The sequence below is a fragment of the Amblyomma maculatum genome, chromosome 11 (genome assembly GCF_055883805.1).
Source record: "Amblyomma maculatum isolate TAMU_Amacu chromosome 11, ASM5588380v1, whole genome shotgun sequence".
NCBI classification, from domain to species: Eukaryota; Metazoa; Arthropoda; class Arachnida; order Ixodida; family Ixodidae; genus Amblyomma; species Amblyomma maculatum.
This window is the reverse complement of record NC_139354.1, coordinates 35,430,466-35,502,554: the sequence shown is the minus strand read 5'-3', so window position 1 is coordinate 35,502,554 and position 72,089 is coordinate 35,430,466. Positions and strand designations below refer to the sequence as shown.

The following is a 72,089-nucleotide window of genomic DNA, read 5'->3' as shown; positions in this document are numbered from 1 at the left end:
TGACTTCTATCTAAAGCACTTGACCTGTCAGCGTTTCTCACAGCATGAGCCTCTTTGGGACGTTAAGCCCTACAAACCAAACCAAACCAAACTTGACCTGTCATGGCAAAGTATTTTCTTTTTTTGCATTTGCCCGTCTTGTGCTGCATTCTGCAATTTTATTCATGCAGTAGTCGCTTCTGCAATCGCGTATATAGTACAGATTCTACGTCACAAGCGCCTTTTACAGTTTCTGTTTTACTGCGCGCACTTCCGCTTGTCCTTGGCGTCCTTTTGCTCTCCTGTATGAAGCGTCGGGCTGTTACGTTGAACTGTACTAGAAAAAAAAAATAAAAACGGTTGTACCCACCTTCAGTTCCATTTGCTTTGATTCAGTTAACGTATTTCAGTTTTTTATTTCAAATTGAAGGTGAGACCCAGCGAGAAGAGGACGCGTTAACAAGGAAGGAGTAGTAATTTCAGTTGTATTCCAGCGTCGTCCTTGTGCACTGTTTCCTTGTTAACGCGTCCTCTTTTCGTTGGTTTTCATCTTCAACTATGTATTAACTGGCCCAACAAGCTAGGCCTCTTGAATTCTATTTCAATGAATGAATGAATGAATGAATGAATGAATGAATGAATGAATGAATGAATGAATGAATGAATGAATGAATGAATCATTTCAAATGATTCATTTTATTATGTTCGATTAATTAGCTCCTTTTAAAATGACCCTTATAGCACCCGCAAAGTGCAGTCCGATAAAAATTGAATTGTTTCACATATTTGCGACGCCAAGTCTTTATTATTTTCGCTGCCTTTGTAGCGCTATAATAGAGGCCTTTTTTGGGGGGCGCATACTAAAACAAAAGCTATGAATAAAAAGCAGCACAGACGCAGTGCAGGATATATGCAGTGCAGGATATGTGAAACGCAGTATATAAGAGACCTCCCAAGCATACAGAAATGGTTCGTGAGCTTGAGTTCGATCTAAGTGATGTTTCCCCGAAAGCCGGTGTTTTAGACACTACCCAGTTGCACGTCGAATGGGCTTCTGACGGCGTCAGCCCGTAATGGGCTATTACGGGATCCCCATTGCCCAAAAACAGATACATTGTTTTTACGCCTGGCAATACGAGCGTTCGTTCGGATCCTCCTCTGTTACGAATAAGATCGAAATATTTCAAGAAGGCGGTCGTCCCTAGCCGCTCTGCGGTCAACCTAGTATAAAATGCTGTAAACCAAAAATGAACGTCGCATATTCCGAGGGGGTTTTGAGAAGCAACCGCCTTTTGTCATGCAAGCCATCGACGTCCTGACAACGAAAAGCGTTATTTATGATCGTACGGCTTCCTCTTGCGGTTAAACAATTTACCCCCTCTTTTTACCGTTTAGGAGCTTTAGCTATTTATTAAATTTTCAGAGAGGAGCCACAAAAACAGTTTCGAAACCTTCGCGAGAGACTTGTCCTATAAAACGTTCTATACTTGGCCGTCCGAGAAGCCCTTCGCTCTCACCTATTGGACAAAGAAAAAAGAATACACGAAATAAAACATTATGCACGAAATACTCCACGTGCCCAGAATGACAAGGCGACTCGAATTTTGGAAACAAAGCACTTGAGGGCTGTCTACTGTTATCCACCGCTGACTTTTATTCACATATTTAGAGTACACTTTCCTGATCGTTAGATCAGTTTCGTGCACACACACACACACAAAAAAAAAAGAAAACGCACTGAGAGACGGTACTAAAGCAAGCTTTCAACTTCCAGAATTCTGATATTGAGGGAGAAATGCGGGCTTTTTTTTTTTTTGGAAATGAATGCCTTCCTTTAGGAGCTACTGAGGCCGTACGGTTTGGTTTTAGCGCCGAGTAAATGGATAGAAGCAGAAAAAAAAAAACTGCAGACACACTGCCATTCCTTTTCCAAGTACGACGAATCCAATGCGCATATAGCAGCTTGCTCAGAGAAAGGCAGGTTTGTTCATTTTGTGGTGTAAACCGGAACGGCTGAGCACTCGTAAAAGATACAAACTGTGCCGTGCGTAGAGGTGGGGAGGTTTAGAATGGAAACAAAGCCAGACAGCAATATTATATTTATAAGTGTTTTTGAACACCTTTACACAAAACCTCTTGTCAGAAGACAGGTTCAGTATGAGAAATAAGAGCAGAGAGGAATATTTAAATTCATGGTGTTTTTTTAATACCTTTAATGAAAAATTATGTCAGAAGAAATATTTAAAGGGAAAAATAAGGCCACACAGGAATATTACATTCATGGTGTTTTTGAATACCTTTATACGAAACCTCGTGTCAGAAAAGAGGTTTAAAATGAGAACTAAGGCCACACAGGAATATTATGTTCATATTGTTTTTGAATAATTTGACATGAAAACTCAAGTCTGTTGTACACGTAAGAGGCTAGGGCAAAAATAGCACTAGCCTGAACGACGAACGCTGTCCGAAGCCCCAAATATTTCTGAAAGTAAAGAAAACCCGTTTTTGTTTTTGGTTTTATGTACTTCAAATGGAACTACCTTGCACCAGAACATTTTGATTTACTATGGCAGCATTTAACCAAATTACAAGCATCCTAATTCATAATCCCCTTCACGAACCTAACAATATGAATAGTCCTGAGGGCAGAAAAATAACTTTTAACCACCACAAACCAAAACCTAGATTTTCAATGAAATTTCAACATCAATATAACTGCTGCTTTAGATAACATGTTGTTGAGAGGAGGAGGAATCAACATTTATTAGGCCCGAAATAATTCGGTGGTACATGCAGGCACCAGACGGGATGGTTCCCTAGTTGCGAGACCCATATGTTCCTAGCAGCCCCTGGCCCCTGTTCGTCAGTGCGAGCTGAATCGATAGGGCGGGGCTGGATAGCAAGGTCTCCTTTCGCTCAAGGGACTGAGGATTGGGAGTACTGGCGGGAAGGGGAGGACGGGGGAGGGGGGGGGGGTCTTGAGTTTGGTGCATTCTGCCAAAATGTGAAGGGAGAGTTGGACATCGTTAAGAAGAAAGTGAGCACAAAAAAAAAAAAAAAAACGTAACAACAGAAATTGGCCAGTCTCGTTCATTGTCCTGCATATATTTATTGCGTTGTTTCTTATTAGCTGCAAGTATCGCCAGCCTTATATAATAATAAAAGCACTTTAGTAAAACTTGTCTGGCTAGTTGGTTCATAGTTGAATGCAATAAAAAGATGCGCTAATAAGACACGGACGAAGGAAAGGCAGGACACACACAAAAGCAGACTGACAACATTATGTCGTGAAGAAAACCAAGGCATATATACGCGATCTCCGCTACTATCTAATCACAAAAAAAAGGAAAAAGAAACCAGCCCTCCAAGAAGTGGCGTACACTAAAACAACACGAAAGAGCAAATTCTGATGAAAAGATTATGAACTTAACTAGGGCCGGCCCACTAAGTAAACCAAAACCAAGAAGTCATCCAGTCTAACGGATGATCAGAAACAACCATCAAATGGTAATGCACGAATACAAATCAGTGAAGCAAGACGAGACCCATAGCACATCTCAACACCATCTTCAGGCTGCGACAACAAAAAATAATGTAAAAGCCAAGTCACACAAGCAGCTTATTGAACCTTCTACTTATTCTACTTGAGCTTATTGAACCTTCTACATCGGCACTACAAGCTTTTGCGTCATCAAGTCCTCCATTTCATTATCGGATAAAGAATTTAAGTTTTTGGAAGGTCACGTATAGTCTCTGCTTTGGCCTTCTTTCATGTGTCTACTTGTTTTTTTTGTTTTTTGTTTTTCATACACGGTCAACTGTCATAGCTTCGCGTCCTTTCTTTCTTTCTTTTTTTTTTTTTGTTGTGGTTGGTATTATTGTTGGGCAATTGGTTTTAGTCTAACTTGGTGCCTTTTTTCACAGCATTTATTATTTCTGACGAGGCTTGGTATAAGCTTCTTGTGTGACCTGGATTTTTACACAATTTCTCGTTTCCCTTTTCGCTTTTTTTTTATGCCATTTTGCTTCCCTTTTGTCATTCAAGTATTAGTCAAGTTCAGCGTTAATTTCTGATTGGGATTCCAACCTACGATTTATGTACATCAGATTGCATGCCGTTAATTGTAAGTGTAGTTTTCCACCGAAAAATCATAAATGAGGCAGATACTGCGCATTCCGTTTCCCTAAAACCAACTTCTAAAATATTTTTCCAAAGTGGCGAATTGGAAAGGCGAGGTTAAAGACGCTCCCGAATCTATCCTTCGGGCGAAACGTGAACGTCCCACTAACTTTTGTAGGTCGTTTAGGCTATACATATGTCCAGGAAAGGTTACGTCACTGCAAAATAAAGCAAATTCTCGCGACCCTTGGAAAGCACTTCCGTCAACGTAAAGCTATAAATTGAACGCAAAGAATGGCAAGGCGTTTATCCGAAGCACACGTGCATGCCGGAGTCGCCGAGAAGCTCCTTTTGAAACCGCAGTGCAACCGCAACTGCCATGCGTTTTGTGCAGGACAGCGGAACGCCGTCCCTTGGGAAAGCCGTCGACCAGTGGTTAGGCAAGCATGACTGGTATCTCGATGTCCGGTGCACAATACGCAGCGGCGTAGTCTCTTTCAATGTTTACTCGCCTCACATTGCGTTTTTGGACTCGAGTGCATCACGCTTAGGTGACACGGTGTTCACAGTGCTTTTGGGAGCAGCTGGCTAAGTATCTGCGTCATCATTTTCGAAGCAGTTCCCTAAGATCAAGCAAGAGGGTTTAACTTGAGTAACTAAGTACCTTCCTTAGTCGCACGTTTGAGTAACACCTCTGCACGCGTTGTGTTTTTTTTTTAAGTCGACATTTATTGCCTCAGGGCATCAGTAGGTTATGAGATGAAGAATGAATAAATGATTAAATGAATGGAAAAAGGTTGGCTGATTTTATGAAGTCCAGAAGTGAGCGATGATGAGGTCCCTGCGTCCAAGTGATGTATGAGGCAGGATTGGTTGCTGAAAGGCCAGCTATTTTCAGGTGCCGGATTCGTGTTGGCTTGAGTGCTGGGCAGTCCCACAGCAAGTGGTGGATGTCGGCCTCGACATCTTCGTTGTTACAGATCGGGCATCCTGGGCGAGGATATAAGTGTTGGAAGTATGACCACGTCCTAGTTACAGCTGGTGTAAGGGCAACACCGACCCGGATCCTCCTAAGCGCAACCTCCTCTGCACGGGTGAGGCCGCGGGGAAGGGATATCGCACACGGAGGGATAAGTGCACGTGTGCGGCGCCGGAGGTGCTCCTTTCTTGACAAAAGGAGGGTAGCGTCGTCGACTTCGAGAAGCCGTGCGATTGATGCGTCTTGGTTCACGAGGCGGGTTGCAAAATCAGCTTGACTTTGGGAAGGCAGCAGATCCCGTGGGACCCACTCAATGCGTATTGACTGTGGGATGCGCGCCGCAAGCTGGTGGATGTCCTGACAAATTTTAGGGCAGCGGCTGACACGTCGGAGCAGACGTACTGCTTGAAGTGCGTCAGTGCGGATGACAATGTGGGCTGTAGGGAGCATGGTTATAGAAGTCACGGAGCAGAGTGCCTCTTGAACTGCCACAAGCTCAACGCAGAAAGATGTAAGTGGTTCCGAAAGCTGAAACGTAGTTGTCTGATGCAGGCTAGGTCTCCGTGGACAGTGGATTGCCGTTTTGGCTTCACAGCCTTGCAGGCTTCCATCTACGTACACTACTATGGAATCTTGAGCCAGGTTAGTATCTTGCTCTTCAAATCTCTGGCGTAGCAACGATGCAGAGTTGCCAGACGTCGGTCTGCGGATGTCAGTTGGCTTGTTGTCTCCTAACTGTATAAATTTCCAGGGAGGGAGAACTGGCGCAGGTGGCTGAAGAATAATGTGTGACGTTGCATACGCCCTCAGTGCTTGCGTGGAATGTGACAAAGTGGCCTTGAGTCTGCGAGCATCTCGGCGCTGCTGCACCAGTTCATCGATGGTGTTGAGCTGCGCATTCTCCTGTAACGCTACGACCGGTGTGATTCGTGGAAGGCATGTTATGGTCCTCATAGCTTCTCGATTTACGGCTTCAAGGCGATCCCATTGTGCCCTTGTAAGATGCTGGAACTGGGCCTGATAAACAATACGGGGCTGCAGAACCGCCCTCACTAACTGGCGTGCAACAGACGAGCCAGCGCCACCCGTTTTAGGTGCAATTCTTCTTATTAAACTTATAGTTTGAAGTGCTTGCTTTTTTGCCTGAGAGAGCCAAGCAGTCGCTGATCCTGATTGGTGAATTGTTAAGCCCAGAATTTTCAGGCTCGAACTTTTTTGTATTGGGGTGCCTGATAGAGAGAGACGAATTGGATTTGAGGCAAGTTTACGGCGTCCCCAGCGGTTGGCGACTGACGTGTATGAAGTTTTACACACAGAAAGTTGAAGGCTAATGGAGGATGCGTAATCAGAGGTTACGTCTAATGCTGACTGAAGGGCGGCCTCTTGAGTGAGAAGATCATGGTGAGTGCTCCATACCGTGATATCATCTGCGTACTGCAAAAACTTGATTTCAGGGATATCATGTAAGCGCCACGCCAATGGGATGAAAGTAATATTGAATAACGTCGGAGACAATACTGATTCCTGGGGCACGCCACGTAGTGAAACGAATGAACCAACAGTGTCACCGCTGAGGCGTATTGCAAATTTTCGTCCGTCCAAAAATGATGCGACAAAAGTGCGTACTCTCGGAGGGAGATGGAGCATGTCAATGGCATTCAGGATTGCAGCATGACTGATGTTGTCATATGCCTTTTCAACATCCATTGCTAATATGGTACGTACATCGCGGCTGCGGGTAGATGACAGAACTGCTGAGGCCAAGACAGCCAGCCCGTCCTCTGTACCTATGTATGGACGAAATCCAATTTGAGCAGGGTGATAAAAACCGTGCTCTTCAAGCCACCAAGAAAGTCGTGTGGCTAGCATTTTCTCTGCGAGCTTTCAAAGCGTTGATGTTAAGGAGATTGGTCGCAAGTTGGCGAGGTCCGTTGGAGGCTTCCCAGGTTTGGGAATAGGGATCACGACAGCGGTTTTCCAGCTCTCGGGTACGACACCATCAAGCCACACTTTGTTTATGGTGTCTAGTAGTTGAGGAAGTGCAGCAGTACTGAGGTTCTTGTAAACCTCATACTGAATTTTGTCCAGGCCGGGCGCTGTTTTCCGTTTCGCATCGTCAATTGCAGCCAGCAGCTCGCACATCGAAAAGGGGCTCACAATTCCATCTGCGTCGGCAGCAGATGGTAATTTCCATGCGTCTGCAGGGATACCTGCCAAATTAAGGTTTACAGCTGAAGGAGGCAGTATATCGTATTTTGGGAAAAATTTTCGAGCAGCTTCTTTGGCGAAATCACCCGGCGACAGATTAGCCGCAAAGCATGCTGTTGCTGCTGCGTCAGTAGAACGACGACCATGTTCCATTGCACGAAACGTTCGCCATAGTGAGGCATTCGATGATTTATCAGAAAATTGTTCACACCATGCATGCCACTGGCGTCGCGATAGATCGCGTTCATATCTCCGAGCCTTCGCGGTAAGATAATTCAGTCGTGTACGTGCCTGCCCCGAAGTAGGGTCTCGCGTAGCAGCCAGCTCAGCTTGACGGCGGGCTGCCCACAGGTTAAGCAGGCCGAGATCTGGTGCCGGTCGACCTACATCAATCCAGGTAGTAGTCGTAGCGCTGTTTAGTGCTCTTTGTATACGGTCAACAAGGAGTGACGGCGAATCTGAAGACATACTGTCGAGACATGAGCGAAAGCTGTCCCAGTTTATCACAGAACATTTGCGGCGTAAAGGGCGGAGGCGTTGTGTTGTTTTTCATATTGTTGAACCTTTGTATGCAAAACAGTGTTGCCATTTTCTCTTCTTCATATAGCGCGATGACCACAAAGCATCTATGAGTGTACACTCTTTCGTTTTATAAGGCTCTTGTAACAATTGTGTTTACCTTCTTACAAATGTTTCTTTTGTTTGCGATTTCTATTATTTTTGATTCCCCCTTATGTAATGCCCCACCTAGGGGTCCTTAAGAAAAAAATAAATGATGACGATGATGATGAACTTCCATCTTGGGTGGCGTAAGGGTGACTGCTGAGAATGGAATCGCTTCACTAATCATTTCATTCAACTTTCTAATGCTGGTTCGCATTTGAGCCTTGGTTACGGCTACTGGTTTTGTAGAAGTGCTCTTAAAGTTCAATAAAGAGCCACTCCATCTAAAACAGCGCACATTAAGCACGAAAACATAGAGAAGATAAGGACGGAGCGCTCTTGTCCGTCCTGCCCTTCTCTCTGTTTTCGTGTTTTCTGTGCGCTGTTTTAGATGGATCGCTACCAACTAGCCCAAATTTCGACATTACTGAAAAAGCCACTATAAAGAACACCTGACAGTAAGCCGTAGGATGATAATGACAGTCAGATGTCTCCCCACGGTTCCACAATTTGCTCGAGAAGGTCGAGCTTTTTTCTTTTTTTTTTTTTTTTTTTTTTTTTTTTGTAATTGCATTAGGAGTACGCGATGTGGTCCCCGGTGCTTCACTCCCGCAGACCACCGCTGCTGCCGCAAGTGAAATCGCCTATCTCTGGTGGTGGCAGCCAGACTACCTGTGTTGGACTGTTGTCCACGCACTCCCTTGTTCTCATTTTGGCAGAGAGAGTAGAGATAGTGTATCAGTCAAGTATTAATCAAGAGAGATTAGGCTATGGCCATTGGCCTGGCATGGGTAATACCGGCAGGGCGCGGTTTCGCTTCCAGCGAGGGCGCAGCGCGAGCCATCCTAATTTACGGGAACGATAGGGCAGCACCCTACCAAGTTAAAGACCAAAGATGGGAGCGGTATCTCCGGAAGTGGATTAGTCGTTCGGCATGAGTTGCTGTCGCGAGTGCAGTCAAGATTCTTGTACCCCACTAGGTTGGAAAATTAGCACATAATATGGGAAGACGGAATTAAGGGCTAATGCGAACACTTGCACTTTCTCATAACTGAGTTTTACTACCAAGGCTACAGAACATATAGCGTGAAAAAAAAAAAGAAAGAGGAAGGTAAAAACTGGACTGAATTAAGATTAGGGAAAAGGCAAATGGGTAAAAAAAGCGCGCAAAATATATATATATGCAAGCATTACTATTCGACTACTTACTCCAGGAAAGCAATGTCATTTTGTGTATGTTAAAACATTAGATGCATCACTTATCCAGTTGGTTCTTTCTTTCATAATGGGGTAAGCTCGCAAAACTCCTCTCGTCAGCTAATTACGTGCTTTACTGAGCACTGCAGATTTAACAAAGAGGGAGCAGCATTCGCACTTTTCCTAAGGCTCTGGCAAATTAGGATGCCCTTTCTCTGAGCCCCTCTCTCGTGTCACATCGCCCTAATCACGCCTCAGCGCGTTTTTGGTTTGCCCGTTGAAGCGTTACTCGCAATCGTGAACATCTAGCGTATGTTCTGCTCTACTGTAACGCCTCACGTTGTGCGTTTCCAAAACTTTTATTGTTCCGGAAAAAAACTATTGTTTCTGTACTGACTATGGATGTATCACTCTTCGGATGAGGCTCTCACGCAACCGCTCTATAAATGGCGAGGACTTCAAGATATAATAGGAGAGACCGCGCTGCCGTTCATAGTCCTTGATCACGGACTGCGTAGCACTTCAAACAATTAACAAAAAAATTCTAACATTCTAACAATAGATTATGGGGGACACTTAATCTCCGCCTTTAAGGGTATGACGCGATAGCGTAGACTACCAGCCCACATATAAAGTACCGCTTTAATCAAGCCGTATGAACGTGCCAGTGTGGATTAGGGCTAGCTTGAATCCAAGGGTCGTGGCAGGCAGATTCTGACATCACCCTCCCATATGAAAAGAGAGACCCTAGTTTGGCGGTTCCTGCCAAACGTGCCGTCAGACGAACCTACGTCCAGTCAGTGCGTGGCAATAGAGAGATTTAGCTTAGCGTGATCCGCGATCCGCCACCGTGGCTCTGTATCGCGCGTGGGCGGGGCGGTCAAGCTGATTGGTCCCGACGCGGCAGGTCTGTGTGTCGACATCCAGTATGTGGCGCCATCTGTCGGCGTCAAGGCGGGTCTGGGCATGCGCAGTGGAACGCGCGGTGGCGGATCCCAGTAGCGGACCGCGGATCACGGTAAGCTAAAACTATCTAATAGACAGATTTAGCATACCGTGATCCGCGATCCGCCACCGTGACACTCTATCGCTCATGGGCGGGGCGGGGCGTACATGCTGATTGGCTCCGATGCGCCAGGTCAATGTGACGACATCAACTATGTGGCGCCATCTATCGGCATGAAAGTGATCTGGGCATGCGCAATAGAACGCGCGGTGGCGGATCACGGTAGCGGATCGCGGATCACGGTGTGCTAAATCTCTCTAATGTAAGCTACCATGCTACTGCCAGCCAGCGTCATGCTTGCGATTTGCAGTTCATAACGCAAACGCCTGATTTTCGGTAAACGGGACCTTTCAGATAACGTATTAAAATGAATGAAAGAGTGAATGAATGAATGAATGAATGAATGAATGAATGAATGAATGAATCCTTTGTTTGAAGGAAGGGATGGCTCTCGGCGACTGTTAGGGTAATTAGGGGGTTAGGAGGGATGGGAGTGTAGCTTCGTCAAAACGGTTCTTCAAGCCGTCGCTCGTTGCCTGCAATGCTGCTGATCTTCGCGCTGTAAGTCGACCTCTCTCACACTACTCGAAGCAGGCCGCCCGACTGCCCTTGGAAACTTTTTATCGGCTACTGAGGAAAAATAAATTCCGCATTTGGCGTTATCTATGGGACTATATAGTGCTGTAATATTAGTCTCAAGAACGAAATAATCTATTTTAACACGTCGCAGAAATGTCGAGTGAGCCATGTTAAAATAGATTGTTCCGTTCTTGACAAAATATGCAGCATTATAGCCCCATAGATAGCGCCATATGCGGAATTTGTCCTGAGTAGCCATAAAATGTTTGCAATGGCAGTCGTGCATGATAAAAAAAAAGGAATACTTAAGATGCAGATAAGTTTTCTGACTGCATTGGATGAATGCGCAGTGAATATAGGGTCTTTTCAGGCGGATGGTTTAGACAAAATGACTTTTAGGCAAACAGAAAAAAAGAAAGAAAGAAGGAAAGAAATAAGGAAAGAAAGAAAGCAAGGACAGCCTTGCATGATAAAAAAAAAGGAATATTGAAAGTCAAGATAAGTTCCCGGACTTCATTGCATGAATGCGCAGTAAATATGGGTTATTCCCAGCTGAACGGTTTAGACAATGACTTTTAGACGAAGAAAGAAAGAGAGAGAAAGAGAGAAAGAAAGAAAAAGAAGGAAATAAAAAAAGAAGGAAGAAGAGGAAGAAATTGTTGAACATTTTAGAAATAGGCAGTCGAAATCGTTTGCAAAGACATTTAAAACAAGCTTTAGCTGCTCCAGTACAAAGCGGTTCGCTTGCGTCGCTTTCAGACCTGCACGCTGAAAAAATCGCGAAAGAGGTGAAGAACTTATGAACAACACGAAAGAACAATTCGTTCTCGAGGCTCTGGATGCTGCTGTGTGTAGTGAAATTCAAGGCAAAAAAGCGATGACGCAAGATCCAAAGGTCTTACAGGTGCTTAGAGAGATTGTATCATTGTTTAGAGCATGATATACTGGGCAGGAACACGAAAAGTACTCGGAATGCACTCGCAGTCTAACTCAAAATGGCCGCCGGCCCAGGAGCTTTACGGATGGGCTGGGCTTCTGGGCTGCCCGGGGAAAATGAAATGCCAGAAATCTTTCAGCCAGCAGTCCTGGACAGTTCGGTACTGACAGTCGAATGTACTCATTGTTGCATAAAGTCAAACGCTACACTGAATTTGACTAGCTCCTGCTTTTAGGGCAACCTTAAGCCATCGATCACCCAGCTGTATTGCTGCTTTAATTCTTTTTCTCTATTACCTCAGTTTCTCACCGTCGGCGGTGTACTCAGAGAGCAAGGGAAGAGTGACGGCACATTGGAAAGAGTAATAAAAGTTCCCTTCCTGATTATGCTTAACCGAGGTTTCCACACTTCACCGCGGTTAACGCGAATCGCGATGAACTGTTGTTAAAGCTCGCTGCCGGTTTCGGACACAACAACCATTGCCCATTAATTGCAACAATTGTTTCAAAGTGACGCGACGATGGGCAGGACAAAGCTGCATTTGGAAATGTTTTATTTGGAAATGCAGGTTCTGGAGGGCGGGCCGCGCTCGCTTGAAAAGCGCGTTCAGTATTTCCTCCGACGCCGTGAACGCCAGCGCGCTGGTTGCCAAAACGTATTGGCAGGCTTGTTGGTGAAACATTTAGTGAAAGTGCATACACAGAAAACCACAGTTGATAAGAAGGGCTACCAACAAGGCGCTGCATAGCAATTGACAATTTTTTTTCAGTAATAATAATAATAATAATAATAATAATAATAATAATAATAATAATAATAATAATAATAATAATAATAATAATAATAATAATTATAATAATAATAATAATAATAATAATATTAATAATAATAATAATAAACTTCACTAAAAGGAAAATAATTCTGATTGAAGAAGAAAAAGAACTGTCAATTGCCAGTCGGCGCTGTGTTCGTCGCTCTTCCTATCTATAGTGTGTCTGTTTTCGCGCTGTACCTGACAAAGCGCTGGTCGCGTTTCTCACAGGCCGGCCACGTAATCGTTACTAGAAAGGATATATATATATATATATATATATATATATATATATATATATATATATATATATATATATATATATATATATATATATATAAACGCCCACACATACGCACACGTGTGCGTGCGTGCGTGCGTGTTTGCGCGTTTTTGTTGGTCTCTGAATAATCATAAGCCGAAAGTGATGAATTAATCTCCATTTAGGTCCATTGATGGTGGTTAGGAATGGTAAGTGCGATGCATAAAAGCATCTGATTACAGCCGGCCGCCGATGGTGCGACGCTGCACATCTGGTCTGTTTGTGTACGCTAGCTCTGCTACTCTTGCGCCACCGTAATTAATCATTTCATCAATTTATTAAGAAGAATGGAAGTGACAGTAAGGTGTGTTTATCATTAGGACAAATACTTCAGCATTGGTCATTGAAAAAATGCCTTCCGCTGTGAATTCACAGCAGAGCATTCTATAGGCCTATTAGCGCAGCCAGGCCGCCGTCGTCCGTCGCGCTCGCGGGATGCACTCATGCGGTAAGCTCACGGAATCCGGTGATACAAGCGTTGATAACTTGTCTGCTTACATGATACAGCTGAGGTTGGGTATCTTTTGACGCTGCGTTCAGCAACACGACGTGGAAACGATGATACAGGGAGGGCGGGGCTGTTGTTGTTGTGGAAGAAGGAAGAAGGAAAAGAAAATGCACGGGCCTGCTACTGGCTCTGTAGCTCAGCCACCTCCGCTGCCTCGTGCAGACAGAAGAGAAAATAGGGAAGAAAGAAAAGGAAGAGGGAGAGAAAGACGCGCGCCGCAACAACAGTCGTCGTCCAACACCGAAACGGTGGCGGTTGCAATCACGGCCTACAACAGATAAAAATTCTGTGGCAGGCTGGCCCCTGCCGCAAGCGGCAGTGACCTACCTGTCCCAGTACCATCAGGGGATGGATGGGCAGTGACCTACCTGTCCCAGTCCCATCAGGGGATGGGACTAGGACAGGTAGGTCACTGCCGCTTGCGGCGGGGAACAGCCTGCCACAGAATTTTTATCTGTTGTAGGCCGTCATTGCAACCGCCACCGTTTCGGTGGTGGACGACGGCTGTTGTTGCGGCGCGCGTCTTTCTCTCCCTCTTCCTTTTTTTCTTCCCAATTTTCTCTTCTGTCTGCACGAGGCAGCGGAGGTGGCTGAGCTACAGAGCCAGTAGCAGGACCCGTGGCGGCGTCCATGTGAGCTGTTGCACCGCGTCGGGCGTAATCGAATGCTTATAAAAGCATTTTTGGACGACAGAGTATACTCTGGCTATTTTATGTGTGGCTCTCATAACGCAACCTATTGCGTAAAAAGTGCATCGTTGACGCGGATCAGCTCATGAGAATCTCGTACACAAACCGAGGTCGCCAAGCTCGCTTAGCAATAAATGTGGTTTGTGACGCAACCGCTGTTTGACCCCGCATCGCAGTATTGCAGAACCGTAGTTAACGCTGCCCGTGTGTAAGGGTTTCAGAAGATGAGTCTACATGATGCGACGAACGTTGCTGTTCTTGGCAGATCGCCGACTGCAATACGCCACACTCGAAGGGTCAAGTGCAAGCACCGTCTCTTCACCATCGCTCGTCTCTAGGGCATGCATTTCATCCATCAGCTGCATGTGTGCACTCGTTTGCGGTTCCTGTCCACATTGGCTGCTCATTGAGCTTGCCGTCTCTTCCCCATCTGTAAATCCCCTCATCGACTGGCTCAATGCATTTACCATCGCAGTTAAATGGTTACCTCTTAACTAGGTAAATCTCTTGGCTGGCTTTTAGGTGGCCTCACTGATGTGCTGTATCCCAAATAAGCATCGTACTTTTCAGATTTGTATCAAAATATTTTAATTTTCAAACTTCGCTCTTAATTTAATCACCATCGAAGTGCGCATGCCTCGAGCTATCCGGAGCATGTGGCATAACTCCGCGTACTTCAGCTTCATATGCACCTATATGGAGCAGCGTTGCTGACAAGCAAACGAGTGAATTAAGCCATGTATTCTCCATCTTTTACTTTCTGCCACAATGCATGATTCAGCCCTTGCTATATATTATCTTTTTTTTTTTAAGGCTGCGGTTATTCACGCGAAATATTTGGTATGCTCGGTTACGGTTGCTAAGCCAGTTCAGAGTTCAGTTGATTGCCTAGTTTAGAGAGCGGAAGCCTGATTATGCATAGTCAGACAGTCTTCTACCGAAAGTAATTGGTTCCCCACGGGTGACGGGAATTTCAGGCATATAGGCTTCCCTCTCCCAGGTTGTGCACCCCTGAATAACCGGGCTCATGCCCCGGGAATCCCTGTGCCCGTTGAATTGAACGGCTGGGCTGGGCATTGTAGTTTACAGAGCGGAAATTTGATTAGGCATGGTAAGACGCGGTTTCTTGGGGTTAAACTCTTACATGGCTAAAGGAAAAGCAGCTTAAGCACTGGTTTCAGCGCTCGACTTCTCAGTGGCTGTCCGTGGGCCTCAAGAACACCACGTCCGAAGAAGCAGTAGAAGGAGGAGGAGAACCGGACGCCGCAGTCTTCATAGACGCTCCTTCACTTAGAGGAAGTGCTGCATAACGCGAGCCCCCGATGTGCAATTGGGCGCCGTAAACCGCGCTGAAGAATTCACCGCAAGCCACCAGCTAACGGCCACTTGGCTCTTCCACTAAGACCCAGTAACACTCTCCCGACGATAAAGTTCTCTCTCTCTCTCTCTCGCGCGTGTGTGCAAAGAAGCGCGTCGTCACTCCTCACACCGTGCCTGAGGTTAAACTGCGAGGCCGATAACACTGGCTCAACAAGTTCAGTAAAGCTTTCGCTTTCCAGGCCGCCTTGCAGGCGGATAGGTTGACCCCTGTCCTGTATCTGTTGGAGATTAAAGTTCCACCCCATATCGCTTTAAAACGCCCTTAGCAGTCCTTACTGGTCTAGGCAATGTCTTCGGCCTCACCCGTAGCTTCGCTCGCTGCCTACACTGCCACCTCGTCGGTGCTTGGATATTCTTGATATCCCTGTAGCCAAGCCGCCTCATCTCTAAAAAGCATCGCACGTTCTGTGGGAGTCGAGGTTCCTCCGCAGCCAGGCGTTTTCCGTGAGAACTTTGCTGTCGAGAACAGAAACGGAATCTATGGCTGGGGCATGAGAAATGACGTCTCCGACCAGTGCTGTGGTTTTAACTTCGACTGCTGCTTGAGAGCGCACCATTCGCCGTGCGCCACCAATCGCGGTGTCCGTGTTTACGCTATTGTTCGCGTCACTTTTTCTAAGGCATTATGGGGTGGGGGATGAGTAAAATTCAACAGCGAAAAAAAGCCTCAACTTCAGTAGAAATATCTAGGCTATAAATGCATTGTTCGCTACCGAGCAATCGACAGCAAAATCACGAAATTCAGCACTGTAGAAGTTTGTTAATCTACATAATCTAATAATTTGTTCTCCGCGTACTGTTAGGCAGAACAGTAAGAAAATATTCAGTTTCAGTTTCATTTTATTTCACGATACAAGTACAGGGCGTGTACGAGGTGTGGCGAGGGTGGCGGCATAAAAGCTGCATCAAGGGAAGCTTGACTGGCCCCCGTCTCGCCAGACAACATGACATCAATTTGGACAGTTTGAAAGCTCGGTATACATATATAATGGGAAGAATAATAAGTAGCAATCATTTCATATTAGCAAAATATGCATACTAAGACAACTGCAAAAGAAGGAAATTCTGCATTCATTCCAATTGTATACAGTACTGGTTAGTAATTTCAAACGTTTTTCTTCGTTAGAATACGCAGTTGCTCGTTCGTTAGCTTATATTTGTTCAGTGCAGTACTTGGCAAGCAGTTTTTAAGCATTTGGAAACCACAGTTCGTACGTGGTCGTAGAAGGTCACGAACGTGCCAATGTTCATGATGGCGGGTGGAACGAGATTACGTGTTAATCTGAAAGCCCGTGATGTTGTTCTATATTTATTGATTTCCGATTTCGGGATGCTAACAACTGATTATCGTAGAGGCTAGAAAGTTTATCAATCTAGTATTTGCGAAATAGATCGAAAGTGCATGTGGGCATTGTATATGGAGCGTTTGCAATTACTCGAACTGCATATTTTGTAAACTAAACTATTTATTGATTTCTTGGCGCCATTACTCCAGACTAAATTACAATATTGCAGATGAGGTGCGAAAATCGTGTTATAGAGCGTTAGCTTTTCAGGGACGGGGAAAAAGTGCTGCACTTTTCTAAACATACCTAACGCTTTACACATTAGTTGGTTAGCTGTTTGTGTGAAAATTCTATAGCATATTTTTATGAAAAACGACACCTAGTGTTTTGTAGAGAAAGAAAATTGTATTTCAGTATTGTGGCACTTCAGCTGATTAATGTATACGTTAGTTTGTTTAGCTTGAAAGAGAACTGCTTTTGATTTAGAAGAGTTTATTTTTAGACTGTTTGTGCTTGACCATTTACACAGTGTAAGAATATGTTTTGCGGTTTTAACAAGGCCTTTCCTGTAAAAAAAATGTATTAGCGTCGTCAGCATATATAACGTATTCATGGTGTTATCTAAAAATACAAGGCCATTAACACAAGCATTGAAAAAAAAAAAAAATTGGGTAGAAGCCAATTGGTGAATAAAAAAATTGCTTATGGTTTACTCTTCAAAACCCAGAATAAAAAGTGAAAGCATGTATTAGCGTCGTCAGTATATATAACGTATTTATGGTGTTATCTAAAAATACAAGGCCATTAACACAAGCATTGAAAAAAAAAAAAAATTCGGGTAGAAGCCAATTGGTGAAATAAAAAAATTGCTTATGGTTTACTCTTCAAAACCCAGAATAAAAAGCGAAAGCATGTCGCTTTATAGGGAACCCAAGCTCAAGCTGGCGTGGCGGCGAAATGTGAAAAGATGGGGCTTCGCCGGAGCAGACGCTCCGGTAGCTTCCTGGGCACGCGCGGCGATCGCGTTGCGCCTGGCGGTTATTTGGCGATACAAAAACGCTTCCACTTATGCGAAACAGATGTACTAAGTATCATTGTGTCATGGGAAGCCGCAATAGTGGGCGAAGTGCCAAAATACGAGGCTCACGTGTGAAACTTTGCAGATTCCCTTGGAAGCGCAAGACCTGTTTTCCAACTGCATGACACTGAGAAGTCTCGCGTTCTTTGTGAAAACGAAAAGAGCCAATTTCCCCTTTCTTCGTAAACTCAGAAATGCTGACAGTTGACAAAGACAGCTTGGAGAGGCATCAAAAAAGTACAGTGCTTTAACACCATGCATAAAAAGTGAAGAGGATGGAAGATTATCCTACGCTTCGCTCCCCGCGTGTCTAGTTTGGCCGATTTTTTGTGCTCTCTCCCTGCTTTGTGAGCGCACTGAAAGCAACCAAATCAACAGATGCGACGTCCGCGATCGAGACTGACGTGTGAACGTGCCCTAAGTGTCCACAGCTGCCTTTTCATTTTTAGATTGACCAAGAAAATATCTAGGAACGAGGCCTTTTTTTTTCGGGGTGGGGGCGGGGTTGCAAAACATGCCTTGCTGAGGCGCTTTTTACGGATTTATAAATTGGCCAATGAGTGAACCGATTATTAATATTTTATAATAATAATAATAATAATAATAATAATTATTATTATTATTATTATATTATATTATTATTATTATTATTATTATTATTATTATTATTATTATTATTATTATTATTATTATTATTATTATTATTATTATTATTATTATTATTATTATTATTATTATTATTATTATTATTCCTTACTGGGCACATGCGCCCAGTAAGGACGCATGTGCGCTGTGCTCCCGCCCGTTTTTTGGCAAGCAGCAGTTTTTACGATGTGCCGACTGTGCGAAACGTGTTCACACGAAGTGCGTCACCTGGGCGGATGACGAGCTGCAACTTCTGAAGTCCGGCTCTCGGCCATTCTTGTGTAATTTGTGTGCGTCGTCGTCGTCTGACGGTGTTAGGCTTAGCGACGGGGGTGCTAGGGTCCTAGGTGCCCCGCTCCTGCCCAGCCACCCGACCGGTTTTCCCCCTTCAGCCGCGACCGGCGAACATGGCGGTGAGTTTGCCTCGCTACGGGCTCTCCTCCTCGACGCGCTTGAGGGAATCTCTTTTCTGAGCGATGAGGTTGCCCAGCTACGGGAAGAGAACGAGCGCCTTCGTGTAGAGAACTCGCGGGCTTTCGTACAACAAGCCGAGGTTATCGCCTCTCTACGTGCCGATGTTCACGGCCTACGCCAGGAGCTTGTGCGGTGCGCTGCTTCGCAGTGTGAGCGTCCTCTCGTCGAGCGTCCTCTCGTTGTCTCCGTGGGCAATCCTACCCGTGAGGAGCAGCCATCTGTGGACTACTCCGCCGCTCTTCATCGAGGGATGACTACTGGAGATATTACCTGTTCATCTTCTGCCTCTGCTCCTCGCCGTGCGGTTGACTTACCCAGTGCGATGAAGAAGCACCGAAGTCGAGCCATTACTGGCGCATCCAGCTCATCTGTCCTGAACGTTGCCATTTACCAAAAGAAGCGTCCGAAGACTATTTTCGTCTCTAAACTCAGTCCCGATACTACATCGGTAGACCTTACCAACCATCTAAAATCAGTGAATATTACTCCCATTTCCTGCCGGCAGCTGAAAACAAGGTACGACTCCTACTCGTCCTTCCATATTGAAATTGATGAAGAATCCTACAGTAAGCTTGTTGAGCCTTCGATGTGGCCGATGGGCTGCATATACAAGGACTTTCGTGGGAAGCTTTACGACGATATGCTTCATCCCTCTGAACTGACGCAAAATTGCAGTGGCCCCTAATTTGGATATCTATTATCAAAACGCCCGAGGTCTTCGGACTAAGGGATCAGAATTTTTTTCTAGCGTCTTGTCCTCTTGTTATACCGCTGTTGTGGTTACCGAAACCTGGCTGTCAAGTGATATTCCTTCCAATGATTTCTTTCCAAATAATTACTCTGTTTTTCGTAGCGACCGCCCTGAAACAGGTCCCAAATCAAGAGGAGGTGGAGTGCTCATTGCTATTGACAGTTTTGTGAAGTGTGTTCGACGTTCCGATCTGGAAACTGTTGAAGAATGTGTGTGGCTCGAGCTCACTTTAAATCGATATGAAAAACTTTTACTTGCCGCTTTCTACATTCCTCCAAATCTACCTCCTTCAGCCTATGATGATGTTCTGCTCTCAATCGAACATGTTATAACCCGTCATAGCAAACACAAACTTCTTATTTTAGGTGATTTTAATACTCCTGGTATCAACTGGAACTCACTTATTTCTTCTCACAACAATCATTACATATTAAGTAAGTGTAACGCTCTACTTGATTTTATAGCCTTTAACTCTTTGCAGCAACACAATTTCATTGCAAACTGTTGCGGTAATATTCTTGACATCTGTCTATCGAATTTTGAAAGTGTTCGAGTCTCGAGTTCAGACATACCGCTGACTCGCTGTGACAAATTTCACCCTCCGCTTCTAGTTACTACTGCTCTCTCTGCCTCACCTTCTATTAATTCAGATCGGGTGGGGAATTCGCCCCGTTTCGCGTATGCACGTGGTGATTATGTCGGTCTTTTCAATTTCTTCTCTTCCGTCGACTGGTCCCTTTTAAATGACATTAGTGATTCAGATAGACAAGTCAGTCGCTTTACAGAAATAGTTCTTGATGGTATGCGTCGGTACATACCTTTGTATACTCCTACGCGCAGGAAGTTCCCTTCCTGGTTTTCAAGGGAACTAATAACGGCGTTAAAGCTCAAGGAACGGGCCCATCGTAAAGCGAAACGACCTGGGTTTCACAATTGGGCAGATGAGTTTCGCCGTGTGCGTTCTCTTTGCAAACGCTTATACAAGCGGGACTACGACTCCTATCTTGAGTCTTTAGAGAGGAATGCCTCAAATCGTCCTGGTCAGTTCTGGCGTTACGTTCGCAAGCGTTCCATTAAATCAGATTTAAGTATCAGCTTAGTTGACTCTCAGGGTTCGGAAATTCGGGATGTTGCCGACAGTTTTGCACAACATTTTTCCTCCGTTTACAAACATCCACATTGTGATTCCGTTTGCCTCCCATCTGGTGCACTATCTAATTCCATTCTCTTTGACGAGGAGTTGATAACTGAGAGTCTTAAGCGTCTGAGACCATCTTTGTCTCCTGGACCTGATGGCATTCCAGCTGCCATAATAAAAGCCTTCAGTTATATCTTCGTACCAGTACTGACTGCCATATTTAATAACTGTTTAAAAAATGCTGCCTTTCCTCGCGTGTGGAAAATGGCACGCGTGTTTCCTGTCTTCAAGTCTGGAAACAAATCTGATGTTTCCAATTATCGTCCGATTTCTCTTCTATGTGCAACCTCTAAGCTGTTCGAATTAGCTTTGCACAGCGTACTTTCCTTCCATCTCAAACATATCATAGTACCGAATCAACATGGCTTCATGTCGGGCCGCTCTACTTCTACCAACCTTGTCACGTTTATGACGTATGCCTCTGCAGCAGTCCTTCAGAGGGGTCAGGTTGACACTGTGTACTGTGATATGAGCAAAGCTTTCGACGTTGTTACTCACTCACTACTTCTTGAAAAACTTCTACTCTCTGGCGTTGAAGTCTCACTCGTAGCCCTCCTACGCAACTATCTCCTTGATCGCTTCTGCTTTGTCAGTGTCAATGGACAGACTTCTTTCGTTTACCCTGCAACGAGTGGAGTTCCTCAAGGTTCAGTACTAGGCCCGCTTCTCTTCTCCGTTTTTATTAATGATGTTTCCGCGGCGATAAAGAACTCCTCGTTTCTTCTTTATGCTGATGATATAAAAATATTCAAGGTAATACATTCTTTTCAAGATTGCGTGTTGTTGCAATCGGACATATCTGCCTTTTCTGATTGGTGTGCGATGAATCGACTTACCCTCAATTCTTCCAAAACTAGGGTTGTGTCCTTTACTCGTAAAACACATAGCTTTCTCTACCATTATTCTGTGAATTCCGTGCTGTTGGATAGGGTTGATGAAATTAATGACCTTGGTGTACTTTTTGACCGCACCCTCAGCTTCTCCTCTCACACTAACCGCATTGCTCAGCGGGCTATGCGCACACTCGGATTCGTTTGCAGACTTTCGAGAGAGTTCCATACTCCGCTTCCGTTCCTAAAACTGTACCTGTCCATATGCCTGCCGGTCTTGGAGTATGCGTCGGTTGTTTGGAATGGCACTTGCAAATCGAACTTGGACAAGGTTGACAGAGTACAAAAAAAATTTTTACGGATATTTCATTATCGCTTTCCTTGCGCAACTTCCCCCTCTCGCTCCACCAGGAGCGCCCAACTGAATCTTCCTACCCTTCACTGCCGTCGCATCAGACTTGATATCATATTTCTGTACAAACTCCTTCATGGCCACATTATGTGCCCTCAGCTCTTAGAGTACATCCTACTGCGCGTTCCGCGAAAGAGCATGAGGGAATTCAGACCATTTCAGGTTTCTCCTCTTCATTCCCACTCCCCTCTGGACAGGATGCAGTGGTTATTTAACTCTTTTTGTCCTCACCTTGACATCTTCCAAAACTCGCTCTGTTCATTTACATTGGATGTTCGTAGCGTTGTATTCTAAATAGTACTTTATCACTTAAAACTCCCACTTTCTAGCCTTAAATTGTATTTACTTCACTTTTTGCTTTTTCTCCTGTTCAATGCTCTCTGTATCGTGAACTACTTTTTATCCGTTTCTTAGTTATATTTCAACTTGAAACTTTATATTCGAATCTTACTGCCCCTTGTTCAATTTTACTTCTTTATTGTATTATTCTGTATTTCTAGCCTGTGTTTTAAGTACCATGCACTTGTTGCGCCTGGAAGGGTTGTTTATTTTATGTATATTTCTATATTACTATAATCAATGTCAGTTATTTGTTGTTTTTTTTTTTGTCTTCTATCTACCGTTCGTTTTTTTTTTCTTTATTTCCTGGTGTGCTAAAAAATTCTCTCACTGTGTATATAAGTGATGCTACTCATTGTTTGCTTACTTTCCGTGATACTTTTCGTCTGTTTCATTTCATGTATTATTTATTTCTTTTTTTGTGTTCTCTTTGTGTGTGTAAACATGTTAGTGCTTTTTCATTTTTGTTTCTTTTTTTTTATTTGTGCTGCAGCACAAAGACCACATGGTTGTTCCTGCGCACATTAAATAAAGATTGATTGATTGATTGATTGATTGATTATTATTATTATTATTATTATTATTATTATTATTATTATTATTATTATTATTATTATTATTATTAACGAAGATATGTCGGAAGTGCAGTACAAAAGTGATCTAGCTATGGCTCGACTGACACTACTCGCACGGAGCACCCCATTCGCGTCACAGGGTTCTGACTGCAAACCAAATATTATCATAAATAAAGCAAAACCATTTAATAACAACCGAAATAAAACACTATGTAGTACAAGCTTGGATTTCACCTGCCTTCCGAGCCAGCAAGCCGGTTATGTCGCGTGCAGCGCACGGAGCACGCATGTGCTTATGAGATTGCTAGCGTTCTTGTCTTTGAAGAAGTACTTCCTTCGGGCTATATACTTATTCTTCTATGCAAGATTTCCTTTGGTAACGTCGTAATAATAAAAAAAAAACAAATCCGTATATAGATCGCATGCTAGATGGCAAAATGATGGTCAACGACCGGGCCACTTTATTTGACAGTATTGATGATACTTTAGCAGTTTTTAAACATATTATATGCCACAATATAATTACATAGCGGACTTACCTCTAGATGCCCTTCCTACGTTTTGCTAACGTAGGACGCATTCACAATCAATACTTACTCATCCCCGTCTGTTGCCTGCTCTACAGTGCAGACGCGAATAAAAAGTTTCGCGCCTATAATGAAGTATCCTTCATGAAAATACGCGTCAGGTTGCCCAATCAAGACGGAATGCAGGTGGCATGTCGCGGTGCGCCTGCGGGGGCGCGTCAAGGCGCGTGCTCGTGCGAAAGAAAGCACACGGCGCACGCCATGAAGGCAAGCGAGCTGAGCCGGCGGCGTCCATTGTGTGCTTTTCCGTCCGCGTGAGGCCTCATTCTCACAGCCGGTGCTCCTCTCCGTCGCGGCGGCACCGGCGGGGGACACCGCACGACGGATGGAACGGCGCGATGTTCAAACATAAAGGGCCGCCGGACGCCGTCAAACCTGTTCGGGCGGGGCTTCGCCGCTCCCACGCGACTCTACGTCAGAGCGCTTTTTTTTTTCTCCTGCAAGAAAAAAAAAATACGGAGGGCGGCTGCCCTCTCTGCAGCGGTGGAAGTCGTGTACTCCGCGTCCGTACGGGGGAAAAAAAAAAAGAAGCGTGCTGTCTCACGTGCTCTAACAGCAGTTTGGAGCTAGAAAGCGTTTTCATCTCAGCTTTGGTTACGGTACAAACACCACGCGTACTGCGCCAAAACGAATGAGTATAATTATAGCAAGCATGTATTAAACCGCAAAAAGTTATGCTCACTCCATTAAAATTATTCTTCGCAATCAGCACAATCACAGAAAACGTAATGAACTATTCTATCAATAAAAGAATTGTTCGCGACAACATGGCGAGATGGTTTTGATACAAGCGTTAAAAAATCAAGTTAGAATGGCGCCGACTGAAATAATATTTCACGCAAATCTGTCGGAAGTCGAGGTTAGCTGTGACGTCCTGCACATTGCAAAATTAAATACAATCGGCATTTTTTGTTAGCCTCTTGTGCTTTGGTGCTTCAGTAGCTGTACGAAACTCCACGCAAATCAAGACTGCTATCAATATAAGCATTGTTCACCAGCAATGAAACGTTCTTGTCGATACCACCATTCGTGATATTTAGGTAGCACTTAATATTTTGCTATCACCTGCAAGTACATGCAATGCGGCTTCAAAAGCGGTGGCTTGCTCTTGAAACGCAATTTCGTCACAGCTATTTTTTTTTTAAGTGTTCTCTGTCTTGCGGGGAGATTGCGGCCTTTTCTTACATTTCTTTTCCCCATTCATATGCTTTTTCTTTCCTTAGTTTCTTAGACCTCCTCCCCTTGACTGAGTTTTCTTGCCGCGCCATTTACCCGCTGTTTGCATTTTTTTTCTCTCTCTCTCTTTTCTTTGTTCAGTTTTCTCATCTGCTCCTTTCCTCACCTCGCCCATACCTCTTCCTTTCCCTTCTTCACCTGTGCGGCAGTCGTTCTGACTTTTTCGCCTGCCTAGCCAGCAGGTTTTCCGTCCATCCAAATCTTTACTGCCTCGAACCTTGTTTGCCACTCCGTACTTGTTTTTGGTTCTGGTTGTGTCTATATAATGGCTCTTAGCTCAACTTGTGAGCCACATGCTTTACATGATTTCAATTTGTCAAGAACCTGTTCTGCGTTTGGATCGACTTAGGTTGGCGAGAAAAACTGCCAGATTAACTATTTGCAACGAGGTACCGTTTGCGTAGCTCCAAATTGAAAGGGAGTGAAATTCCAAATCTACAACTTGAAAATAGTGTTACCTCAGCATCTCAGATAAAAAAAAAAATTACCCGTCTCTTATATTCCGCTTTTAGTGTCGCGACTTCTCGCAGCAGTTCAGAGTTGGAACGCCTTCTTATGTCAGCCTCAGTACAAACACCGCACGTACTACGGAACAACAAATGGGTACGGATATATATCAAGCCAGTGTCCAAGCTCAGCATAAATGCGCACATCTATAATATTATTCATGGCAGTCAGCGAAATCGAAGAAATCTATAGGAACATATATAATAACCCTGTCATCAATAAAGGAATGGGTCGCCAGAACTTGCAAAATTTCTTTTGATACACCCATTCAAACAAACAACTGAAATATCGTTAAGTTTTGTAGGAGGTCATGTTTAGCTGCGACACCCGGTGCATTGAAAAATGAAAAAAAAAAAAAAAAAAGAAACGGCATTTGTTGTCTCTTGTCAGCGCGCGCTTCGCGGGGCACCAAACAGGAGGGCAACCCCCGCTTTTCTCTCTCTCTGTGTGTGTGTGTTCGCCCACCGCCGTCTGCATGCGAGCCCGCGATGGCCGCGCGGCCTGCGCGGAGCAGCGCGGCCGCTCCGCCAGCGCTCGCTCGGTCGCGACACGCAAGCCGTGACGTAGAGTCACGTGAGAGAAGCGAGCGCGCTCACTGGTCCGTCTTTCGTGGGGCGGAGTCCGCCGCTCGCCGGACCGGCGGCGCCTTGGAGCCAAACCCCACGGCGCCGGCCACCCGATTTCGGGGAGTACTGGCACCATTAACTCCTCTTCTCGGGCGAGCGCCGATGCGACGGAGGCGACGGAGGAGAGAAAAACCGGCTGTGAGAATGCGGCCTGACAAAGCAGCGCGAGACGTCTGCACGTGCGCGGAAGCGAGCGAGCCAAAGGAGAAAACTTGCACGGGATGCCTAGGTGGTGCCGCCGCGCGTATCCCCAGTTTCTATTTTTCAGTCAGAGATGGCGCTCCCTGTCAGGAGCAGCAGCGCCGCTCGACGGTGCTTTGGAAGCCTATTGTCATGTTTACTCGGACCCGACAGAGGGGATCGAGACACGAACCCGACCCGACGAGCGCAGAACCGGCTCTGGACGAGTGGCGATTACGGCGGCACCTCGCGTCGAGGCGAACAACTAGAAGACCACATTCGATTCCGGTTTTTCTCCTGGGCATCTCTGGCCTTTTCCTTATTGTTCTCCTCTCCCACTGTGCCCCGACTCAACTCGAGAGCGTTTACATGAACCCTGTAATGGTTTTCGCCCCGATAACTCAACTCGATCCGCTCCTGTCGGGTCCATGTAAACGCGGTTTATGACCACGTTTACATCTAACCATCGCGTTGCAAGCGAACGCGATAGTTAGATGGCATCCTCGAGGCACTGCAGATGTAGTTATGTGATGTTAGGAAGATAGTGAGAGACCGGAAAGCGTGGAGTGACATGGTCCATAGGGTCACGAAGAGTCGGACACGACTGAACTGAACTGCAAGGTACTACAGATCCGCCGTCGGCGCACGGCGTCTCCAGCTGCGGCGGAGCGCGCGCGCCGACGGCGGAACCACCGCAGCGAGTAACGTGGCTAGTCACATGGTCGGGCCAGAGCAGCTCAGAAGCTACTGGTTAAAGATCAATAGCTAGCCTACGCTGACCTTGTCGCGAGATTTCGTAATGAAACTTTCTCTTCTAAATTTTTTTTATTGAAATAGACTCGATCGAATCATCCGCCTTATCTTTTAACCAAACCATCAACTACCTTCGATATTACTATATACTGCTAAAAAAAAAACCCTTATTGGGCTGAAGGAAATACGCACACTGCAGCTTATTTTGAGGCGCATACATGAACGTACACGTACGAGAATTAAGGGTTCAAATGGCATGTTTAGTAACGAATACAAAGTGAAGCAAAATTCTACCTTGTTGGTGCTAAATGTTTCCCCACACTAGGCCTACTGAGCCAAAAGCTTATGTCATTCGAAAATAGCTTTCCCTAGACGTTACAGCCACGCCATGTTTCGCGCGTGCGGTCGAGAAAGCGGAAATTGCTCTGTCCATTAACAGAACTTGCGTGGATGGCTTTGACCACAAACGGGAGACGTTCTTCTTGAAAGAGTGGTACAATGGTTTGTTGACAGCTTTCTGCGGTAGGACGGAGACGAGGATTATTACAATTAGAACGATGGCGACGGAGGCAATGATGTACGGCACGGACTCCCCGCTGGTGCGCAAGAGGCTCCTCTCGACAACGGTTGGGGTCTTTGTGGAGCGACTGGATCCTGATGATCGATCAGCGCTCTTTTTTTGGCCGGTGGTCATCACCTCACCCTTGGCTTGACCTTGGCTCGGCTCGCAGCTTCGGTCGAATATTTTGTCGGCGAAGGCTTCAGGATGTCCGTTGAATGCGCCATCTACAGGGGAAGGGGTCGTAGCTAGCTTGTTATCTGCTGTGGTAGATGGCGACACGAAGTCAGGCGCCGTTGCGCAAGACAACCGCAAATTTGTCGGTTCCGCTGGACTTGTTAACGTGGGGCTTGGTCTTGATCTAGCCTGCAGTTTTTGTACGAGTGAAGAAATTGAACTAATGTAATTGCGACCGTTATCAAGCAGATATTCGAAACGAGTTGCCTAGATTTACATCGATAGCCATGGAAAGAGCGATAGTGAAATTGTCGTTCAAAAGGGCCAAACATGCCACAGCAAAAGTTCCCTGACTGCATGTCTTTGAAAAACGTTGTATGGGGTGTCCCGGGTAAGTATAGACAATCTGAGGCTATACAGAGATTTAAAACGATCTAATGGTCTCCTTGTATTGAGGCCAGTAAATAAATACATAATTTGCATACCTTTCTTGGTTCATTCTTTATCCACTCCGCCAATGGAGGTGGAGGAATAACTTTATTTCGCCAATGGTCGGATCCAGCAAATGTTTTGATAGGATCTACCTTTGTCATCTGAGCCAGCGGATGACTCATTGATAGCTATGAGTCGTGACGTTACAAGTACATTTGCGATTGCGATTTCAGCGACAAAAACTTGAAGAGGGCTATCAGGCTACACCTCAAGGGTATAAAGCGACAGCATTAATGATTCTCATACGGACTGTTCTAGGTACATGTACGCGTATACAGTCGGGGTCAAAAACTATTCGTCCTTCCTCTTAGTACTGAACTGTGTCACGCTGCATGCCGGCACTGATGATGCACTCGTGTCGAGAACGATACACAGAACAAGTCTCGACCTCAGAAGTTCGTTCTCAAGTGTCACCCGCGTACATGTGGCACGTACGAGTCTGACATTGAAGTAGTTCGGAGACTTTTTGACCTCGAACGTACACATGCTCTGTGCTACTCGTTTAACCCCTAATCACCGAATTTCAGCCTCGTATATCTCACATGTATACTCATTGGCACATACTTCTAAACTGCTACAATGCGCGAAAGACACCGAACACACATACAAATTCCTACTTTAACAAACCCGGATAAGTGCACCAGCATTGCATAGGAGCGTGTATGACTGTGGATCGCCAGGTCGACCTCTGCTGGTGATTTTCATCTTGGCGTCGCATTGCAAACCTACTCGAGTTCGCAGCGTCTGCCATTTCGTCCATGTCACGTGGTGGCGTGACGTCATAAGACGAACCGATAAATGATGCAGTGCGTGACCACGTCACTTACAACATATATCGCTCTCATGCCTGTCATTTTCCGCTCACTGCGTCAGCAGTTACAACGCCAACGCTAACGTTGGATTTTCTGCACCACAAGACCTATTACCGCTCTAGCCCTAAAAGAATCCTCACAAACCCATTAAATATCAAACAAACCTAACCGAGTGAGAAATGGTAGGCATCTACAGCGGTCAGCACCGTGATGTATTGGCTGCAACACTGGATGGCATGTCTTCAGCTACTATAGATCAGCACCTCCAATGGCACCCCGATATGAGGTGGCTTGCTATTTCCAAACGAAGGTGTGACAGTTGCAGGTTTAAGTTAACTGATTTCTGGCCAGGTGTAAATTTTTTGGTACAGGTATGTTGTCTCTAAATACAACATCTGTCATGATAGAAACTAAAGCAAATGAGTCAAAACAAAGCAGGTAACCTTGAACTAAAGCGAGGCACTTGCACTCATAATCTCAGAATTTTTAGGAGTATATCAACGGAAAAAAAATAAAAAAACTACGTTTACTTCCAACCTCTATCGAAGTTTCAAAAAATAAAATTGAAAAAAAAATTAAAATATAAAATACTTTTTTTTTTTTAATGTGTTGACGTGGTGCTTACAACCGCTTGCACGGTACACACTCGTGATACTTGCCTGTTTCTTGAGCTCGAGCACCGATGGTGAAGGTAAGGAGGTCACTCGCTGAGAGAAGCCAGAATCAAAAATATTTGCCTTGGGAATCTTGTGCGCGTCGGCACCAGCTCCGAGGTAGCTTCCAAGGCTCTCCCTCCTGGCCTGTAACGGAAAATAATTGCCTGCTATCAATGAGCGGCCGTGCACAGCTGTAAATGAATGAATCGTTCCGAGTGCGTAGGGTTGAAAGGAGGGCCATCCCAATTTCGCGGTCGGTTCAGTCTTTCTCGGGAACGAATATACATATCACCTGACGGCTAGTTTTAGAGATGTTACCCTTTGCTCTGTCTCGTTAGTTGGGCAGCATCATCGTTCAATTTGTAGTAAAACGTCCTCTCCTGCTACAGTGTCACTTCTCTGTATCAATCCTGATCAATGAACTGCTATCCTTTATTTTATTTCTATCTGCTTTTGACTAGCTTTCACGTATCTGGCTCCAATATAGTTGTAAAGAGAGCACCACATAAATGGCAACGTTTAACATTATGTAAAACTGCAAATTTTGCTTCGATAGCTTCACTTCGCCTTTTATAGGGGAGTACCGAATTGAAATGTTGATCGCGTGCGATTTTTAAGAGGGTTCTCAGTTCGTACTTTAAGCCACCGCGCTATACATAACTGATGCCACATCACAGCAAGCAAATGAAGAAAAACGTTTAATGCGGCTGCTCGCGAAGTGGGGCAAGCGACTTTCTTCGGAGTATGGAGTTGTAAAGGAAGGGCTGGCAGACATATATTGAACTGCCTATATTTTGAATATTGTTGACTATTGTAAAAGACAAAATCTTTGCTGCCTGAACAGTATGTACCAATGTGTTCGGTGGGTTCCCTACATTTGAAATTCCCTGCCACTTCACCATTAGAGATATATGCGAAACCCTAGATTAAGAATGCGAAAAATGAGCACTCATTGGTAATAGAGCTAATATTTGACACCGTGTGCTGTTGCCCTAAAATCCGCTTGTAACGGTGCTGCGACGAATGTTTTCTTATTCACTTGTTTCCGGGAATCTTGAGGAATACTGACTTCGCAATCTCTCTGGATAAATTGAGAGTAAGAACTAGGGCAACTCACATTCCAACATTTTTTCTTCTTTTTCTCAGAGTCATCCTGCGTGTATTTTAATTAAAATTTCCTCGGAGCGAAGTTAGAGTACCTTCAACTAAATGTACTTAGCAAATAATAAGCGGTATCAAGCGGTTCTTAAGAAATCAAGAAAAAAAGGCAAATACGCTGTGATGGGCATCCAGATAAGTTCAAACGCAGTCTATCTAACGAAGGAACGCCAAAACCCGCTTATAGCTCTGTTCGCATTCCTTATAGGGCAATAAGTTTAAATCCGCTCAGCAGGGGAACTCAACTGTTTCGCTATATGCGCCAAATAACGGCCTGAGTTCGTAAAAGATAACAATAATTGAGGGAACTTTAAGCTCCGGCTCCAAAGGCGTGACCTTATAGTGTTAATGGCTGTCTTCTATGGCTCCCTTTGGGTATTCTCGTTCGAGTATACATGGACATTGGTACTCGCTTAATCAGTTATCAAATTATATCTCTATTATCTCTACAATCTCTGACATACTCTTTAGTATGCTGTTGTAAGTTTCCACACTATATGCGAGACCACCGGGCGTAAATAAAAAAAATAACCGAGTCGTATGAACCTAAACTTTCGTTCCACTTGGTTCAGAGAGGCTTTTTATCCATATAAGAATATCATATCTAGACTCGAGAATAAATGATCATGAAGGTGGTATTCTGATCTTACCTCCCGATGCGGAAGAATCCCGATATGGCAATGCCGGTGAAATCGATGAGTCATGTCTTCTTACAACAACATACAATACTATATGACTGACGTCAGTTCCCACCCGTGCCAGCTTCTACAGCGCCATAACCCTGCCCAACATTTCTGCCTTACACAAATAACAAAAAAAAAAACACGTTTTTGAAGCAGTTTAACGCAACGAAAAGGGAGGCCTTCAGGTGTATTTTTCGGTCATTCTGAAGATAACGAATGAAGGCGATGGCTCTAGCACCGTAGAGTTTAAAATGGGATAATCCTATGATGCCTTTCATCCTCAAGTAGTGCAAAAGGAGCAGCTGCTTAAACAAACCCTCGCTTCCTGATTTGAGCAAAACTCCAGTAATCATAGGTGTTTAGCATCATGTCCACAATGTCCTCAACAGCTGCCTTCACATGACGAACCGGGCTACCACCTATGTACCATTTCTTTTTTTTTTTTCAATAGTTCACTGGTCACTGATTTTTCAGTGGAATAATGCAAGAAAAGAGGTCCAATACTCCCTGAAATCAAAAGCTCTGAATAAGGGGCAGTGTACGTTATTTGCGCCGTTTAAACCCCTGAAGCACTAGAGATCTTGAACAACCGCTTATAGGTGATCTAGTAGCAAGCCTGGGCCCCTTGGTACACATATGATATAGGTGGTACTTTATCGCTACACTGGTAGCGAAGCACTCACCTTCGCCACCTCGTCCAAAAATGCGGGAATGTCGTGTTGCTTGGACCTTTTCTTCATGTGCTTGTTCTTTTTCTTGGGCCGTTTGTGTTCTTTTTCCTGGGAGGACTTCGGAGGTAGAGGAAAGAGGATGGGAGGAAGTTGCTGCTCTACCGGGGGGCTCTGCAGTGGCGAACGCTTAGCCGTAGGCGGGCTAGGGTGGAGTACGAAGTGTGGCGGAGGTCGGCCCTGCGTACCACTTACTCCTGCACCTTTGTTTGTCGGCTCCGGGCTCCAGTACATGACTGTTACTGTGCTGTCTCTTCTTCTTCTACTTCTATGCTCGGAACGTGGTTAGACTCATTAGACTATTGTCGCTATGTTCTGCACATTTGTTTCAGAGTAAAATAATCCAGTTTCGTTTTACCTTTTAATATCTTAAACGCTTCCTCTCCTCCATAAATACGTTCTTTAATTCATTCCTATTTTCTCTAGGAAGCATGATCGACAAAACAGGAGGGGTAGGAGGTAGGGGTAGAACTCAGGAGGGGTAGAAGGTAGAATAAAAAATCTCAAATTTTTTATTCATTCCTTAACCCATACTACATATACTTTCTGGTGATATCTTCTCTGTCTTGTGTCGACCTGCTCTGGTAGATTTACACGGGGTAGTGCGTTTACCCTTCTTCATTCAATCGAATAGTGTCTGCCCTTTCTTACAACTAACTTCAAATTTATAGCCATCTTTCAAAGCTAGCTTTTAAATTTCAAATTGACCCTACAGTTGTTTTTCCGGTGAGTCTGTGAAGTATATTCCTGCATGTAGGGGTTTTAACCTGTTTAGGGCGAAACCCTGGGCAGTTTTTTTATGGTGTATATATGCTAAAACTGAAGGAATTACGTCAGTCCGGAGAGCAGTTTTGTATTACCCTGCCAACCTCTTTTACCGCCTCATGATGCTTTCCTGAACCCTATGGAAGGTGAATCTGGCTTTGGTAGTTAGGACCTATACGATCACAGATATATATGTGTTTAGTGAAATCATGAAAGCCCATTACACACACCTCACCCCGTTGTTTCGCAGCCCTCTTAGACCAATTTAATCCAGAGCACACTGGAGCAAAATGGCCGAAAATAAATAATTAATCAGAATCTATGTTATTAGCTTGTCAGTATTCTTCGCGAGTCATTATGTACAGGCGACAATGCTCCGAAGTTATGGAATGACACTCGTAGCCTATACAATGCACGAGGTTGACATCAGCAACATTTCCTACCTAGCCGTTGGTGCACACACCCCGTAAACATTTGTACAAATTTCTAACGTACTAAAAGTGATAGAATCATCTAAAATTTTTAAGAGTAAACTGGTCGTAAAGATGATTAATGACGAAATCACAAGGCTGAGAAAGGCACTGAAAGGAAAGCACGGCATAATATCTATTTAAATATGTTTATAAATATTATGCGAAAAACAAATAAGAACTTTTGAATGATTATAAGAAAGAAAAAGATTCACAGAGAGCGAAATCGGCTATCACGGCATCGCATGCTCTGAGAAGAGTTCAGAGAAGTCGGCATGCAGAAATGTTTTATTTGTGTCTGAATTGGGATGCTTGCACCAGCTGTCAATGTTAATTTCGGCTCTAATATAGTTTCTGATATACAATTGTTATTAGAAAAGAAGTTACAGACATGGAGAGTTTTCCTCTTCCACACCTACGACTATAGTAATCGCAAATATTCTTACTCAACTGTAGAAGCAAGTCATTAAGAAAAGGTGAGTTTTTTTGCCATTCAGTGTTAAAGATTATATCACATTTCCTTGGCTAATTTCCCCTTCAATTAGACCATAGCATTTCAGGGCATGGGTTTGCTTTTTTTCGGTAATATTTCTTTTTCTTTTATCAAACAGACTTTCACACTTCAGCACCACTGTATATAATCATTCTTTGCAAATGAAACCATTTCATAACCAAAAGCTTCTACAGTGCGGCAGCTCTTCCATTTCGCAGAGCTGCCCGATACGTGCATATAATGTTCTTGAATGGAAAGAAAAATACATACATTAGATGAAAATTAGTTCTTGAATGAGTCTGTGTAGATCACCAGCTGATCTCTGGCGCGAGCAATCTCTGGCGTCTGCCCTAGAGCGGGATTTTTTTTTTTAACCGCCACCAGTTCTTGCCACGTCCCCCACGTGGTCCGGAAGACTGATGTAAACAAACAGTACTTAGAAATGTGGGCTCATAAACACTGTCACACTTCATTAGTCTGAGTTTCACTGTGCACTTTCTTTGAAATATTGGAAAGATATAAGTGTGTGTGCACAGATCAGCGCACCGTCCACCCACTTTGCGCGTGCAATTTGTATTTGGATTTATTCGTACTTTCTCTTGTTTGGTTCCAGCTGTCGAATGGCGGCTAGGACGTTATAGTTAGGTCGAACTCACGCCATAGTTGCACGAACTTCTCGCTCCTACTCCAGAGCACGATAGCTTACCCATAACAACCGAAATAGTTACGAGTCTCACGAGACCTAAACGTTATTAGAGCAACGCCACTAATCCTGAGTCTGTTTACCTAGAGTAAAGTATTGTCTTATTTTCATTTCGAACAGCTACATAGCAACAGATGGGTAGCAACGCTATAACAATTAGCAAAGCATGATCATGACACTGTGCCTATTCATGATAACCATGACAACTGCCAGTTATGACCCAACCCCGACTGACCTTTGACCTGGACCATGTCTGGTTTTGGCCTTGATCTAGACTGAGAAACTTGCCTCCGATGCTAGCTTTGACGACAAGACAAGGGCAAGTTACGCAGTATGGGTCTGTAGTCGCACTGCGAAACATTAAAGAAATAAATTGAATTGATGAGAAATCTGTGTCTGTTTTCAGCCAACTGCACAATGCTAGGCGCAAGATGGAGAAAAATATATACAAAAGTGCTTTCGCGCAATATTTGAATTTTGTGCAAAATGCCTTCAGTTCATTTTGCTTGGGAGGAATGGGGTTGGGGAGAAGGGTTATATTCACCGTTCAACTGTTGAAGCTGAAACTCGGTCCCATATTGTTTGCAGGCTACACGATGATGGCCCGTATCTAATAAAGCATATGCGCCATGGCCGAGACAAAAACGCACAACAGAAATGTTTGACCCTCTCGCCATTTAATAAACCCTGCTCGTCGGTCAGGTGCATAATTAGACACGCAATTTACCGGCACTATCAGCCTTTGTAATAGTGCTCGCCCTATACCTACTTTCACCTTTTCTTTAGTAAACGTGAGGGGGTTGGCGCGTATGCCAGTCTTCCCCCCCTACCAAAAATTTGGTGCTCCATCTAACCCCAGTTCGGGGAAAGAGGCAGGCTTCAACCTCCTATGTGCAATGGAGGCCTCCACCTGGGCGCTGGCCTTCATGATCGCCGGCACACCCCGCACTAGGTAAGTTTCAACTACAACGCGGCGCGCTCAGCTGAGGTCCCTACATAGAGCGACTACAAGTAGTCTACTTACCTGCAAAGGTCGAATCACGATTATGACGACATACCTATGATTTCCGGAATTGCGTTTTGCCAGTGATTGGTGTCAGGGTAACATCAACATGTCTGCTAACGTAACTTTTACTACTGTTAATTGCTTGCCGCTCTAAGGAATGTTATCCCTTCGCAATATGTGTTAGAAGCCAAGTCAGTCTACTCGCCTTGTTTAGCTACGCAACAACCATTGTTTCGGAGTGCCTCAGCCCGGTGCGATTTACGAGCTAACGTAGACGAGTGGCAGCCCACACCAACTGTATGAATAGGGAAACAAACGCGCCATGAATTAGTCTACCCATTTACTCAATGGGAAATTATTTATCCATTTACTCGACGGGAAGTTCTTCTCGAGGAGGATCAAAGCTGCATGCTGTATTTAAGAATTATTTTCCAAATTATTTGCTCTTACGACATCTGCGAAAGACGTAAGAAGGCTCACTGTTCTCGCCTCGAGTCCGGAGCTATTGTGCTAAGTACACAAAACCTATTTCTGCTGTTAAACTGTAGATGCTTTTCAAATCTGGCCATTAACGGAAATCAACGACACTGTATTTTCCAAAGTTTTGCATTCTCTCACGGGATCGAAGCATGGCAACAGCGCTCTGCTCCTCCTTGCTTCCCTGTGTAGCACTGTCCAATCACTCTCAAAACGTTCTCCTTATCTTGCGGCCATGTAAACCACAATCGATTCTATATGACGGCGTAAGATACGATTACGTAATACCACGCATAGCTTCCACAGAGTATATAATCAGCGCTGGCAGCGATAAGCGGATTGAAGAACCGCGCATAATTTCACCTTCCTATACTACTGATGTGCCAACATGGCTGTTGTAATAACAGTTTCTCAATTTGGTTCTTTAGGAGAAGCTCATCGCAATTACATTAAGGTACCGGTATCCAAAGGGCTTTTGCTTTGAGCTATGTCAGTTTCATTCCTTGCTACAGGGAAACTATCCAGCTTTACGCGCAAATATATACAAAGCCAATTTGATTTTTATGTTCTGCGTTCCTAAATGTTGAAAGTTTACCTCCATGTAACATATATTTTCTCTGTCGAGAAAGCAGCTTGGGGGGAATATTTCCAGCCTTTGGACAGGAAACCGATTATTAGTTTTCTGAAAAAGCACTGGGCACTAATGGACTCTAAAAATTCCCGAGAAGAACGAACATGAAACGAGAAGAAAGCGTCGGCTTATGAAATGAACAAATGCGGTCATTGGGCTAATGGGGGCAAAGCAGCATTAAATTGCATTAAATTTTTCATGTGAATATTATTGGATTATGGTTCGATATTAATAATATGCTTTTGGTTAGTCGTAACGCAGATCTGAGCACGCCACCGCAGATGCTAGTATTCCACGTAGTCCAGTCGCACTGAAGTTTCATACAGCGACGATCGTAAAGGATGATTTAAAATGAGCCGCTCTTTCAAACATTGTATTTCGCTTGAGATTCATTTATCAGCGCGGTCAATCAAGACGAAGGTGACGGAAGATGTAGAAAAAAATAACGATTCATATTGCTGCACTACCAACACCGACTGCAATGGCTGTCCTAGTTTCTAACTCTGATTTTTTATTTACCTTACTGGGGGGACGGCGCAGACGCCGGATCCCCCATTTCAAAAATTTCATGCCCCATCTTCCCAAAATTTTGGGAGAGTGGTAGACTTCAGCGAACCAATGTGAAATGGTAAGCCTCAGCCTGGGGAGCCAGCCTTCTTGTTCACTGGACCTCCCGACACCAGGTAAGAATGTCCCGTTCTTGTTGTGGCTGTAGGAAGAAGGAAAAGAAAATGCACGGGCCTGCTACTGGCTCTGTAGCTGAGCCACCTCCGCTGCCTCGTGTGGACCGAAGAGACAACAGAGAGGAAAGGAAAAGAAGAGGGAGAGAGAGACGCGCGCCGCAACAACAGCCATCATCCACCACCGAAGCAGTGGCGGGTGCTATGACGGCCTACAGCAGACAAAATTCGGTGACAGGCTAGCCCCAGCCGCAAGCGGCGGTGACCTTCCTGTCCCATCCTCATCAGGGCCAGGATCAGTAGAGGGAATTTATTGTCTTCCACGCACATAGGTACTTGTATATATACACACACACGCACTGTAGTACATACATGGGAGGAGAACGAAAGGTGCGATACTAGCAACAATCACATAATAATAGTTATTCCGTGTTCATCAATACCTACAGAACACAAGCTCAAAAGGAATTACAATGAGAAACTTAATGACAGATGATTAAATCTTATATGGCAATACACTTCCTCATGATTCGAGGTACGGAACAGGGGGAGGAGGGGGGGAATTAGTATGGCAAAGCTGGCATAACAAGGCTGCCGTCCCGAACGACGCAGAAATGGGTGTGCCAGCACTGCAGAAACCGCGCCTCTCCATCTCTGTCCAGTTGATCAGCGAGATACTTTCACAATAGAAGATACAGTCGCTGCAGCGTTGAGTACATGGCCCTGGCTGGTTGTCTACGGACTTCAGCAAGGCAACGCCTCTTCCACAGCACAAAATATACAGAGGCGACTACTAGCCGCGCAAAGCATCCGCGTGGTGGCCTGGCGCCAAAGCCACCGTGCATGGAGAGCATCCTTCTCACTAGGCGCCACATGACCAACGCGACTCGTTGAAGATAATTTCATTTTTCATAAACATGTACAGAACACAAGTGCATCCGTCTGGGGCCTTAGCGGACAAAAATTGCGACTGATCAGCCACCCTTCTCCACCTCCCGGCCACCCAATGGCGCGCCAGGCCGCCTAGCTCAGTAGCCTTTCCGAGGCACACGCAATACTGCGCCAGGGAAGCGTCAAAGCTTCACGACGATTCCCGACTTAGGAAACAGAAAGAGGCGCTTATATCCAACTAGCCCCGGCTTTAATGGTTCTTCGCACATAGTTGTTAATGTTGGTATGCGTATTGTTGAGAACCTTCATGGTTTTAGCCATTTTTATTGTTAAAGTAATATTGTATTCACTTGCTTAAAGGAGCGCATTGATTCATGTAAAGATGGACAATGAACACGGGCCTAAAATGGCAGAGCGTATATGTTAGATATGGGGCTGAGGACCAGAGTTGAAAGGCTGATCTCCAGACATTAAACAAAGAGCCCATTAACAAGTCTACCTTTCTGCGCTGGCTGTGATTGATTGCAATAGGATAGAAAAGACAATGCAAGTAAAATGCTTTGCTGTGATTTTCCAGCGCCATTCGTACTTTTCTACAATTCAAAAGAAATATTTTCCCTCCCAATTAGTATATGCCATTTCAAATTCGCTCAAATTAGATCAGTGGGACACGCCATTTCATTGCTAACGGAACCGGAAGGAGTTTCATTCATTTCCATGCGAACTGCTTGCGTCAACTTTGCACAGTATGGCTTCCATGTAGACTTCAATGGTCGATAAAGTGAATCTATAGACATGAGTGTGAAATTTAAATCAGCATCCCTAGAATAAAACAATTTGTTAGATTACTTAACCATGTGGTTGCTTGCTGGAAGTAATTTAGTTTCTGAAGATGTAATCATAATTATTTGAGAAATAATACACTGAAAGCCGTCAATCTGAGCGTGTTCACCAAATGCTCATTACAATCGTGGAATGCGAAGACGAGTTTCTTGCTATCGCTGTACTGCAGTCACGCTATGCTATCTGGAGACTATATTAGTTTATTCGCACTGAAAACCAGGGTTCCGGCACACCTTTTAATTGTAAGATAATTATGAAATACTATGAAATGTTCTGCACATGCTCATTTAATTTTTTCCGTCGCTGAAGACGACCGATCAATGCTGCGATAAAAAAGTCAGTGAGCTAATTCAGTGAGTGGAAGAATTAGGTTGAAATGCTTTTAAAAAAAAAATGTAGAAAATATATAGGTATCTCTTCGGGTAACATTTGACAGCTGTAACAAACCAGATGAAGGTTGGGCCGCAAATTACGAATTTTGACTTGACAAACCAAGCAAAAAATCTTTAAAAGCTTCGTGCCATCCAAGCGGGCTAGCTCAGAACGTTGTCTCGTATTTCATTGAAATGACACGCGAAGTTTCAGCGAAAAATGTCTAAAGCTGGAGCACGAGGTAAACGAGGTAATTATACTATCAGCCGTATCGGACGCAATTTAATGCGAACCCTGCCTGAAAAGTGTGCCGTTTCCTTGCGGGAACCCCAATGCTTGATTGCTGTTGCGCCGAGTATAGTGCACAACACTGACAGCTTTTTTTTTTCTCTTTCCACTTTCACTTCCACCTTACGGCGCGGTTGAGGTGTCCACAGAAAACAAGTGAGACAGTTACCGCGCCTTTTCATTCCTATAAATAATCAGTTCAATGTGCACCTCAATAACTCGCGACCCAGTAGGTTTTGTACCAGGACCTACGGTACAAAGTTCCTGCTTCTCATGTCTCTAACTTTGATGATTGGGTGCCTGCAACCTGTGTACTTTTTCCATTGAACCTTTTACTAGCTGCTGGCGATGGGTCCAAGCAGTGTCTGCCTATTTTCCTGTAGCGCAGCAGAGCGAGGGTGCACAACCGACACAGCACGAACGGAGGTCGGTGGTAGAAGCGGGGGAAAGGCCAGCGGCAGATGCACGTGGAACGATGACGCTATCGAAATGCGTGCCTTCAACTGAGATTATTCCACATTCATCGATTACTCATTGATCGAATATTCATTATTATTATTAATATTCATCGCTATCACGCCAGACCTGACATAGAACCACCGCCTGCTGGCCCATGTTTCCATCAATATATGAAGACTACTCAATAAGCAGACTGCTCAAGCGCCAGCCAAAGGTCAAGAACTAAAGGTGAGATCAGACTCCCTTCCTTTTATTCCATTACACCCCTAAAGATTCCGTACTTTTCTCTCTCGACTTTCCATGCAATTTACAAATTATTCGCTGAAATAAAGTCTTGAGCTAGGCTGTTAGGCCGGCATGAAGCTGCCCGAAGTGTGCGGTTATAACACCGTTCTGTTGTATTCGACAAAGGATAGCATGCTTCCACAGAATGCGCACTACGTGCATTGGCACCTCAGCAGTCTAGTGTGGGGCATGTGAAAATAATGCAGCGAAGTGACGTTTTCCCGATATTTTATTTTGAATTTCGTACAGTTTCTCAGCGCCAATTTTTAGCCAATAACACTTTTTTTCTTGATTCGGAGCATCCCGTTGGTCGGCGGACGCCACATTAATTAATATCTGCTCTTGTTCTAACCGTAGTAAGAAGAGGGCCTCGCAACGTCTTCCTCAGCGACAGGGCTGGGGCCAGCTGGCTGGGGCTGCAAAAAAAAAAAAAAACATAAATAAAGAAATTCAATAATCCCTTTCTCGCCAAATGGACGAATTAACCCCTTTCACACAAGAAACTAAATTCAAACGTTCACATCGACGCATGCTACTACCCGATACGAAATACGCCCTGGTCGCAGTACATAGTAGGTGAGAAGCAAGCCAATTGGCGTAACGATGGTCGCTCGCAAACGTATATGGCGCCAGCAACAACGTCAAAGAGGTAGCCATTTTGTGGTGCATGTAGCACGGCCAGAAACTGCAGGCATATCTAATCCGAGTTATCGCCACTGCCATCGGATTAGACCTGAAACTGTGCACTGCATCAGGATGTCACTAGAATACCTCCTATATAGATAGTGCTACAGCAACTATGCAGCTCTGGACACGACCAGAGGTGCTTAGAAGTTCCTTTACCACCTGTGCGTGGGAGGGCTTCTGCTGCTGGGGAGCTTCATGACTGGGCTTGTGCAGCTGCGGCAGGGGAGCTTCGTGCTTCGGCTCGGGCACCACGGCGGGACGCGGAAAGTCCTGGTGCTGAACCGGCGGGGGAAGGACGGGAGGAGAGTTCTCAGGTACGCCCTCAGCGCCACCCTGGCCGACGTGGCGGTTCAGGTAGTAGAAATTTTCTGCCTGGTGGCACGGGGCGGTGCCCGGGGGCAGTGTGCAGGTCAGGGTCTGCTGGTCGAACTGTGTGTTGTTGGGGCACACAAAGCTGTACTGCATCATAGCCACCTAGAGAAAAGGAAGAAAGAAAATATCAGTTGACTTGGACAATTTAAGATCGCAGCTTAGATCACCTCTGCACAAATGGGTCAATCGCCCGTTCAAAAGAGGAACTCCAGCAACGCCTAAACACCGCTAATGTCCCATGCAACAGTGTACCTAAGTGAACGACAAGACATAAAAGATTGTCAAACCTGGCCGTCAGACATGAGGATGGGGTTGCAGACATGGAAGATCTTGCAGTTGTTGCTAACATCAGCGTAGTAACCAAGGGCACGCTGGGCGCAGCTGAAGGTGATGTCAATGGGGCTGACGATGCCATCGGAGCCAGAGGGAAGGCCCAGATAGGCCGCCTCAGGAGACTCCGGCACCTTGTGCTCCCCAGGCTGGAAAGAAAACAGTACTCCATCAGCTCACTCTAAATTGGGCAACCAAAGTTAGCAACGTCATGACGCAATAGCATTCTAGGCCATTTACTTGTGATCGGGCAATGGAACGTATCCAGAGCCGATTATGTTGAGCGTATTTACGTAAAACCAAAACATCCAAAAGAGGCGTCATTAAGCAAACATTAAACTGACACGCCATAATTTTGCACGGCCAACAACAAAAGTCAACTTAGAAAATTTGGTTTTGCGATGATTAGCTATAACGCATGCGAGACGCTTGAGTCAGGAAGCAGCCTTGACCACAAGCAAACTGCTAAACCGAACAATTCGGTCTGTGGTCAGAATATAGGGCGACTGTCAAGCTGACACTTACCGTAGGCACAGAGGAGACGAAGGTGCAGATGGCTGCCAGTATCACAGCAGCTGCAAAGAGGGAACACAGAACGAATTGAACGAGCGTCAGCCCACCTCTCATCGAAGGATGTGTAAAGCTGGTCCAGCGGGATGAAGTCAGAGTTGAGCATGAGCTTATTATAACGAAGTGTTAGAATACAGAGTTGTCTATTTGTTAGGCTAGCTCTACTAAATGGTCCAAGTTCCAGCTGTGCGAATTGTATCATGTAAACAAAAACAATATGACGGTTAAACACTACTGGCCCGCGCTGCGAGCGGCAAGGTCTAGGACGAAAAACCTGGCAATAGAGTACTTTGCTATAAAAAAAGGCAGGAATTAAATAACTATAGCACGCATAACACAATATACTGCACTCTCCTACGAAGACGTAGATACAGCAATAGAAGACTTACATAGAGTAGCGTGCCTCATGGTGGAGACTGAAAAAAGAAGGAGAGAAAAGGTTGATGACCTCAAATCAAGGTCCAAGAAATCATGCGCTCTTTGCATTGTAAATTTCGCAATAAAACCAGGCTTTAAAAACCTGAAGCAAATGCCTTCTCTAAGGACTCCAAGTTAAGCACAAAAGAAGCATGTTAAGACTGACGAGAGGTAATCATGTTTGAACTGTCTTGAATGACTGCCAATCGATTTCAAGTCCCGGGGCGATGCTTGCGCTCCCGTTTCGCGCTGCTATTAGCTTAAAATTTCAGCATAGACTAGAAATAACGAGGCATTTCTTCAGAAAGTCAGCAATCAATCCTACAAGAGACGTATTTAGCACACTGGAGCGTCACTACATTTGACGTTCTTACTAACAGAGCAATAAGGACTACTTGCGAAAGAGAATCTATTCTAAACACTACAACGAATGACAAGGACCCTCCATCACCTTGATATCAGCTGAGTTATCCCATAATAAAAACAGATCAATAATACCGATAAAAGCACTTGGACTCACCTTTGGTTATCCTCTCGGATGGAAAGATGGCACCTTCACTAAGGAATGGCTATCCACGACTAAGGTCATAGAGCCAAGTCACCAGTCTTAAATATCCTTCAGAGGGTGCTCCAAGCAGCAGGGAAAGAACTGGCACCTCCTCGCCCATGCATACGCCTTCTGGGGAGAAGGTATGCGAACAAAAAATAAGCAAAAATATGACCCCGAACAACCTCAAAGCCGCGTTTCCCGATAGGGTTTGTCGCCCCCCCCCCCCCCCCCCTTCCTGCCCCAAGAAAAAAAATAGAAAAAAAAAACAACCTTGGACCATGCCCTCAAACCTCTCGCAAGTATCCCGAGAGATCTCAACCAAGTTGTGACTACGGTTTTTTGCGACTGGCACTGCTGCCAACTGCAAAGCATAAAGAAAAGGAAGAGGGAAAGAGACAGCGGGACTGCAGACGCGGGAAGGTTTCAGCACCTGTGGAAGGTGTGCAATAATACCCAGAGATGCCAGGAAGGTTAGACAAATGGTCAGGTAGCCGAAGAAGCTGCAGTGACCCAGTCGCTGGAGTGCAGAAGAGGGGGTGGCCGGACGCGTTTTTTTTTTCTGTCTTAGCGTGCCATACTGTGGCCGATGCATTCCAAGCGTTCCTCGCAGCTGTAGGCCCAGGTGTCATCTGGGGAACTTGGATGACGTTGGAGCGCTGAGAAGAGAGGAATGAAAAAAAAAATAGAAAGAAAATCTTTCTGGCATTTGAAGAGGAAGGAAGGATGCCTTTCGTGGGGTTGAAGGAACGCTCCGAGCAGGTACAGGATTCCAGCCCATCGTGCTCCCAGAAAGGAGGCAAGGGAACAACATTTTTCGGGACACAGCTCATAGACTACGCAGCTGCGGTTTGCCGACTGTCTACCGTGCGGACTACACGATGCTTGTGTTCTCGATTTAGGCCACTATACTATCTGACGCGGTACATGACTTTATTTGCCATCTTTATATTTTTGGTTCATATTGTCGTGTTTTCGCCGTACTTTGGACGCTATCATGCAGGCGACTTGCGCTGCGTCATTCCCTACCTAGCTAATTTCATTAACGCATCTATTAGAGTTTTTTTTTTTCGCTCCAGGCTCGGGCATATGGAAATCGGAACAGTAAAAAATGAAGTCATGGCGACGCGTTTGCTACACGTGGTTGGTACTCTCCTTGTTTCCTCAAACAAACAAAATAATATCTCCCAACAGAAACTTCTTTTTGATGATAATGATGATGATGAACTGGTGGCCATGCCCTTTGAAGCGGGTGGACACTCACACAGTATCCGGCCAGAGTAACAGAGTACTCAACAAGAATCGCGCCCAGTGGACTGAATTTCAGGTGGGAACTGTAACCATGAAATTACGGTAGAAGATGGGAAGAGCTTTTCGGAGGCAGCGAAGAATGAAAAAAGACGCTTTGTACTTGCAGGCACCTGAGTGCGACAGCAGTTTTAAGCGTCAAAAATAAAACCGTAGGTGCAAATTCTTTCGCCACATCACGCGACCCAAGCATTTTTACACTTTTCACAAAAACCCATAATTCTCTTCTTCCTTGCAGAGCATGGACGTTCAGAAGTACTGCAGATGAACAGTGGAGACTGAAAGGCGCTCGGCTGCAGGTAGTAGTAGCAGTATCAGTGGTTTATTAAAATAATAATGCCGGCCGTGGCCAAATGCTATCCGATATCTTAAGCACCCAAGCTGAGTCCGCCGAGAAATAAAAGGGGCAGGGAGAGGATAGGGAGGAGTACATGGAGGAGCGATAGCAAGAAAGGAAAGGGGTAGCTTTGTACTTTATTCCCAAAATACAAAAACAGTGAGCGATTTTGAGTAGGTCGCACGCAAGTGTCCGAGCACTGTCCACAAACGGCTGCGCGCTGACGGCTACTGCAAATTTGTAACCAATATAGTAAAAATAGGCTGCAATATACATAGCCGCGTGCATGTAGCGCCCACTTCATGCAGCTTGTAATGCATTCAAAGTGTTCCGAATATCTTGATGGCAAGATTTTTTGTCCTTCCCTATCCATTGGGAATGACCTCCACTAATGCTAAATCAGCGCCACTACACGGATCAGAAGCAAACCCCCTGAGCTCTATACTTTTGACAGAGGCTGTACATTCCTATGATGAAGGAAACCGAGCGCAGTTATTCGTGCATATATCATGTTTCTTTTCGGCTCGAATATATTTCATTCTGACTTTTACTGTCCTATGTGCAGCACCTACCCACTGTCGTTCTCGTATTCTTGATCCCATAAAATGCATTTCCCAATGCCTTTCTCCACCGCCGCCCTCTCTCCTTTTATTTGCCGGCGTGATGTCGAGGTTGCATATACCTGTCTTTTATTTTTCTGAGGGGCGAGGGGAAGGAAGCTGAGGAAGATGCTTTCAAGAGTTTTCCACGTCTTTTCCGAGGCCGTATCTTCCAGAGCATTTTTTTTTTTTTGCCACGGCTGCAATACCAAGATTGTAGACACCTGATGACCCCTCTCTCCATTCAACCCCCCCCCCCCTCCTTCTAAAAACAAAAAAAGCAATCAAACTCTTATGGAGACTTCCGCAAGTGAATGAACGCTCTGCATAATGCTCTATTGGACGAAAAAAATATAAATTATAGTCCACAGCTTTATATATCTTTCTGCAGTGACTTGAAACTCAAGCTAAACCCCCAAGTTTCTGGAGCTAGAGTAAAATCACACAATCAGGGATAGGCACGCAGCAAGCATTTTGGCACCGTCTTCTAAACAGAGCCAGAGCTCTGCTCTGCGCCTCATATATATTCAGCTGTTTGGTTAACTCACATCGGTCAAAAGATTTCATTTATTTAGAGCTCAGTTTTCATGCTTTAACAATTTCAATTTCTTCAACCTGTCTTCTCGCGTACCTCAGGGTAGCGTACTGTATTCTTCTTTCCCTTTAATTTATATTAATGAATTACCTCACTTCAGGAGCTCAGTTATTTGCTGATGACAGTTTAATACGTCGTAATATTACTTGAGAAACTGACTGCCTTAGATTGCAAAGTTACCACGTCACCATATACGTATATGAGGTGATCTTCCTAGCTCATCACTCCTAACATCACGAAAACTAATGTTATGCCTTGAACCACTTGCTCTTCGCCGGGTAGTGCGCGCGTGACATCGCCCTATCGCAGCCCCTTGTGCGGTGTGTCGAGCGCGTGATCTGTCTGGAAAATCGCAAAGGTCAATCGCGCGCAGTCGTTTGGAGACGAATTTGCCACTAAAGCAAGATCTAAATGCCCATTAATCCAGCATCCAATAACGAAACGGTTTATTGAGAGAGAACTGCATAAAGAATTAATAAAGAAGTGGAATCTAATCTGCCAACAACAAGGCTCAGAATCATATAGTTATCAGTGGATCCCAAATATTTTAAACATACCTAAATCACTCCCAACAAACTATCTCTCTTCATAAGAGAGATAGTTTACATTTTGTACAGTAGGCGAAGAATACATTTTTTACGAGACCAGCAATAAAATTTGATCAGTATCTAAATGGTAAAGAGCAAATTCTAGCACTTAATAATTTCATGCGAGGAGACGCCACAAGGCATAAGCCAGAATTGGTTAAAAACCAGATCATAAATGAAAAAAAAAAAAGAACTGTTTCTAATAATTAATTTGCTGACATGTAGCTTTTCTCCAGACAGGAGGGAGAAGCACCAGATACAATTGGGACCATAAACCGAAGGCGGTCATTGTCAGGCTGCCAACACAACACCCGCAAGCCCAGTAAGTGGGCAACACTAGATTTCACTTTTATAAGCAATGCGGCCCAGCACTCCATACGAGTTGAGTGTTTTGATTCATCGGCTCCCATTTGGTTGAGCCCTGGCAGTATTTTACAACGCTCCCCATGGGCTCAGAATGAAAGAAAATAAAATCAAACAGCAAAGTCAGTTTACTGACTTCACTTGTTCCCGTCAGGTTGAACGCTACAATATTTTCCCCTAACATCGAATCAACAAATCATTCTGCTTCCTGAAGTGGGCCTTCAAAGCATCGGTCGGTATTATCTCGCTCCCCTCGGGTCGAGCAAACTCTTTCCGGCCACCACCCCACCTATTGGGGGGATGAATACGTGTCTATCCCTCTTTCTTTTCCGAACGCAGCTCGGGTGTTTCAGATCTTGCTATCTGAAACGCTCTTCTCCATGCTTTTTGTATGATTATACAATAAGCCACTACCACCCGCATACAAATATATTGCTTCTGCTAAATCTATTACAGTCCGTCTTTCCAGAACCTACAAAGGACGCGTTATCAAGCAATAGTAAAACAAACAACCTAGATAAGAAAAAAGAGGGGATAAGGATGTACAAGGTAAATGAATAAAATACATATATTATCGCTGTCTTCAAATACTTCCATAGTTTTGATGCACACTTCTTTCCCCCTCCCCCTTCTTTTTTTCCCTCATTTTTCTTTTTTGTTTTGTGTCATTTTCTTTTTGCCAATCTTTTATTTTTGTAATAATTTAAGCGGGCTAGGCAACGTTATTTTTATTTTTTTTTAGTTACCCACGCTAGCAGTCGTTTGTTGACAACGCTTGGATACTGAGCGCGAGCGACGCATACTCGTTAACTTTATGTATTTTCTAAAGAATGTACAAAGCTCCATCTCTTACTGCCTAAGGAATACCCTCCTCCGAGGTCCTTAAGGGGCACTTTAAATAAATGAATTGACAAATGTACGACCTCCTGTGATGGTGAAGGAGAATTGGCTTTCGAACAGATGAACTAGCAGTGAGCAGAAAAAAAGAAAACGTTTATTTCCCAATCTGCGCTTAAAGCGCGTTTTCCTATTCTGGACCTTACCTAGCTCGTTTGCTTTAGATATTAGCGGCAATATTATTTTCCTTCCTTTTCGGTTATTATTGCTATGCTTATTAATGTTAACAGACTACTGCCGCCAACACTACCGAAGACGTACGGCCTTCGCCCTGCAGTGGACGTGGTAGGGCGGGCGACGATGACGTAAGAGCGCTGATTCGTAATTTCGTTTTTACGCGAAAATGCGCTGGCGTTAGTCCTTTTGAAATACTGGCTCGAGGGATCTTAACTTGTTCGGTGGTAGTGGTTTATTATTATTAAATAATCAAAAAGAAGGAAAATAGTGTTGTTTTTGATTATTTAAAAAAAAAAAAATAAACCACTATCACCGCGGCTTTTGTATTTTGTACGCAGGGGTGCAGGTGCAAGCACGTAGGAAGGAGCAGGCAGCTCTTCCCTCTTTTTTTTTTTCTTGCTATCACCCTCCTCGGCAGTTTTCCTTTCTACCTTTTTCTGTCTCTCTTAATTCCTGTCCCTCTCACTAAGCCAGCAACGTTTTCTCCTCGCTTTTTCTTATATTCTGGCAAAGAACTGCCACCATTCAATCATCTCCACTTAGCTGTTCGTACAGCCAGAAAGAGGTGTCGATGACACACCCGCAGGTGCATTTGCCGCTGGCAAATTATCTACACCCCCGGTTAGCAAAGTTTTTCAGATTGAGTCGAAACCCCTCCTTGAGGACTTCCCAGGCAATTTTGAATGGCATCCAGAAAAAGCAGGTGGGCTATCGGGGGTTAACTTCCTGCCTGAATGGGCCGGGAACTGAGGAGAACAACCCCCTTCTTGACCTCCCCCCCCACCCGCACCTTGCCCTTATAGCTCTCCTGTCTCCCTCTCTACTTGTTTATCCTTGCAAGGGGCGAGGCGAGGTATTCGGATAGAGGGGGAGGGGGCATTCTCCTCCAGTAGGACCCAACCCTTCCCGGTCTCTTTTCAAACGGAATGCAGAACGAGGAGGGGCATTTACTCCGTGCTACCGTCCGTTTTTTCTTTTTCTTTTTTTTTTTTTTATAAAGTTGACCAGGCATGACAGCAAGCAAGAGACACGTGGAGCAAAGAAGCGGTGGGCGCTGCGCGACGGCAATGAACTAGGGTGCCTCGATGTACAATGAACAAAATTGAGAAATGCAGCTTAGCGATTCGGTTTGACCGCAGCGAGCTAGCACTACGGCTAAAATCGTAAATTGCAGAACGAATGCATAGGTGTCTTTGTTGAAAACGCAAAAACAAATGTTGCGGACCAAGCGAATTGCTATCTCGAGCTGCTGTCTGCCGATATAAAAGGGATATCTCGTGCAATCGCGAGAAAGGATCATGCAGAGCACTGCAGAAAATGCCATTCACTTATCATCGCTCGCTTTCATATGTCTAGACACTGCATACGCAATATAACTGCGATTAACTGGCCATCACAACTATTTTCATAGCATGAAAAGAGATTCAATTTGTGGATAGCCGTCCATAAGAATTTCCATACCTTGATGCATCGTAATGCTGGGTGGTTTGATTGGATTCATATACACCACGAAAATACCATGTCGAAAGAGCAAACACCCTATAATAAGGTACAATTAAATAATAAAACGGTACGTGTCTGTAAAAGGAGGTCTTTCAGGCAATGCTAGTATAACACAATTTCAGTGCGGTACCAGATATCCAACTTGAGCTTCTGAAGCATTATTGAATTGGATTTCATGTATTGTACATTTCTATAATCGAGTCGCTACTTGTGATCTTGTCGCTAAATGCACGGGGATTCAGTCCACGTTTGCTGAGCTTGTGGAAAAGGTGGCTTCACCAAACGTTAGTAAATCAGCTTCAGTTTAAAAAATCTAGTGCTCCACGCGGCCGCTGCTGCCTTGCGTGGCGAGGGGCGCTGCGTCGAACGAAGGTTCCCCACGACAGCGCCTTTCCCGGCGATTGCCACTGTTTAAGCGGCGCACGAGAAAGTTCACTGCGTGTAAACTTGACATCGCGGAAGCTGGCGGCACCAAGAGTAGTATGACTCCAGTATTTGGGTTATTTTGTTTACATTTACTGTCAATTATTGGTCGCCAAGTTAAGGTACAGATTATCTAATGGAGACTGCATGGCAGCGAGAGCAATAGAAATCGATTCACTTTACAATGCACGCCTACGAGTTCACTTTGATAACGTCGCATGTCCGTGAGAAGGAGGAGTTTTTTTTTTTGAAGACCTCTCTCCGCGGTACTACGCACGGGTCGTATATGGATGGCTCAAGCGCGCCCTAAACGATCCGGTTGGCGTGGACCTGGCCCATTACGTTTTGAAAACTCTGAAGCATGGCAATGCATGGTGCGACGAACTGAGTTTTATGGTGATTTCTCCCAAAGCTCGTAGTGCTGCGATATTTTGTTGCAGTCCAAATTAATTTTAAAGATTTCAAATTCAGGACATCAATTGGAGAGATTTTTAGAGAACACTTGGGCGCAGGACGAAACCGGATACGCGGTCATCTATACTTCATCTTATAGGCTCTTTACACCACTGGGAAAGGGTTGGCCCATTGAGGATTATGGGCACTATATTAGGTACTGTACTCTTAAGTGCCTCTCACCCTGCACACTATGATATATAATTGGGCTCCTGCTGTCTCCCACGCCAATCCGGGAGGCGAAAGGCGCTTAGGAGCATGGTCACCTATTGTAGTGTGCATGATCCTCGTTGGACCAGGTTGCATCTGCCTTTCGCAGTGCTGCAGATAGCTTCCAAGACGAAGTATATATTTTGAAAAAAAAAATATTCACTACGCTACTAGAGCCGCGGTCCGCATCTCTGTTAATTTGACCTTCCAGAGGTCATGCATGGCTACAAGTCTCGCGAACCCATGTGAGCCTGTTTGGATACTTCAAACAGGAGGGCGGACATCTCGCCTGTTTCACCTCGTCAGATAGTGCGCGCAGTGACCGAACGCCCCACGTGTGCTATCCCGGACGATTACGGACCGATCACCCCTCATCGGCCGTCAGTGCTTTGGGGAATGTGTCACGCGCATGCGTTGTTTTTTTTTTGCAGTTACATGGACACAGCACGCGCAGTGTGTTTGGCTTGGTAATTTTTGTTTTGGTCCTTTCGTGCGGCAGAGCTTACTTCAGCTTCCTCAGCCGACGGGATCATTTTGCCATTTTGCTACCGTGCTCTCCCCCTCTGCTATCGTCTCCTCCTCACCAGACGCTAGCGTCTCTGGGCCACGCGCCGCTTATCATGGGGGAGCAGGCTGAGGCCTGTTCCCAGTGTTTCAGTGACCTCAGCGATTGTGGCGACCCTCAAACAACCTACTGTGTTTTTTTTTTTTTTTTGTGGGTACTATGGTGGTAGGGGGGGGGGGGTATATAGATAGTCGTTTATTGATTAATCAAAATCGAAGGAATAAGAGAGTAGCCGGCTGCGAGCGACTTTGGTTTCCCATACCGCTTCCTTACTACCCCCTTTTTTTCCACCGCTCCAGTTCAGGTGCTCTACAAATCAGACAACAGATACCGGATCCGGCATGCACCTTTTCCATCTGTTTTTTTATATTTATTTAATAAATAATCCCTTACACACATTTTGGAACTCCCTAAGGGCTCACATCTGCGGCTTGTATTGCGGCTCCTCGTTGGCCTATTTTGAGCTCGCATAGTTACCAATACCTTGTGCTTCTATTCTATAACATATTGTTATTAGTATACATTTCTAGGCTACCCTCTTATTAAGCTGCCGGTCATAATTTTCCCCCCGATATAGATAGAAAGCTCCGCTTTAAACAAGCCGCAAGAATGCATGCTTCAATGGCCAAGGAGTAGCGTGCCATGAAGAACTTTCCCGTCTTCTCACGTCAAACTGAGCAACGAGAGTTGGCCGCCACTTCTAACTTTGTGGCATCATGTGATGTCGTTACGTCGCACAACCCATCAACTAAAGGCCGTTTCACATGATGCGACGCGCACGAAAAATTTCGGTCCAGTCGCAGTGCCGTTGCGGCGCCAATCCAGCAGCCTTTTCAGATGATTGCGGCTACTGCGATTTCTATCGGTGAGACACGAGCGGCATCCGCATAATTTGCCAATAACAAATGTAGAACAAGCTTATGATTTATGTACTCCTTATTGAAATATGAAGCACAGTATGAAGACAACAAGGCACATTTGCGATCTTTCTTTTGTGCGCAACTTCGCACAATATTTTTGCCCTGGCTAAGCGTCGTTCCAGAGCGCTTTTAGACATTGCTTCAGCTCGTCCGCAATTGAATATCCGCTAATACTCGCTTGCTCCTTGACCTTTTCGAAAAAACAAAAAAGGAATTAGTTGCTGGAAGCAAGAAATCGCGGAAGAATTCACGCTCACGCTTTCTCTCTCTCTCTCGCGCGCGCGCTGCTGCTCCTACTGAGTAGTACTTGAGAGCAGCTCCGTTTCATACAAGTGCAACACTGCCAAAGCTACAGCTCTTGCTTGCGCTCTCCGCATCCGCGATGAAAAATGGTGCCTGCTCTTGACGAGGGGAATGGTAGTTGCTTTGTCTGCAAGCTTAATGCATCTTACATCTGCCATCAACTTCATGAAAAGCACCTTTTTTTAGGGAGAAAGGGTCGCATTCGGTGAATGTTTATGTTCTTTTATGTCGTTTTTGTTCGTGTCGCGTTTTCGCCGCCCCGTAACGTTGTCAGCTGTGCCTTCCACGCTGCGCATCTCTTTTTGAGAAAATGGTTCTTCGGTGCGCATTTTTTCTACAAGATCCGCACTGCGAAGATGTCTAGGCATGCGAAGCAAGTTATTTTAAATGTGTATGCTCGGAATAGAGCCCGTTTCCGCAGGAACCACTCGGCCACGGAACGAGCGCGTAGTGATACGCTTCCTGTTTTTTTTTTTTCTTGCGGACTACTTGCGTAGCTTTCGCTGTGTTGCACCTGATGTATGAAACGGATAGTTGGCTATACGACTCCGTCGACCTCTGGCGCTGCATGGTTATGCACAAACACAATACACACACAAGAGAATTAAACCAGGACGTTAACACAGATGATGCGCTCGCTACCAACTGAGCGAGCGAGCGATGACGATCAACAGGATTTGAGGGGCACCGATTGTGTACCAAGGTTCACTGAAACCAAGGTGCTGGCAGGTGCAAAAACCAGTTTTAAAACAGAGATTATGAAGCATTCAAGATGATTTTGGGGGAAGAAGGAGAATGCGCGAGTGTTCCGTCGGTGGAACTCAACAGCAAGGAGGTGACACTTGGTGGTATGGTTTATTTTTTTTTTAAATAATCAAAAAGAAGGGAAAGAGTATTGCCGGCCGCGGCAACTGCTATCTAAAAAACTGGAGCACCTGAGCGGCGGCCGGCGAGAGGGTAAAGGGGCTAGGGAGAGGATAGCGAGGGAAAGTATAGAGGGGAGCGATAGGAAGGGGGGGGGGGGGGGGAAGGGGGAGCTTTGTACGTTATTTACTAAGTACAGACGGTCAACCAGTTCGCATCGCGCGCGCGCAAGTGTCCGAGCACTGTCCACAAATTCCTGCGCGCGAGCGGCCACTGCAATTGTTTACCATATATATATATATATATATATATATATATATATATATATATATATATATATATATATATATATATATATATATATATATATATATATATATATAGTACCATTGATGTATATACATAGTCGCGCGCACGTAGAGTCCTGTCGCAGACAGATCGCGCGCGCCACACAATGCACCAGCTGCCGGGGTGGGGCGCCGGGCAGCATACGTCCAAGGTAGCACACACGGAGCGTTCAGGAGGTGACACTTCTCCGTTTGGACAATGTGACAAGACGGTTGGACAATATGACAAGAAGTTAGGCCTTATTTGTCATTATTTTCGTTTTATTTTCAGTTAATTGTTTCATCCCGAATTTCTTCGCATTTTTTCTGAATCTTTCGTTTAGTACTTCATATTCTAACCCCACGTTTTTTATGAAGCTTTCTTCTTCGTACCACAAAAACAGGCAGTTGGTAGCGAGCGCATCATCTGTGTTAACGTCTTGGTTTGTGTGTGTATTCTTTTTGTGTATAACCATGCAGCGCCGGAGGTCGACGGAGTGCTTCTACTGAGCTGAGCTGAGCTCCTGTTCTAATTTCAAGTCGGATCGGCGCAGTTCTGGGTTGCTGGTCCTGGTCCCCCCCCATTGCTCATTTGCGTCTTTTGTTTTGTGGGGTGAACGCGCGCAGTGAGATTGGAAAGTTAAGGTAATGTCTACGCAGTCTTCCAGCCAAGAAAGCTCGCCTTGGTCGGCTTCCCTTCTGTCCAATGATCGGCATTTGAAAGTTTTTCAGAGCTCCAGCGTTCGCAGCATCCCTGAGGCACTGGTTCCTAAGGGTGGTGGCACCATAAAAATGAACAACCATGGGACTGTTCGAGGTGCCCTTCAGGAAGCTACTTCTTTCTACTAAGGAATTGGTGGTGGTGGTGGTGGTAGTGGTTGGTTTATTTTTTTTTTTTCAAATAATGAAAAAGAAGGAAAAGAATATTGCCGGCCGTGGCAACTGCTATCTAAAAAACGGAAGCACTTGAGCTTCGGCCGGCGGGAAGGAAAAGGGGATAGGGAGAGGATAGTGAGGGGAAGTAGAGAGGGGAGCGATATGAAGAAAGGACAGGGGGAGCTTTGTACATAATTTACAAGGTACAGACGGTCAACGAGTTCGCATCGCTCGCGCGCAAGTGTCCGAGCACTGTCCACAAATGCCTGCGCGCGAGCGGCCACTGCAATTGTTTACATATATATATATATATATAATACCATTAATGTATATACATAGTCGCGCGCACGTAGCCTCCTGTCGCAGACAGATCGCGCTCGCGACACAATGCACCAACTGCCGGGGTGGGGCGCCCGGCAGCAGACGTCCAAGGTAGCACACACGGAGAGTTCAGGTCACGCACGCACTACCTGACGAAGAGCAAGCGAGGCTTCAAGCCCGCCCGCTCGATGAACGCACAGAGGCTCACCATTGCCCTGTCACGGGTGCGCGCACTGCCTCGCGAAGGAATTACTGAGGTACGCCAATTTGGTCGCTGTGGGATTGTGCGCCGTTTACATGACCTGGAATGTGTAAATGATCTACTAAACTGTTCTTCGTTTGCATCTCACCCGGTAATCAGCTTCATACCTTCTCACCAGGCATGCGCAAAAGATCTGGTCTGAGGTGTATCTTTCTTGAATCCGCGTCTCTCATAGCCTGAGTTGCTTTGAGACGTTAAACCCCACAAACCAACCAACCAACCTTTCTTGAATCCAGTAGAAACCCTTGACTTCTCTCCGCGGCAGGCGTCGTTGCTGTCTACGCAGCAGCCGGGAGGTGAATAATACGCGGTTGCCAACAGAATCGGTGATCGCAACTTTTGTGGGTACTGTCCGCGCATCAGAGATTAAAGCATGGCATTTGATCTTCTGTGCAGATCTCCTTCTATATAAGCCTCTGCTGTGTAACAATTGTTGGCGTTATGAAAATACTGCCGGTGGTTGTAAGCCCTCTTTGCGATGTTGTAAATGCGGCGATGCCCATAAATCAACTTCGTGCTCAAAGCAAAACGTCAAGTTCTGTGTTTGCGGTCCAATTCACTCTGCAAATTCTTTGAACTGTCCCCCTTGGGCTGATGAAATGCAAATTCTTGAAATCATTGACCGAAAACGCTGTTCGCGGCGTGAGGCAATGCAGGAAATTAAGGAGAGAGCTCACGGGTATGCAGGTGTGCCAGCCCGGTCAGGAGCCACATTAGATTCCTCGCTAAGGCTATAGGGAGCGGGCACCCATTGTATGGCGCCACAGTCGCCTCTCTGAGGTGCCTCGAAAGCGACGAGGGCCATCGAGACACCATACTTCATATGACCTTTAGTGCCAAATTAAAATTATAATCTTTAGTTTCTTCGATATTGTAGCGTTCGGTATCGAGTCAAAGTCTTTTCATTTCCACCATAATCCCATTACAGATTTTGGTCAGTGTTCTGTCCCTTCAACTAAAGCCCCTTCAACGAGCGGAGCGAGGAAGAGGGTAGTCACGTGACACCAGATGCGAACGGAAAGCGCGCGCGCTTCTCCCGCGCTGTGTTCTTTCGGCCCTTCCGTCGCTGGTTTTTTGTTAGCGCTTCTCCCGTAATCCTTAGGCTGACGTTCAAACGATTAGCTGTTGGCTACCTTAAAACTTATAGGTCCTTGTTTGTTCGCTACTTCTGCGCTGCCAGCATGCACAGAAACATTTTAAAAGCTACATTCGGACTCCTCCCAGCACTTGGATACTCTGTTACGCCTCAACCAACAATGCCTCATATATCAAGTGACCCAATCCTAGAGTCGTTTTGACCCATGATCGTGTGGCGATAATGATATGATGAGTGTCATGGTGAATCATATCCAAATAATTAATATAGTTAACAGCTGTTACTATAGATTATTTTGACTGAACCTGCTCCGTGTAGTTAGGCGCACTGCTATATTATGAAGACTGGAGACGGGAAATGTTGATGCAGGGCGATAGAGCAGCAGAGCGTAAGGTCAGATCCAGAGAAGGTATACCGTGAGCTCTCAGCGCGCATGCATCTGGAAGCCGGAGGATCCGGATCCCAGAAAGCTTCGTCTTCGCTTACGTGGTTGCAAGGTCGTCGTCTTCTTTAGACGCTATATATAAAGTCTGATGGTTTTAATATTCAGTATTAAACATTTGTTGCCCTGGCTTTGATAGCATATGCAGCATCGAGATGAAGACTATTTGGTTTTCATGAAAAAGCTGCGAAGCCCGGAGGAATTTTCGTATGGAGCCCATCGCAGTCTCCATATTTGTAGAGCAAAAAATCAAAATTCAGATCAGTACAACTAGCAGTAGAGTGTAGCATAAAAACACACATTGCTGTTTCGGTAATTTTAGTTAGCTTTGTTTATATAACAATAGAAGGTAATTTATAATGCTGCTCAATCTGTATTACGTCTGTGATTTCCTTCCAGATTCCTTGCAAATGAGGCACCTTCCGCAGCTTGTTCTAATACCTGCAATTTAGTTGTTCGACAGCGTCAGGGAGGAAAACGGCCACTACAATAAGGAAAAACCTCTGGGACACGCACATTTCTTTTGCACATACCCAATCAAAATTGAAAAAGGTGAGATAAATTAGTTTTATGACAAAAAAAAAAACACATTTGAATAGCAATGCGAAGGCATAAAATGGAGACACAGATGATGTACTGCAACGTCCATATGAACCTTCTTCTCAGACCTCTCCTAGCAATGTAAAGGTATTCAGTACTAGCCGAGCGCTTGAATGCCTATAATCTTCACGTTAATATTTATGCCACCCTGCTGTGACAGTTGGGCAAAGGGGGGGTAGTGGTTTGTTTAAAAAAATAAGCAATCAAAAGCAAGCGAAAGCATGATTCCTGGCGTGGCAATGAATTGCTTTTTAATATCTTAAGTACCCGAGCTTCGACCTGCAAGAAAGAAAAGGGATAAGGGTGAGAATAGAAAGAAGTACAAGGGGGAGCGACACAAAGAAAGGACAGGGGCAGCTTTGTACATTATTTACAATAAAAAGTGAACCAGTTCCCGTCGTTCTCGCTCATATGTCCTATAGCACAGTGCAAAAATGACAACCGGCTAGAGGCCACCGCGATTTTTTACACAGTATAGAAACAATATGTCGTTTACTCACACCCGCGCGCCCGTAGCATCCTGTCGCACACTAATCGCACGCACAGCACACTGCCAAGCTACCTGGGTCGGGCACCCGGCAGCATACGTCCGAAGCAGCACATGTTCATTAAAGCACGTCACGCGAGCACTACTTAACGAAGAGCAAGCGGGGCTTCAAGCCCGCCTAGTGAGTGAACGATAGGTGGGTTGCACAAACATAGGCTTCAGCTTCTCTGCAGAGCAAAAACCCCTTCACCATGGCGGCCAAACCTGTTTTGGGGGCAGAAATTAGGTGCAGTGCTGGAGACGTCTATTGTGGCAATAATGGCCCCGTCCATTTCCTGCACACCTCTTCTTGTTGTCGCAATTATGGGATTAAGAACCCCTCCGTTTGTGAGAGTCATTCATAACGCCTCCCCAGCCCCTACCTCCTCCAGGCTCTCAATAGTGAAGGAATTATGCTCAACAGGTTTATGCATGACAGCAGGCTGGACATAGAAGTCTTCTGCGCTGCACCCAACTTATAGGTTTCTGCAACCCGCCTATTGTCCTCTTTTGGATGTGCGCATTGTAGCGCGACCACAGGAGCGTCTGGATGTTGTATTGAATTATTCGCAGTGCCCTTTAGGCCGCGAGCATCTCGCGACGCGGCTATGCGAATGCGGTAGAGCGAAGTGGCATGTGCTCCAATGTCTCCACGGCACCGCAAACACCGCACGCGTCGCTCGACAAAGGTCTGTGGCGCACCCGTCTTTCTGCGGGCCACGCGCAGCCGAAGAAAGCTCAGATCATCATCTCACGCTGGAGGCACGGCAACGAACGCGTGCAGGCAGCAGAGATGCGCTCTCCTGGCGCGATGCGAGGGTCCGGGTGTTGATTACGGAGGTGGTCATAACGTCTCTGGGAGGAAGCTGTGTGCGGCGCTGACGAGATCATCGACTTCCTCATCGCCGTGTATGCCGCAAAGACCGGGCAGCCACTACGTGCGGATGCTGCGCGTTTACGCTCTGCGAGACGCTCGGTGAGCTTGCGTATCGCGCAGAGCTGCACAGAGCTGCGGGGTGCCACGGCGGGGAGTCTGCAGCCGGCTGAGTGCGGCGCGGGAGTCGTGGCGGTGTAAGGATGAGTACCAGGTCAGGGCCCAGGCGACGGCCCAGCACTTCCGGCGTAGCTGTTGCACCACTCAGAGTGGTGTTCTGCGCTTTCCCGCGAGTGCCGATGATCTCTCGCTGTACCACCGTTGTGAGGCGCTGGGGGACCAGAGGCAGTAGGTGGGCGTTGCGCGTCAGCTCGTCATATTCATGAAGTACGGCGCGCATTCTTGAGCTTGCGAATTACCCAAGGCGCTGCAGGAGTTGGGAAACAAACATCTCCTTTCTCCAACAAACCACACAACTTACCAGCTCATTTAAGTTGTTTTTCGGTGGATTGTATATTTTTTTAAACTATGGGTAAATGGCTCAAACTTGTTAAATTATTCATGTTGCTGAAAGAAGCAGTGACATCAACTGAACAAGAAACAAGAAGAACAGATGCCGAATTTTGTGCCTGCATCATTTTCCTTGCTCATTACATGCAGTGTTTCATCTCCCCATTTCCACAGGCTCGTTCCCTGAGCCAGTAAATGGCTGCCAAATTTGCAACTGTTTAAGATAGAAAGTGACATAGAACAATATTGGAATTTTTCAAATTTCATTGGGAAGATTTACGGAAAGCTCTAAACATTGAACACCCAAAAATTCTGAATCAAAGAACTTAAAAAATAATAAAACGGTATCTGCCACTCTTTTGGCTTGCTGCGATGCACATTAAAGGTCAGGTTATTACCTGCACTTAGCCTCAACTTCCTTTCAGCCACAGTGCTCAGTAATTTGCTCTTTTGGCCATACCAATGCAAAACATTAATGATGAAGCAGTTAAACTGAATGATTAAAGAAACACAGAAGTGGACTGTCAGCATCTACTGAAACATGTTTGCCAATTTGTTTAGAAATGAATGCAAGAAGAAATGGAAGCGATAAAAATGAAAAGAGAAGTTACTGCTGCTTCGTAATTATCTGCATTGAAGGTCCCATCTGGGAACAGCTGCCTGAAAAAGTTATCGATTTTCAAAATAATTTTCGTTATATATTGCTTCTTTTTTAGTTTTTGTCTCCGTGCTGCACCCACGCAAGTTTAGCTAGACACTGAATTACTGCAAATGTAAATATACCTTAGATTGATGTCCTGAGGGCAAAAAGAAAGTCTCGTGTTCCCTTTGGTTGTTTGCGTTCTGTCGCTGATTGTCAAAGCAGCATCTGTCGACTGCAGCCGCAAGTGAGCAATTTTCCAGTCAGTGCATCATTTTGGTTTTAATACTTCACTATTCATATTTGTTGGCACTTAAAGCACTGATGCAACACAGCTCAGATCTGTGTGCTTTTCAGAACATAACACAGGTATAATTCACACGTGACAGCGGGCAGTTGTCATCCTTTTTCGGTGACTGTATTTAAGGCAAGGGCAAATGTGTAAAATATACAAAGTGCTTATTGACTGCTGTGCAGGCTGATAACATATAGATTGTTTCTTGTATTACACCTGCGCGAAATATTGCCTCATGGTGACATGATTTATAGTAAAGGGTATAACTTCACCTTTCTCGTCGATCTATTATTGCAATTATTATTATCTCACTGAGTTCATTCCTTGACACCACTTTGTTTTGTATATAGTTAAACCTCTCTGTAATGAACCTCCATGTGGCTATTTCCTCGATATTACGAAATTTTCAATTCCCGTTCGCCGCTCCCGCTGAAGTGCATTCATTCGAGAACTCCATGTAGCGAACATGCCGTGGCGGTTGACCTTGATATAACGAACTCGCGGCGCCGACAGTCTCTTAGTTGTTCTTTATGAATTTAAATGTGGCAAAACCCCGCAAGTTTCGAACGATAAAACACGGCATTGACGTGAGAGGAACGTCTACAATCGTAACGAGCGAATCTAGGTGACAAACGCAACAGTCTTTAGCCGCGTTTACATGAAGGCGACAGTAGCGCATCGCATCGCATTACGTAGCGCCTCATGGTAATGCGATGCGACAGCGTTTACATGTAGCGCATCACCTCTAGCGAGGTGGTGGCGACGTGCGGTGTCGCATATCGAAAGCATTAGTGGCACCAGGTTGTAACTTTTTCAAAGTCATTTATTATTTATTTTATACATACCAGAATGAAAGGAAAGCTGTAATAAATACCAGAACAGCATATGAAGCGAAATTAAATACTTTTGCTTTGTTTATCCAACCCGAAGGTGTTTGAATATCCCGCGCTTTCTGTCCATGGCCCCCAACAACGCTTACTAAGCCTATCACCTGCCCGATTCTGGAAGCTATCTTAAAATTTGAGGCGCTTTGTCGCCAGAATTGCGTGGTGCAGGCATCTTCAGTCAAATAAAAAGCTTCGTTGACCACTCGTTTGCAGCGAACGCGAGACAGTGGAGCGGCAATGACGAATTGGTGGTTAGGCGAGCGGCCGCCGCTTCGCCGGACGCCGCCATCTTGTCCGTAATACGATGCGACAAGGTTTACATGCAAGGAGAAAGTCGACTTACCCCTCTCAATCCAGCCCCTCCTGGCGCATTAATGCGATGCACTTTCCTAGCGCATTATCCCTGTTTACATGAATGCGATACGCTAGAAAATTGATGCGATGCGCTAGCTGTCGCATTCATGTAAACACGGCTTTTGCTGATTTCGGTTGCAGAATGTGGCACCCCAATAGTTCATGCTTAAAAGCAGTGAAAGATAACAGACAAAAAAGGCACATGACAATTAGTATGCATCTATGGTTGCCAAGCGGTTTGTCAGTAGTTCACGCGTGACGGTGGCGGGTACAGCGGAACGCGAAGCTTCTTCTGTTTCTTGGGTCTTTCGCCACCGCTGCCACCCATGCTTGGGACAATAAAGGTGGTGGGCGAGCGGGAACATGTTTGAAGATGCTGACGCCTCATCTATCGGCGGTGGTGCCAATACGCGCTCTCTCCCCCAGGCTGATTGCTAATACACCCCTTCCGCACCCCCCCCCCCCTTTCTCAGCTCCCATGTAGATCCCGCGCTTCACAGCTTCTATAACTACGAATATTTCTGGTTTACTGTACACACTTTCAAGGTTTTTTTCCCTTAAAACAATTCTTAATCTTTTTTTTTGTTCTACATTGTCCTCAATTTTGGCTGTGGCTGGGCTACAAAGTGAGGTGGTGGACATGGATTTGAAGAGGTGCTGAGCTGCGTAACATGCACTTCCGTACTTTCCGATATAAATCCACTACTGCAGCCAATGTCTGCAAATGTGAGTAAAAAGAATGGTAGATGCTTTTCTGTGGTTGCAACTGAGCTGATGGCTTCTGTTGGCCTACCTGGATTATATAAAATGTGAGTTTACAGAACATGCAACATAATATAGACTTATCTATGAATATGTCTGCCTACAATTCCAGAAATTGGGCTTCCGCAGGGCTACTTATATCAACACTGCATCAAATAATTTTATTGAAGGGTAACATTTTTTAACTGTCCTTATATAATGAGTGCGTGCTTGAAAACATACTTAGAAGTGCAAATTTATGGTCTGTCTGTCATTATAGGCTGCAAATATTTCCATATCTATAATGTGCAGTGTATAGTACAGTAGTACATAATTGCTTAATGAGTCTGTATATTGCCTTTGCAGAAGCTCCACATCTGAAATGCTCTGACGAGCGTTAGTACTGCATCTATTGCACTAAAATGCTGCTGAAAATGCAATCAGAAGCTTGACACATAATATCAAGGCGTGCTAACTAGGAGGGCAGCATAGGGAAGGGACTACCATCTCGTTAGTCTCGTTCCATGCACACGGAAGAGAAACAACCAGGGTCGGTCAAGATCCACATTTATTGCCTTCTGACATCTCACTGATCAAAAGCAGGTTCCACAACTTAAATATATGCTACTTAGTTGTGAATACACTGCAGCACCGGCAGCAATTTCGCCTGCGACTCTACAAGCCATCCAAACAAACTGGCAGCACATGTAGAGAAACGCGATGTGCAGCCATGGTATTCACCACTACACATGTGCATCCGGGTTGTCTTGCCATTGGCTCCAGCTGGCCAAAAGACATGGGCAGGAGTGCCGTGCGGTGCACGGGACAGTCTTCTGAGAATACATCCCACTCTCGTGCCGATGTAGGCGTTCGCCAGACGACGCGAAACGAGCGCGCAGATGAGCCTGGAAGCAGATGTGTTGGAGTCGCGATGTCCGATTCTTCGAAAGAAAATGGCGTCGAACTCGCGGCCTGGGCCGGGACCAACTGCGGAGCCAGCATGGTGAAGCGTCCCAAAGGCATGACGCTGGTGGTGGTGTCTCCTAGGCCGATCCTGCAGAAGTGCACAAGTCACTGTCAGTCTACGTTCTCTGCACGAATTTCTGAACATTTACACGCACACGTTGCGAAAGCTACAACGGAACACCGCTCATTTCTCCAGCCTTCACCTTGCTCCAACGGTGCAATTCGGGTGATCCAACATGGCGGTAACCTGTATTAGACCGTATTATATTTAGCCGTCATGTTCCATACAATGCCCTGAGCCCGAAGCCCACATTAAATTTTCCATCAGCAGCACGAGGCCTTGCACCGCACCGGCAAGAGACTTCATAGCGCTCATTCACCAACTGTTTTGACTGCCAAGAAGCGCTGCACGGAAGAGGGAATCAGGAGGGTAGTGGGTGGGTACGTTGGGCCGGTTGGTACAGGGTCCAAAAAATGGTCAAGAAACGGGCATGTTGTCTCTGTTTAACCAACCTGTTTCTTTTTTTCACACCGTACCTCTTCCATGAAGTCAGACAACTATCCTTTCCGTGGCCGAAGTAGACACACTAACGAGGCAAGGTAAATTGGTAAAGGCGACCGTCAGCGTTCTGTCAGGACGCGAACGAAAAGGCCCGTTTTCGACAGAGGAAATATTGTACAAATTGCTAACATAAAAGCGCCATTAGCTACTGGAGCTAAGTAAGGCTACCAAGGTGCATTTTTGGATTACCTTCGTTAAGAAGGCACAAACGTTTTGAAATAAAGCGGAAGCTTCCTTCTAATATGTAGATCCCAAGGCTATATAGCTATGCGTTGATCTCGAAAATTTGAGTTACGTATATACTTGAAAGCATGCGCCTGACTAGGTCACTTGCTGTTCACTTGATATAAGCGCGGGTGCTGCCTGCTTTGGGCATCACCGAGCTATTGAAGGTACTAGTCCTTGACTGTAAATCGGAGACGCCAAGCTCAATGTTGTGCGCCGTTTAATGTGGGGCGTATTCAAAAAATACCCACTGAATCGAAAGGCGAAGGGAGAGCGATCTAATTAGGTGTACCATGTTCACCGAAAAATGGGAAAGCTACGGCGCCTTTCTTTCCCCAAGAAGTAGCATTAGAAATATGAAAAAATCACGAACAGAAAAGGGTTTTATATGCGCTTGTGCTTTTATACTTTCAATTCGAATCCTCAGCGTGCCCCTAATTCAAACCATGTACAATCTATCTAAAACATGCGTAATCTTGCTTAATAAAGGTTTCACAAGCATCACTAAATTCAAACGGTGCAGAAAGCCACCCTGGCACCAACCTTCGTGCCAAGTTTTCCATCCAGAGAGATGTATTGCAGTGGAATAAAAGCTTACCCCCTAAACCTACCCTATGCTCGATCAGCTACCATCGTTCGTGACTTTTAAGTGGACAGCGCATATCAAATAAAGAAATCTACTACACAGGCACTCAGAACAATTGGTGGGTCGGTTCACTTACCAGCCTACTTGGCGCATCGAATGGGCGGCTGTCCTTGCTGGCGTCTGAGTAGCCACCGGAATGGTGGCTGGAATTACCACTGGAGTGGCCGTTGGAGTATACGACTGAGTGGTGGCACGAGTAGCCGCTGGACTGGCGGTTGGATAGGCTGTCAGACTGACAGCCGCAGAGGCGGTTGAGGCAGGCGCCGACCTCTCCAGGGGAGCACAAGCCGCCGTCCCGTCACTGGTGCTTCGAGGCGTTCCTGACGAATGCATGGTTGTCAGCGTCCGTTATAGAAGAAAATTTCAACTTAAGAGTGCTGCTGCTGGCGAAGCCGCCGTGAACGATGACGAAGACCTGCACAAGGGGCGTGGCGATGAAGAAACAGTGGTAGAACGTCTACCTTCTTCACTGAAGAGGACACGCGGCAAGTAATATGGCTACCGAATACAGTCTGCCGCGTAGAGAAGCCCAGCACTGGAAAACGTAAAGGAAACCTACTCAACCAGTGGACTGGACTGAACTCCTGCGCTGTCTGCTCTGCACCCTATTTATGCGTCCCGTCTCAAGCCTGCCAAAACAGTGACGGGCGCGCTAACTCATTATTCGCATTGAGAGGAGACGCAAAAGAATTTGACCAATGAGAAGTCAGCCGGTGAGGAGGAACGTGGCACATGCACTTCCAAGGAGTATTTAGAGATAATCGTTTCAACAGAATGCCATTCCTTGAGGGTGACATCCTTGTAGTTGCCATTGTCAACTCAAAGAGGGGTTCATGCATTCAGTAGGCATGCTGATAAGCATGACCCATTTTTCCGCATGGCCGCTTTCTTTTCCTTCAGTACACCAAGCATTAACCTACATTCCTAGACCATTTGGTATTTTCTGGTCCAGCAAGGGTGATTTATTGTTACACTACTTTTCTAGGAAGACCATCCCTATTGCAAAAACCAGCGTCTCCAGTGCGAAACCAGTAAGATTTTCGAGCTGGTTTTGCACTGGATCTGCTGGGCACGCTGGAGGTCTGCGATATTCACTGGAGCAGTAACGGGAAGACACTGGCTGCACTGGTGCGATGGGAGAAAAACGCTGGGATTAGACTTTTGACGCTGGGTGTGTCGCTGGCATCCGCGATGCACTGGGAGAAGCGCTGTATGTGCGCTGGGGCCGCACTGGTCCCAGTGCCCCAGTATAGCCGGTGCGGCCTGCGGCGTCAGCCTGAGTAGCATCCCTCAGGGGCCAACAGGGCAACAGCGTACTCGAAATCGACCATCGGGGCGCATATGAAAAATATGGTTCAAGCAAGCTCTTTTTGCTGCGAAGTCGTTGCGCATTTGTCAGAAAACAAAGGCAGTATCTTTTTTCTAGAGTTTCCATGTTTCGATAGGTCGTTTCGAGCGTTTCGAGAGCGACAACGATCGCCGCGCCTCGATCTCATGACAGACTGACTACTAACGCACTACTAAAGCTGGAATTGAATAATGTGGGCTACCATGCATAACCAACTTCACAGCTGATCTTAAGGGCACTCTAACACAATGATTACTGCCAAAATGTTCAATGCGGGCTCAATCGCAGGCGAGCGTAGCCTGCACCACGGCCCAGTATAAACAACAGAAAGAAAAACTAAAACGAGGAAGAGAGTAGTTTACCGAGCGACGGGTCCATGAGAGAAAAATCAACAACATACAGCGCTTGTAATACATAATATTTGGCGTGTTTCTCAAGCTTTTGCGCTCCTTCTTACTCTGCGTATCAAGCAGCCGAGCCCTCGGTCATCGCAACGCTTCCCGCAATGTTTACATACAAATAAGGTTTAGTTACACGCAATTAGGGTCATCGCTGCGGCGCTTGCCGGTATTAAAGCTTGGTCGCACGTTTTTCCTTGAAGGCTTCTGCTAAAGCTCCGTGTTCAGCGAAAATTACGCCCACGGTAGCAGAGCACCACCCAAGAGCCGGCGTTGGTAAATTTGCCAGCGATGTCCAACTACACATGTTAAAATGATTTCAGTGCACAAAATAGCGCGCATAGGCACCCAGAACATTAGTTGCAAGTCGTGAGAGCAGACAGCAAGCTAAAATGGTCAAGAAGTTGCAATTGTTAGAACGGTAGCAATGTCCTGTAGACTGCAAAACATGAAGTCCCAACCTTATAAATGCGGGTCATGACATAAAATGCAAAAATGTTTAAAGGAACTCCAGTTCTCGGCGTGGCCGAGTGGTTAGCGTGCTGAGCTAGTAATTGGTATGTGCCGAGGGACTTAGTTCGAGGCACGCTTGGTGCACTAATTTTTTTTTCTTTTTTTTTTACTTCTTTTTAGATTTTTTTATGTACCTAACTTGTTTCGTTACTTTTTACGTTTTAATTTTTATCCCACGCCTTTTTTTTCCGGGCGAACACTGCCGCCAGCGCGGAGCGTCCCAGTATGCCGCGTCCCAGTATGCCGCGTCCCAGTGCGCCCAGTGTCCAGCGTCATACTGGGACCATAATCAGGTATGGCGCTGGGGCGCTGGCTCCCAGTGGCACTGGTTTTTGCAATAGGGATGGCTCTATTGAGAGGGTGTTTATTTCGCCTTGTCCCTGACCCACCCTCCTAGAAGGTTCAGCAACGACATGTGCAAGCCATGCGTTTTTTAAGGCAACTCTTGAGATAGTATGCACATATAATCGTCATTCATGGGAGTGCAATACCTTTTATGCGGTGTTTGTTGCTAAGACTTCTAAGTATATTTTCAACAATTTGCGTTCTATTTCGTGTTTATATACTTGGTCTCACAAGATGTTTGCAGCACTGGGAAAGGCAGAGGCAACCCGGTGCAATCAGGATCACCCACACTACAATAGGCAATTGTGCTCCTACATACCTCTCACCTCCCACATTGGCCGGGGTGGGGACAGTAGGAGCACAATTCTCTATTATGTGCGCAGGGTGAGAGGCATTTAGGAGCACAATTGCAAGGGCTGCTCTGCCATTCGCATGCTGCAAATGTCTCGTGAGAAGAACTATAGAAAGGTGTTATTAAAATAAACATACAGTGGTGGGAACAGCAAATGCAGACTGTTTCCTAAATAGCAAAACTGCTTAAAAGTACAAGTAATAAATGGTCGAGAGCGGTGACACATATTTCATCCCTTCTTCTGATTTGCCTCAATTCCTCACGCAATAAGCATTTAAAAACGCTTCAGCTGTTTTGATACTTGAAGCCCAAAAGTGGTCATGGTAATCGTTAAATTGGAGTAGTTATTATTTTGCCAAGGAAACTGCTTGAGTGCAATATTATTTGTCTTTGAATTACAATTATGCCCGAAATTAATGGCTATTTTTATTGAGCCTGCATTTCCGAAGCAGTGTGAAGTAATTTTTTTACCAGTGTAGAAATAAAAATGACGTGATGCATGAAATGAATCTCAAAGTATTTTCTGCGCATTTGTAGTTAACTTTGGCAGAGTGCATTATATATATGTGCGTTGGCTGCCTCTTTGAAATACTCTAGCCAAGTATGCACAAAATGCTATTTTTGAAGGGCGTTAATTACGTATACATAAAAAATGCTTTGGTGCCCACATCTTATTGCATGCGATTTTGACTCGACCACGGAGCTACACTGTGATTGAAAAAAAATATGTATGCGCAAACAAATTATCAGTAAGTGCCATTAGTACTTTTGCATGCTTACCGCGGCGGACAATTCAGTTTCTGACTTGTTTAGGGCAACTCCTCAATGAAACAAAGGAATTTCTTGCTCTACACAATTCTTAACACAAACTGTTTCAAGTCCAGCTTTTTTGGACATCTCAATTTAGTCTTATCTTACTTTTGGTCATCCCATTATACACTGTGATGCGTCAAGATACCTTTATGAACATACGGACGGGGATGGTGGGGCCTTTCAGTGCGTGAAAAAATTAAAATTTTGACTTGCACTCACACCTAGCATTTAGGATCAACCAATAGGGAGCGTTTCTGATAGTAATTAGCAGAGACGTATTAGCGTTCCGAAGGAGCACCTAGGATATATTGATCGTTATGCTGCAATTTACCGATATTTGAAAAACAAAAACCAATTCAACTTGATAAAAAAATGAACTCCGCCAGAATTTCCGGGTATGTGCATGCTTTCTAACCTAAAATGCATGGGAAGAAAACGAAGCTAGCGAGGAAGACGCTGATAAATACAAAAGGAGCGTGAAATTAAACTGAAATTAAAACAACGGTGAATACAGCAATAAAAAGCAGTTTCTGCATATAGGTTCTGTAATCAGGCAAGCAGAGTGACTAAAGTATTTGCGTTATGGATATATTAATAAACATTTTGATAAACACGCATGCTTATGTTATTTTCAAATTCTGAGCTTATGCTCATGATATTTACTATCGGGGCAAATCTGTATCCTGTTATATTGCAGGAGCTGAGTAAGGTATATTTTCAGCTTAATGGCCCGACGACAACGGCGTGACGCAGCTGCTTTGCCATATCGAGAAAAAGTGTATCACCACCTCGTCGTCCTGATTGAGGATTTTGTTGTAAATCGCGGGGGCCACACAACCCACAACACACCCACAACCGTTCTTATTAACATGGTTAAAACATCTTTTAGGTTATTGAAAAATTGGTGGTGGCAACAATACGTTCCCTCCCTGTCGGCATGTTCACTGCCCTTTGAGAGCAAACACCGAGCGCTTGCATGTCTACATGTCAGCCTGTATCTTGTAATACTTCTATGCGGAGCCGTATGTAATAGGCGTGCGAAAGCTTGACTTTGTACATTGCCTCTGGAACAATGAAATAATCGCTGGTGACGTGAATACGATATGCATATGGTCAGCTGAAAATTCCAGCGAAGACTAATACACTCAAGCGACAGCGGGCAGCGATAGCCATGGCCAACATTAAAAAGGCAAGCTCTGCACGCCGCATGACGTACCATACTCATTCTGATGATTTCTTCGTAGCCAGCGGCTAACGACCGCAGTCACACGACCGCAGTCACACGACCGCAATCATGTTAGTGAGGGGAATACAGTAATGCCAGGAATGAAAGCCTTCTCCGCATGTCCGTTGTCTAAGTTCCGCGGACATTATCCGCATGTCCGTTGTCTAAGTTCAGTGCAGTTTTATGCGATGATGATGATGATGTGCCTGTTAGCGTCAATCAGATAACAAAGTTTGCTTCTAAAGGGCCAACCACATGGAGCGAACTTTCTCTGCGAACTTGATGCGGCGCGGCGGAACGCCGACGCACCGTCGCCGTGCCGAACCACATGTAGCGAAAAACTGGCGGCGTCGGCAGCGTCGGCGCCCGAGTGAGGAAACGCACGACCTGGGTCTGCTTCAACAACGCACTTTTCTTTCTAAATGACATTTTAAGAGCACTACTTAAAATAGGCAGCGTCTCAAATTGCGCTCGACAGCGCTTATATACAGCCTCCAAGTATACGTCAGATGCCGCAGCAACAGCGTACTGCAGGCGCGTCTCTCTGAAGCAGGGCTTGCGCCAGTGTTGAGCGGAACGTCGAAAAAGGTCCCGCTTCATCTGTATCATCAGGGTAGGCAAAATCGCAACGCTTAAAGCACCTATGGTGGGACCTTACCAAAGCGCTGCCGCCCGCTTGCGCGGCGGACGACAGATCTGCCGTGCGCTGCTCCCTAGTCGTCGAGGCCTATTTTGTTTCGCATCGATAGTACATGAAACGGCGCTATGAAATTCCTTCGTGCTATAGTAAATGGTCTACTCATAGAACTGCCTAACTCTCAATCTCATTCTGTAACAATAAAACAAAATAGGAGTAATGTCGACTCCACTTTTTAGCGGAGGCAGCGTGCAAGCCGACCGGAGCAGCCGTGCCACAACGGCGTCAGCTGGTTGTGAGCAGAACCTTGCTTGCATCGCAGCTGTCGCTTCTATATCAGCCACTCAGTACGGCTCAGCATCCTCAGGAAGAATTCGGTATGGACATTTGGCTTATTATTTGCGGAAACAAAAAACTTTAGCACACTTTTCTGAAGTTTTTTGTATCGCCAGCGCGCACGACTAGGAGCTACAGCCGGCGCGGAGCAGCAGTGAGTGCTGCCATCTCTTCGTGCGATCTCATGGCAACGAGGGCTGTCACCGCGCGTTCCACTGCGCATGCCCAGATCGCTTTGATGCCGATAGATGGCGCCACATACTTGATGTCGGCACATAGACCTGCCGCATCGGAACCAATCAGCATGTGCGCCCCGCCCGCCCACGAGTGGTAGAGTGTCACGGTGGCGGATCGCAGATCACGGTATGCTAAATCTCTCTAATATCTGGCCCGGCTTGATAACCGGCGAACGACCGCCGGGTGGCAGTTCGCAAGGTTTGCTGCGGGAAATTCGCTCCATGTGGGTCGGCCTTAACAGTACGTGTAGCTTGCCCGATGGGGTCGATGAGATGCGGCAGTTAACTGTTTCGTCAATGCTTGAATGTTCTTCGGTCCATAAAATTTCTGTTTGAAACGCTGTCATTGCCTTGCCAAAGTGAACAGCGCACAACATGAATTTTAACGCGCTAGTTTGCGACGCACGTTCCTCTGTTTAGTAGGGTAAAAAAGTTATTTCTTAGTGCCGACCCAACTACTCGTAGACCTGTTTGTAGGAAGTTCTTAGAATTAGTGTACATTTGCAAGGAGCCGTCCACCATTTTGGCCTTAATTTGTTTTGCTTTGATTTTTCAATATCTTTGCGGATGGTGCGTGGTTAACACCGGTGCACAAGAGGCGCACCGGGGCTTGCCCTTGTCAGGCCCGTAAATGTATTTGTCTGCTGTTCTCTTAGCGCTCTTTATGTTTATTCATGATGGAGGTGAAGCGCAAGGTGACCGTGTCGTGTGCTGTACGAGTGCAAGTTGATAGGACCCCACAGGGTCAAAATTGATGTTAATAGGTTTTACTAATTCCGCCTTTGGCGACTCCCCTGGCGCTGTTCTCCTGACTTGAGGTTGTGCTTCAAGCATTTTATGAGTAGTGGAAACTGCACGACTAGCCACGCAGTCTATGTATAGCGGCGATAAAAATAAATTGAAAAAAGCTAAGCCTTCCCATCCCACTGTTAAAATTTATTCTGGCCGCACGTATGTCTAGGTAGTAGGTATGAGGAAGAACTGAACAAGGGTAAATGGGGTACGCCTCAGTTCGCAGATGAGCCAACGTTTTGACAAGTGGACTTGTCTTCGTCTGGGCAAAGCGATCATCACTGGCAGGGGTTTAATACCCTGTTGCTTCCGAAGAAGGAAAGCTGGGCAGGGGGAAGTGGGTGCAAAGAAAGTAGGTGTGAAGGAGGGGGGAGGAGAGGATGGGTGAAAAGCAAGTGGGTCATGAAGGGCAAAAAAAAGAAAAGAAAGAAAAAA

At 45.4% G+C, this 72,089-nt stretch overlaps 2 non-coding genes across 2 annotated transcripts; both read right to left on the bottom strand.

Moving 5' to 3' along the window:
* Positions 1 to 35,345: 35,345 nt before the first annotated feature.
* On the bottom strand, positions 35,346 to 35,511 carry LOC146173469 (U1 spliceosomal RNA). The gene has a single exon (XR_014702415.1). It is a non-coding gene; the product is annotated as a U1 spliceosomal RNA (small nuclear RNA).
* A 1,679-nt stretch (positions 35,512 to 37,190) lies between these two features.
* Positions 37,191 to 37,356, bottom strand: LOC146173468 (U1 spliceosomal RNA). Its single transcript, XR_014702414.1, has one exon. It is a non-coding gene; the product is annotated as a U1 spliceosomal RNA (small nuclear RNA).
* Between the last annotated feature and the right edge of the window lie 34,733 nt (positions 37,357 to 72,089).